This window comes from Polyodon spathula, chromosome 22 (assembly GCF_017654505.1).
Source record: "Polyodon spathula isolate WHYD16114869_AA chromosome 22, ASM1765450v1, whole genome shotgun sequence".
NCBI classification, from domain to species: domain Eukaryota; kingdom Metazoa; phylum Chordata; class Actinopteri; order Acipenseriformes; family Polyodontidae; genus Polyodon; species Polyodon spathula.
The window spans coordinates 1,289,388-1,361,476 of NC_054555.1; the positions used below are offsets into that span (position 1 = coordinate 1,289,388).

General features: G+C 40.2%; 2 protein-coding genes across 2 annotated transcripts; both read left to right on the plus strand.

Moving 5' to 3' along the window:
- The first annotated feature begins 5,238 nt into the window (after positions 1-5,238).
- On the plus strand, positions 5,239-7,091 carry LOC121297535 (homeobox protein not2-like). Its single transcript, XM_041223889.1, has 2 exons — positions 5,239-5,664; positions 5,845-7,091. The coding sequence occupies exons 1-2, from the start codon at positions 5,313-5,315 to the stop codon at positions 6,216-6,218; spliced, it is 726 nt and encodes a 241-aa protein (XP_041079823.1). The 5' UTR covers positions 5,239-5,312; the 3' UTR covers positions 6,219-7,091.
- A 10,697-nt stretch (positions 7,092-17,788) lies between these two features.
- LOC121297435 (homeobox protein EMX1-like) lies at positions 17,789-33,070 on the plus strand. Its single transcript, XM_041223758.1, has 3 exons — positions 17,789-18,222; positions 29,855-30,039; positions 31,396-33,070. The coding sequence occupies exons 1-3, from the start codon at positions 17,880-17,882 to the stop codon at positions 31,561-31,563; spliced, it is 696 nt and encodes a 231-aa protein (XP_041079692.1). The 5' UTR covers positions 17,789-17,879; the 3' UTR covers positions 31,564-33,070.
- The last annotated feature ends 39,019 nt before the right edge of the window (positions 33,071-72,089 follow it).

A 72,089-nucleotide genomic window follows, 5' to 3' on the forward strand; every position in this document is an offset into this window, starting at 1 on the left:
CCTCAAGACACAACAGGTGATGAAAAATCATGGCAGGAGAAATCAACAGGGAACAAATGCAACATAGCAACGACACACAAGATGTTGAATTGTAATGCTGGCATGAGAAAATGCTTGCCATGTTTTAATCCAGGGTTTGTTTCGTAAAAGTTTTTAAAGTAGTTGGTGTTACTGTGTTTGTTTGTTTTTTAAGTGTAATGGTCTTTGATGAAACTAAGGGTATTATCTGATTCCTGATTTGCTCTCTGAGGGTAAAGCAGTCGATCGCTGCATTTTAAATTTAAGGAAATACTGTAGAATGGCATGCAAGTGAAAAATGAAAGCTTTGCTTTGTATCTGTTTTATTTGAATGTGTGCCTTTGGGTTTTCAAGAAAGAATGAGGCTTGTTTTAATATTTATGTTATTAGAGTATTAAAAAGGAAACTTATTCAAGTGTTTCAACAGAAGATGCATTTTACTGTTTAAAAGTGACACTGATTTATACAGAATGGAAATAAATAGTTGTGTCTTCATATAAGGGGATGTGTGGTGTGTGGTCATTCATAACTGTTTCAATGACTCGTGAAGCACAGTGTTACACAAGCCATGCAGATAGTCTTAATTGAAATCGGGCTCCTTTTAATAAGCAATATTGTATATTAATAAACTTGAGGAATCCTGGATTGTTGTGCATTCAGGTTACAAGATGATAACATGCATGAAATATATTTATTTACATTATTAGAAAAAAAAATCATATCTGTATCATTAATTGTAATTTTCTTCTTTTATCTCATCATTGTCAACATTTATATTTAAGTATTTGGATGTGAACTTAAAAAAACGAGAGCCCAGTACCATGAAAGTACTGTAGATGGCACACATGGGCAAGTGTTTTTAGACAAGTCCAGAGATGTGCTATACGTGCTTATACAGGGCACGGCATTGTATGCGTATTGACTGTGTACTGTGCACCCTATTCAACAGCGAGTGTCCCGCTGCGCGTTAGCAGTAGCCAACTCTATTCCCTATAAAGGAACACGTGCTGATCGTTTCTATTATGTGTCGATTTGTAAAAAGGGGCCTATGTTTGCTTTGATAAATGTGACTTTTTGTGATAAATAAAAACCTCATTATCAACCTTATTATGGGATGTTTTTCTGTGCACATATTCCATTTATAAGGATTGCATTTCCGCGCAGGTACAGAAAGGGAGTTTCACGCTGCGTGTGGGTGAGGGGGGGTGTTTGAATTCGGCGCTAACGAGCGCTTTTCCGAAGCTGAAATGTATTTGGCGGTGTATTTTGAGACGCTTGCATTTTCCTTATATCGTGCCGTAATTCGATAAGAAATACAACTATGATACCGCTGGGTTGATTTAATGACACATGCGGTAATAGCCGCGGTGTCCTTGAACAGAGGAAGCTGTAGTGTAGTTTGCTGTTCTGAAAGGTATTAGTACCCTGCTGGATTCCTAATGCCCTTGTGAACAGGCAGAGGGGAGATCTTTTAGATGTTCACTTTCATCTAAACGAGCCATTGTACAGCATTAGCACAAATTCAGGCTTCAATTTTTTAGCGGCTTGCGCAATCAGGCAAATTAAGGAACTGTGAAAATCGATTTATACCTCGTTAACCTTGAGTGAATAGGGTTATAAATCATATAGAAGAAGGCATCATGAAAAAACATGTTCGTCTCGACGTGCGTGCATCCAAACCTTAAACACAAACATATACAAGAACAGGATTTCAGCTTGTATTAATATTATCATGCATTCTCATACATCTGTACCAAGAAAAAAAACAAAACATGCTCCTATTTACAGTGTGTTTATTAATTAGAGAATGCACCGATATTTTTTTTTTTTTTTTTATTATTATTATTATTATTATTATTATTATTATTATTATTATTAGTGCTGGAAGCAGTACTGGCAGATTCACATTTCTATGCTGAATATTAACAGCAGAGGGCAGCAATGACCATACCTGGACTCAGGTAGGCTCTTGCTTAGCGATTTAAATGGGTTTGAAGTAACAGTAAACAGTTGCAGTTGCAGCCAGCGATATAATAATGACAAGCCTATCGTGTTCCATGTTGTGTTGCGTCAGTATACGCGGTTTTTGGTACACATTCAAAATGTACTGATTTAGCTTCTGTATATATAGTGGCATTAAAACCACAGCTGTACTTCAGATTCACTATAATGGTTTAGTGTATTGTGATACTGGATCAAATTCCCTAAATCGGTTATTGGCCTCGTACCCAAAGTGCAATACATATTCAACTGGACATTTATTCTTGGGGAAACTAAAAGTAATATATCTTTGCGCGTATATAACTATAGGCGCTGAGTGTGTGTGTGTGTGTGTGTATATATATATATATATATATATATATATATATATATATTAGATATATATATATATATAATATCGCGGACTTTGCGCTGTGAAACAAGAAATATTTACCTCGATTAATCAAACTGAAATGTAATCATTCAATACTGAGCAAGCGGTCGCAGTTTGCAGTACACCCTAAGTTGCTTTGTGTAGTGTTGCGTGCGCCTGTGGACTGGTCTGCAGGACATATTGTAAAGACTGCCAGTCACTTCCTTTCCTTAGGAATCCCACGGGGAGCGGGCATTGTTACAGCCCGCAGCGGTCTGTCTACAGAGCCCCTCCCTTCCTTGTGCAGGCATCGAGAAGCCTCAACAAAGCTTCGCTGTTGCCCGGCACCGCCCCTCTCAATTCACGCTTAAACAATCCGTAGAGCGCGTTTGAAGTTGGAGCTAGTAGGGTTATTCAATATTGGACACCTGCCGAATTACTCCAGCAAAAGAAAAAACAAATTAACATAATAATCGAAATCAATTTGACCAGCAATAACTCAAGGTTCAAAGTTGTTATGATGAAACGTTTTCCTCAACTCATAAACCTGCATGCATGCCTACTATGTATTACCAAAAGTTAAGAAAAAGATGTTGACAAAGGCCGTAATTATTTTCAGTCAGTTATGATTTGAGCGAAACTTTGTATCAGAGCAAAGGAAGTGCCATGTTTATTAATACTCTTGAAGTATGAACGCGGGAGAATGAAACCAAACATGTTTCAATATATAATAATACCAAGCAACCTATAATAGGCTGTAAATGTAATTTTTTTGAACTATCAAACATAAACACAGTTAAGCCTACTTATTTGACTTTGTGCCCACCCAAAATATATTCTCAAGTAAACATTATTTTACATTGTCACAATTTGGGACAAATGTATTTCGTGATTCCAGGATCTCTGCAATGTTGCATGTACCAATTTGCACCATTCTACCGCTATGGGGCACGTCCACTGAGCCTCGGGGTAAGATTCTGGCACATTTTAGGCTAATCCCCGAATCGAAACAAGAGTTCTCACTAGGGGTCCATCAGACAGGATTAGATGTCCTAATCAAAGGGATTACCATCGCTGCTGTTATTTATGACTTGCTTGTGTACAGTGCACTTTTTTCTGATTTGTAATATTCCTGATAGAAAACTCTTTTTCCTGTGGCTGTTATATTGTAAACACAATTTTAAAGAATTAATCACAAGTCTTATATAATTAATTAGAAGTCTTATATAATCAATCAGAAGTGTTATATCACAAGTCTCCTATGCAGAAGATTTGAAACCCTGTATTTACTGTGTACTCTCTGAGAGTGTGCGCGCTCGGCTGAAGTGTATTCTCAAACTGTTAAACAAACACTAAGTTTATTATCAGAATTTGCGTTTACAATGTTCACTTTTTATAATTAACAAAAACTCTAGAAAAAAATACACAGCTGGAACACAAGCCCGGCATTGCTTGTTTTTTTCTAACTTGAACGAGAATAAGAATAAAACCAACTAAATACTTTGACATTTAATCTGCTGTTTTGTTGACTAACTTTAGGTTTTCTTATTCAACATCCTGAAATCGAAAATTGTTGACATTAACTTTTGTAAACACCCCTATGTTGATAAGTGTTACTGATTCCTATACAGCGTGTTTAAATGAGACAGCTGCAGTTTCACAGAAGTGTTTGTCTCAATCTGAAACATATGATCAGGGCTAATCATATCGATCACGTGTTTGCTACGGTCACTGTTTATGTGTACAGTGGAATATTTTACATAGACATTATAACATGCATTTTTCAAACATGGAATCGTTATTAAATGTTCTGTTCGTGACATGACGTCAACTGAACAATATAAACTCTTATAAGTGGACGTGGTGTTAATAAAAATATATATATATATATATATATATATATATATATATATATATATATATATATATATATATATTGTTTATCCGATTATATTTGTTATCCCGATAAAATTTATTTATTTATTTATTTATTTTAATTTACGGACGTTTACCTATAATGGCACTGCGCTGAAAGTTTAAAAAAATGGTATAATTCTATAAAGCGCGCAATTAATATGCTGAACAACTTTTAATAAAATGGTAGCAAAAATGTTACTTTGTTTAAAAGGAGTAGCTGTCATTTTAGAAAATAAATGTTTTAAATCAAGTGCTATTCTATTTGTTTATTTCATGTATTGTCTTTTTTTGGTCTGATTGTGCACCGTTTACATAGTTAATATATAAATATATTGCTTAAAGACAACGTTGTAATTGGTTTCGTTTGATTTAAAGTTAGAATACTTTATATAGGCTCTCTCTCTCTCTCTCTCTCTCTCTCTCTCTCTCTCTCTCTCTCTCTATATATATATATATATATATATATATATATATATATATATATCCTTCATCCTTCAAAAAAAAAAAAAAACCTATCGCTTTATAACATGTAGAGTTTCTGTAGCTTTTCTGATACTTTTAAAGCAATGCGTGTTTTTGTAATTCTCTTAAATTCTCCACTCACAGTAGGGATTATAAATCCACGTGTATAAACGGCTTGTTTATCGAGTGGTGCATTGCCTGTACAAAGGGAATAAAATGGATGATCTTGGCAGTGTTTAGGGTTTTTTCTTTTTTTTTTTTTTTGACATATTCTCACTTCATCAACGCCCCCCCCCCGTTGACCCATTAGCACGACCTGAAACACATCTCCCATCAAGTGATCCCATTTAATGCTAATCTCTTCAAAGTCACCTCTCTCCCCCTTAGCCAACCCCTCCTCCCCGGGGTACACTGTACAGCTCAGTTAGGCAGAGGTATATAAACCTGGCCCATTGGAGATAGAGGCACATTCACTCCACAGACGAGCAGCTAGCTACTACGACTATTGCTCAAAGGACCTCCCCTACTAGCGACTGGAACTTTCAAACTACGCCACAACAGGATGGAGGCAGGCTTCCTAAACGGACCATCCTACCCTTCCACGGTTCCATATAGGACGGGCATGTCGAAGACCACCTGTTTGCCGTCTACGAAGATCCCGGAGCCCGGGCGGATCCACAGGAGTTCCTTCAGCATCGAGTCCATTCTTTCCATGACCCCCAGGGATCTTGTGCAGCCCAAAGCGGGCGCGCTGTATTGGGAACCCCGGCCCTGCGTCAAACAGATGTCGACCTACCCTGGCACTCTGAGCCCCCCTGTGCCAATGTGGAGCCCACCCTACTCCCCTTATTACATGGACTACCGGCCTCAGGCGCTGCACCAGGACATCCGCAACCAGCTAATGTACAACAAAGGTAAGAAACGGGTTCTTGTTTTACGCGTTAATCTTAAACTCAGGTTTTATATTTGAATACTGAACCACTGCAACACGGAGTTTATAAAGCGTGTGTGACTGTACGTTGACTTTTAATATGCATGCGGTCTTTCTTATGTTAGTCATGTTATTCTAATCTGTTTTCTTTTTCTTTTATCAGGATATGAACTGGACGGAAAATTCGTGTCCAGAAAGAACTACGTTAGAAGGAGCTGCCGGAGGATCAGAACCATCTTCACCGAGGAACAGCTCAACAGGCTGGAGGAAGTGTTCAGCAAGCAGCGCTACATGACCGGCACCGAAAAGGTCCTCCTGGCATCGGCGCTCAGACTCACCGAGACGCAGGTAAAGGTGTGGTTCCAGAACAGGCGAACCCGGTGGAGGAAGATCCAGGGAGGCACACCGGCTGGCTCAGCAGACACATGCCTGGCCAAAAGCGACGGGAAAGGGCACGATGATCATCTTTCTACTGGTGGAGAGGAGGAAGAAGATGAATTCATCTCTGTGGACGAGGAAGACTGTTGGTCGCAGTAAAACGCAACAAACAGAACTGGCTACATTATTTCAATGGTGGACTTAATAACTCAATGGACTAAGTTTTTTTTTTTCATCAGCTAGTGTATGATATGAAAGCCTCTTACTCGTGTAACCGGTATACAAGCTCTTGTGTATATACTGTAAAATGAACTTCTTGTTAAACAAGACACCGTGGTTTTATTTTTTTGTTGCGTATATTTAACTCCACTGTGTGGATAGAGGTGGCATCTTACTGTGTCACATCGTTCCAATAAATCACAGGGCAAAAAGTGATATATTTTTGTTTCGATTTTATTTGATACTTTTATAAGTGGCATTTCAAATATGCACGTTTCCAACCAAACGAAAAAGTGCAGAACTTACTAACGCAAAATGGGTTGTAAGCATGTTATGTAAATGCATGGATTCCATAGCTTTTCTTTCGAATCATATAGCGAGCTTAGTTCTATTGTAAAATGAGCCATTTCGGTATAAGCAAAGGGTTCTAAACAATATAGGGGTTCCTGATAAAGACTGTGGAATGTTCAGGAGCCCGACTTTCACTCCAGAATAAAGCATTGCATTGCAGAATTCTCTGTGTGCTTCAATTAAAATACAGCATAGCTGTAATATACAGGGAAAGAAGTCCAAAGCCTTTTGAAGTCGAATCAATAATAAGTTACTAAAATGAATAGGCAAGCAGAGAGTCAGATTTTGTTCCAGTTTGCTAAACTTTTAAAGAGATAACTGTATATTGACAAGCATACCAAGATTCAAGCAAAGCCCTAGCCACTCTTCGACACAGCAGCTATAATAATGTTGATGTGCATTCTCTATATGGTTTACATTGTACAGCTTTTTTCAAACTGTTGACTATAAAGATTCTTATTATTAAATATTGATGCTCCCTTAGCACTCATTACTGGAGTTGCTTATGCGTTCCATAATCATTTCAATATCTTCTAAGCATTATTCCAAAGTGTGCACGCACCAGCCTTTATTAAATACAGAGACTACAGTGAATTAACTGCTGTCTTTCAAAAGTGTTTTTCTTCTGTTTCGTAAACCAGAAGCCATTTAAAGACAAGAGTAAAGTCTATTGCTAAAAGCAACATTCCTGGGATATTGTATCCCGTTACCAGCCTACCGGACAGTAGTTCGGACAGGTGGTGTGTAGATTGGGAATTCAACTCTTTGTTGTTTGAGGCCCACATCGTATGTCTAACGGGGTTCTAGATTTCCAAGGTGTTGTGGTTAACTGCTGGTCAACAGTTCAGCTGCTATGAAGAGGATTTCAAACTCTGACATTGTGTTTAACACAGACTTTCAACAGAGGTTCACTTTCAAGGGTTTCACTGGCCTTGTTTACTAAACTGCTAAGCACTGATCATTTCCAGTCAAACAGGCACGTAATGACACCTGCCCCTGGGAGTCTGCATCCAGTCGTTTCAAGATCAGGAGCGCTGAGAGCTCTCTTTACTTCATTAGAGGTTATCAGGGCTCACTCGCTCACCTAGCAAAACTGTGGGGAAAAAATCTGGGGCGTAAGGCTCCAGGTTTTACAGTAGGTCTGGTTTGTTTACAACCCTTTCCATAATAACACTTCACTGAAACAATATAATCCCTTTGAAGGGGGGGAAACAAAGCAGCTGTAAAGATGAATGTCTTTTTATTTCCAGTTTGATAATGTTGTTTACCATTCCCTTGGGAGATGCTCTGCCCTTTGATAAAGGCGACACTGTTTATAGCTGCAGCACCTTCAAGCCAGTCCTGCAGTTTGTTTTATCTGTCGGGTGTGGAGGCCTATTAAAAGTCCTGCTACAGGCAACAATCACAGTGTAATTATTAAAGGAATTAACGACACCCAGGCTCGCCCCCAGCATTTCCACACAGACAGTCGGGTGACATGTAATAGAACTTGACATGCCATACAGCTGGAGGGGCATGTGGCAGGGCTCTGATTTAGGGAGTACCAGCATTGGAGTAATAACAATCAGAGCTAGCGTTAGGGACCATGCATTCAGCACAGGCCTATATGCCACACTATTGTAATAAAAGACCTGTAACTACAACAACACAATGACATTAGGAAGCTCTGTCATGGGCAAGGTCCTTCTTTTTGTTTTGGGGGAACGATGAACAAATTCACCTTTTCATTAAAACAAGCATTTGACAGCAGTTTTCCTTGAATCTGTGTATGGATCTGGTAACTGTATTTGTGCATCTCCAGCCGTTACTCTTAGATACTTACACATTAACCATGTGTTGCCAGAAGGACTTGCATGTATCTGCCTGGTCATTTTGTTTTTTATCGCGGGTGTCCACTGGGGAACCCTTGGAAATGAGGCGTGCACCTTAGTTTGTCAATTTACAATCAACGCCACTTTTTTTAATGTAATTTCTAGCTGGTTCTATGGGGCATGCCATCTTTATGTTTTGAAGCCAGTCACTGTGTGCCGGTGGATGTAGTGAATACACAAGCTTGGGGCCCAAAGCTCTGGACTCCAGACACTAATTAACAGGTCAGTAATGCAGCTTGCTTGTTTACAAAGGGTCAATGGGGCCCTGTTGTAGAGATTAAAGGACGGAGCAGGACCTCTGCTGCTTGCATGCTGTGTTATACAAGGCCAGCCTTTCCTTACCTACAGTAGTTTAGGCTCAAGCATTAGCATGGCAAAGGAGACGTTTCTGTAACCTATTTCACATCTATTATAAGCAGATGAAAGTGTTCCCCCTCAACAGTATAAAATAGACCGGTTGAATATGTAGAATAGGGGAGACGTTATAATTGATTAATATTAGTTAGAAATGACACAGTGGCCATTGAGCACACGTCATTTCTATAGAATATAAATGAAATACATTATTATTATTATTATTATTATTATTATTATTATTATTATTATTATTATTAATAATTTATTACTAAACAAGTTATTTTTCATTTCAATAACAATGCTATTTAATAATTAAATTATACGGTACTACTATAGTGTAAACAGCGCATGTCAATATATCAAAACAATAAAATTAAAATAAACACCACTAATAAAGCTGACCTGTGGTACTAATACATACCACAGAACAAACCACATTTTATTTATTTGTTTGGTTGATTTATTGCAAAACTGAATGTGCTTCTCTTCTGATGAAGGGGTTTCAATTAGCATTTGAGGGCAGTTCCCGCGCTCATCACTGCACAACGCATAACACACAACAGCCATCCAGATGCCAATCAACGTCTGGATTCTAATGCTGTGAACCAGGGTTGTGTATTTACTGTCTGGGGGTTCCACGACTGATATGGGCCACTTATCCACTGATAGAGAGGGTCGGGCGAGCTTCATGGGAGGCAACCCACTCTCTAACACAATAAGAAATACATCGGGCAAAGTGACAAATAACTTATCATTTAAATAAAAAATAATAATACTGTAAAATGGTAGTAGTTTCGGCTTCTCAATGAATCTTTTTTTTTTTGTTAAATGAAAAATTTCGAGATAAAGAAGTGAAATTGGCAGGGCCTTTTTAGCTAGTTCATCTGGCCAGTGTGTTTAGTGTCTGGAGGAAACAGACAAGTAAAATTATTAATCCCACATTTCACATTAACAGTTTCAGTGTTACTATCTCCCTGTAGTGTAAAGGTACATGCTGTTTGCATGTTTTGCCTCTGGTTTGTGGCGGACTTCCTTCTTTCTCCCTGCATTCAGTGCACCTTTATTAAAACGTGTGGCTTGGCTGGATTCATCCCAGCACAAGCTAGCATTCATCTACTGCTCTTCTCAATAGATCCAGCAGTGCTCCGTTAGACTCAGAGTTCAATTCAAACACAGTGCGATCCTTATATCAGAAGAGAACTGCAATAACGAAGAACACGGCATGGGACCGCACCGCAAACATCAAGAAAAAAGAAGAGCACGCGTGGGTTGGTATCGACTGGCACAGATCTGCACAGTTAGCTTTATAAGTTAACTCTGCACAGAAAGCCTGCATCAATACCAAAAGAGCAAAGCGTGTCAATGAGAAGCACATGAAGCACATCTGTGCAATACCTGCTGCTCCTCCAGGTGTGCCCTACTGCGCACTAAAGATTAGGTAAGATCTGCAGTGTGCAGCTGACACCACCTCTGAACTGTGCCGGCTGTATCCCCGGGGAGCGAGCGTGCATTGCGGATGGAAAGCTCACTCTGGAAGACAATTCCCACACCTTGCAGGTAACCTGTAGCCCACAAGTATAGGGCAAACTTGCAAAGAGAAATTCCTAGCATTGTGAATACTGTTAATGACATTTACCCCCCCCCCCCAACATGTATCAAATAACAGGCAGTTTAGATGAGGCAGATGTCACATCATCTACACAGGGAGCCAGCAAGGCCAGACTTGTACACTGATTTCTGCAATCTGTTTTTTTTTTTTTTTTATGAATAACCCAAGAGGTGGGCAGTGGGAGATGTGATGAACTTTTTAGATAAAGGTCTATTAGGAGCTTGATATTAAAACAGTAACGAAACATATAATTAGCAACTTTTAGCATTTGCATGTATTAATAATAATAAGAAACAACACCTTTTAATACTGAGACAGCTCCTACATAACACATTTTAACTCGCTTTTATACTGGAGGCTGGATCACTCACTGCTACCTTCATTAACCCCAGCCCAAGCCCCTCTGCAGCACTGTGGTCTTGATTGAAACTATATTTCTACAGGAGAGCCCTGCACACCAAGACTGCCTCTTCCATGGTGTTCAATCAGGGTTACAGTACATTAGAAAGAGTATTGCAGAGTTTGTTCTCATGACATTATTAAGAGTTTTTTCACAACATTAAACTGTTTTTTTAGGGGGTGGGGGTGGGGTTAAAAATAGGTACTTGGGACTATGATGCAAGACATACAAATCCAGGCTTTAATTAAGTGAGCCTCATTTCCACAAGATGGCGCAAAATCTCACCTACAGAGAAACTGCACAGGATGAGAAAACTCCATTCTTCCTCTTTGTCCAAAGAATATTTCCAATAACCAACTTCTTCACAAGCCCCTAAATTGAAAATATGAGTTGTTAATTTCAGGTGAAGGATCTGGGTACCATTGTCCAGTGATATTGGAGGGAGTTTGGAAGGACCTGGGTACCATTGTCCAGTGATATTGGAGGGTGTTTGGAAGGACCTGGGTACCATTGAGCAGTGATATTGAAGGGTGTTGGAAGGACCTGGGTACCACTGTCCAGTGATATTGGAGGGAGTTTGGAAGGACCTGGGTACCATTGTCCAGTGATGTTGAAGGGTGTTTGGAAGGACCTGGGTACCACTGAGCAGTGATATTGAAGGGTGTTTGAAAGGACCTGGGTACCATTGAGCAGTGATATTGGAGGAACTTTGGAAGGACCTGGGTACCATTGTCCAGTGATGTTGAAGGGTGTTTGGAAGGACCTGGGTACCATTGAGCAGTGATATTGAAGGGTGTTTGAAAGGACCTGGGTACCATTGTCCAGTGATATTGAAGGGTGTTTGGAAGGACCTGGGTACCACTGAGCAGTGATATTGAAGGGTGTTTGGATTCAGAGGCAATGGAGTCTGTTACCTCAGTTCCACTTTTTGTGCCCAGTACTTGGAGCAAATACTGTGCTGCCTATTACAAGATACCATTGACAATGTATGTTGCTCTTTTTGCCTTCTCTAATTGTCTTCTGCATTTCTAGAAACCAGTCAAGGGGAATAATTGCAGGAATCATCACACTGTTGTTGCTTGCATTCTGCTTGGTCTGATTTTGAGGATTTTTTTGCTGCACCCTAATATGTGCAGGAAAGGATGGAAGCCAGCTCCTCTGATCCCCTTCACTACAGTTTTCATGACCAGTAAAATAGCTAACGTTGGCTTATTATGGGGCTCCTTTGTGCAAGGACTTAACCTCAGTTAGCTTGTTCCAGGCAGGGGGATAATGATCACTTCTAATTCAGCTTCACACCTCCAGTACCCACAAAAAAAAAAAAAAAAAAACACCCAGTAAAAAACCTCCTTTCAGAAGGCCGCGGTGTCTGATTCATTGCCAGAGGCATAATTAATCAATGTTAATGAACAACTTGAATCAAAGGCAAAGGGGCAAAAAGCTGCAAGTGAAAGCTATTAATTATGTGCTGAGGAACTATCTTGGCAGGGGCGAGAGGGGAGGGGAAAGGGGCTGTATTCTGCAGGGCCCCTCCCCTGCCCTGTTCTCATGGGTCTCCCCTGAGCTCGCTGTCAATAGGCAGTGCCGGGGCTCTTTTGTCGAGTGCTGAGCCCTGATTGTTTGGGATGAAAAGCGAGACATCTGTCCTGGGGTTTGGGGGCTGTGATATATTTCCCCCTCAGAGATCACGAAGATTGTTACTGACAAAAGGATTAAGCCTTTGCTCAGAAACCCTCTGATCATTGATCCTCTCTCTCTCTCTCTCTCTCTCTCTCTCTCTCTCTCTCTATATATATATATATATATATATATATATATATATATATATATATATATATGTGTGTGTGTGTGTGTGTGTGCATTTATATCTATTGAATATGCATATCATTTTAATTATACTTGATTTGTCTGAATGCGGGACGCCATCTACTATACAAACTCATTGAAAATAAGTTAGAACCAAGGCTTAATATTCACCTTTTATTAGAGCTAGCAGCATTATCACTTTATTCTTTACCTGTTCTGAGAGTCTTCTGGTTTATTTTACTTTCATGCATATTGTATTAAAATGCAACACGATAGATTCAATGTTTCTGTTGATTCTCAGTACAGAATCACTTTACGAAGAATCTATAACCTTGTATTTGAAAAGCTGTTCATTTCCTGAGAAAACACCTGAGATATATTTCTGCAGGACACAAGGAGGGGGTGGGAATTGACTATTTTGCTAATGTTAACAGCAGGCATGACCAAGTATTTGAAATCCATGGCTATCAAGTACAGAAGTTAAAAAGTAACCAGCTGATTCTCAGTCACCTTTGTGCTGTCTCTGAACAAGCAGGGCTTTATTTTTGCAATCAAGACCAACAGAGTGCTCCCCTCTCCCGAGACTCCTTGGTGAAGCAGCTATTGCCAAAATATATGCTCTAAATCTATCTTAATCATGTATATAATTAGGGAGGAGACAGTTGATTAAGCTGCACAGCCAGCGCTGCTGTTTCTAAATCACATAATGTGCCACAACTAGATTCCATTTCAGTGTGTGTTAAATAATGTCATTCACACAAAACACTGCTTGCATATAATGGAATGAGCTCCAATGCAAGGCGTTCCAACAAACCGCATACACAGGGTGAACGAGAGGAAGCTAGGGCTTACAGTCATTAGAAAGAAGACCCATTGTACATGCACCGCAACTCAAACTCTTCTAGGTCTGAATGTTTCCAGTGTATTTAAAGAAGACGCATTGTACATGCACTGCAACTCAAACTCTTCTAGGTCTGAATGTTTCCAGTGTATTTAAAGAAGACGCATTGTACATGCACTGCAACTCAAACTCTTCTAGGTCTGAATGTTTCCAGTGTATTTAAAGAAGACGCATTGTACATGCACCGCAACTCAAACTCTTCTAGGTCTGAATGTTTCCAGTGTATTTAAAGAAGACGCATTGTACATGCACCGCAACTCAAACTCTTCTAGGTCTGAATGTTTCCAGTGTATTTAAAGAAGACGCATTGTACATGCACTGCAACTCAAACTCTTCTAGGTCTGAATGTTTCCAGTGTATTTAAAGAAGACGCATTGTACATGCACCGCAACTCAAACTCTTCTAGGTCTGAATGTTTCCAGTGTATTTAAAGAAGACGCATTGTACATGCACCGCAACTCAAACTCTTCTAGGTCTGAATGTTTCCAGTGTATTTAAAGAAGACGCATTGTACATGCACCGCAACTCAAACTCTTCTAGGTCTGAATGTTTCCAGTGTATTTAAAGAAGACGCATTGTACATGCACTGCAACTCAAACTCTTCTAGGTCTGAATGTTTCCAGTGTATTTAAAGAAGACGCATTGTACATGCACTGCAACTCAAACTCTTCTAGGTCTGAATGTTTCCAGTGTATTTAAAGAAGACGCATTGTACATGCACCGCAACTCAAACTCTTCTAGGTCTGAATGTTTCCAGTGTATTTAAAGAAGACGCATTGTACATGCACTGCAACTCAAACTCTTCTAGGTCTGAATGTTTCCAGTGTATTTAAAGAAGACGCATTGTACATGCACCGCAACTCAAACTCTTCTAGGTCTGAATGTTTCCAGTGTATTTAAAGAAGACGCATTGTACATGCACCGCAACTCAAACTCTTCTAGGTCTGAATGTTTCCAGTGTATTTAAAGTACAGACGCATTGTACATGCACCGCAACTCAAACTCTTCTAGGTCTGAATGTTTCCAGTGTATTTAAAGAAGACGCATTGTACATGCACTGCAACTCAAACTCTTCTAGGTCTGAATGTTTCCAGTGTATTTAAAGAAGACGCATTGTACATGCACCGCAACTCAAACTCTTCTAGGTCTGAATGTTTCCAGTGTATTTAAAGAAGACGCATTGTACATGCACTGCAACTCAAACTCTTCTAGGTCTGAATGTTTCCAGTGTATTTAAAGAAGACGCATTGTACATGCACTGCAACTCAAACTCTTCTAGGTCTGAATGTTTCCAGTGTATTTAAAGAAGACGCATTGTACATGCACTGCAACTCAAACTCTTCTAGGTCTGAATGTTTCCAGTGTATTTAAAGAAGACGCATTGTAAATGCACTGCAACTCAAAGTCTCTGAACGGTTCCAGTGTATTTAAAGGTGTTCGGAATAGCGGCAGTGTTTGCAGCGTCCTGTTTATTCCACGTCTCTTCTGCTGTGTTCTAGAATGCATTGTATCATTGACAATACTTGTTCAACTTGCCATGCCAATAAAGTACGTGGAAACTTTAAAAGGAGTTTAAAATGAATGCTAACTAATGGTTTACAATTACACAATGCTGCTATAATGTATACATGACAAAGAGCATGTATGTTGGATGCCAGTAAAAGGGTGGTTATATTAAAGTACCTGTTGATACATGAATATACAATTATTTCCACCAGGCATCACATACTGCAGTTCTCACCATGCAAATACTCCGTTTTATAATGCCAGATATTCTGTGGTCTGCTTTCTCACTAGTGAAATGTGTAATTACTTCGTCAAATCTCTTGCCAAATGCTGCTACACGAATAGTTCATGACAACACGTTCTGCTCGGGTATGTTTCTGTATGGTAGTTTGTGGAACCATGAGGTGAATTTCAATTAATCAATATTGGGTTTCTCTCTCTCTCTCTCTCTCTCTCTCTCTCTCTCTCTCTCTCTCTCTCTCTCTCTCTCTCTCTCTCTCTCTCTCCTAAAGAAAACGGTGCAAGCAGTGCCTTGTTGAACGGAAACTATTATTATTATTATTATTATTATTATTATTATTATTATTATTATTAGTAGTAGTAGTAGTAGTAGTAGCAATATTAATAGCATTTATGATAAACAAATAAAGCCTATTATTAACCACACGATGCTAATGGAAATGCTATGGTTCTGTGTGTGACTCCGAGACCAGTCAGTCATTAAATAAATAGCCTATATAAATACTTACTCACAAGTCATTTAAAAAGCACAGCGTTTTTTGAAACTAACAGTAATAAAAAATGAAAAAAAAAAACTAAAAACAAACGTCACTGTTGCAGCCATTTAATTTGTAAAATTAAATAGATTATTTGAATAAATTATAATAGCGACATATGTACTACTACGACTACTACTACCAATAATAATAATACTAATAATAATAATAATAATAATTCATAAGGAGTTGCTACTATTTTGAGTTTTACAGACACGTTCTGCGTGTAAGACGTTTACTAGTCATTGTTCCTTGACTGTGTTATTAGTATAATTGCACATTGTGACATACTTATACTGTCATAGAAACCATGAGAAGTGTTTTTTAAACGATTATATTCAGCACGCTATATCTGTTTAATAGATTTTCATTAAAGTCGCGTTCAGAACCCAGGTGTTAAACAGGTAAATCGGTGCTATACTCTGTAAAATCATGTGCTTCTTTAAACACATGCTTACACACAAGCGTAATCAACCTTCCAGACGTTTAAATAAAAACTGAGATGTGTTCATAATCTTGATGCGTGACATTTACCTCAAGTACTTGTTTAATGCATGCTTTACAGTACAGTGTAGCTATTACGCATAGGATAGCCATTCTTCCCTTTCTCTATTCACGATCAGTAATACAAATTACACACGTTCACGCCTTCATTTACAGAAACAAATGCGATGTCATGTTTTAGAAAGATAGATAGATAGATAGATAGAGTGGTGCTTTATCCCAGAAGCTGAACTGAATATCAAAATATCCATGACTTCTTTTTCACGCCCTGATAAAATACCGATTGGAGAACTACATTATGAAGTATATATATATACAGCTGTAAAGCCTCAGCGTATCTATCAATCTGTTCATTCGTTTATTCGTGGATGTTTACGCACGGCATTGTGAGTTCCAGTTTTGGTTTGGATAACTTAGCACTGCTGCCTTTATCAACTCTCAAATCGGCTCTATAATACAAATGCATATTTAATTAACAGTCCTTTTTAAACCGGGGTTTGGTTTAATCTAGTTAAACACCCTCTGTGTGACGAAGCTTAATATAATTTGTTTCTAGCAGTTATTTGAAAGCTGGTGAAGCCCATAACCGATGTTTAAATAAAATCATTACTACTAGTGTACTGACAGTAGTAGTAGTACTAGTAGTAGTATGCATCTGCGTTTGCCATCTAATATGGATTTGCTAATTTTCTTAAATACATAGATAAATAAAAAAAAATAAAAATAACGCTGCCCCCCCCCCCCCCCCCACGCCCACCCCCCCCGTGGCTTCATGTGCGCATGCTCACCACACCTCACTCCCCAGGAACCAGAGGCCAGGTATTGGGTTAATGAGTGACAGGACTTTATATCAAATGGAAACTGACCCAACCGCTTTTCATTTTTTTTAGCGTGCAAAAAAATGTTTCTCTGGAGAGGGTGAAGGTACACCAGCACTGTCAAAAAAAAAAAAAACAGCCAGGATTCCACAGCAGAGTTAGAACGACTTTAAACAGCAGCTTCGGTCTGAAGAAAAACGAAACAAAACACAGAGAGATGAACACTGTCCTTGATTAACTCAACAAAGCTGGAAGACTTGCTTGTGCCACGAAAAAAAAAAAAACTAAACCAAAAAAAATAAATTAAATAAACTGCGAACTGTGCCAACAACTGCTCGGTCTTCTCAACCAGAACGCATCTTATAGGAAGTTCCAATACGATTTTAAGACTCGAGGAAGCGCCTGCAAAATATGGATTGATCTGTGGATTAATATAACGTGTGGATTTTAAGAACAGCTGCTGCCGGTTGCACAGAAACTTTTCCTCAGGCCAAATATATAACTTTTATATATATATAGAAAGGCTATATATATATATATATATATATATATATAGAGAGAGAGAGAGAGAGAGAGAGAGAGAGAGAGAGAGGCGTTTCATTAATCTTCGATTACCAATATTTATTTTCGCAGCTTGTCAAACATCTTTTTATTTATTTATTTATTTTGTATTATTATTAGTGTTGTTATTTATTGTAGACCATGCTGCAACACACGAGTAAGAAATGTTTTACCATTGAGTCCCTGGTTGGCAAAGAAACCAATTCCTCGGCAGTGGACGAGCCTGTGAGACCCACGGCTTTAAGATTCACCGAGTCAGTCCACCCTCCTCCCTTTGGGAGCTGCTTCCAGAGCACCGGCAGGACCCTGTACAGCAGCCCGGATCTGATGTTCCCGGAGCCGTGTTCTCACTCCTCGAACCCCGCTCTCTCCCTGCACCCGCTCCAGTTGCCTTCTCAGTCGTTCATTAACCCACATCAAAGGGAGGCTTTGAATTACTATCCCTGGGTTCTCCGAAACAGATACTTAGGACACAGATTCCAAGGCAAGTATAGCTCCGTTCTGTATGCGTCTTTTATGTTCATTTATTTGTGTAAAAAACAAAGCTGTGTACTTCAGTTGTATAGTTCGTTTTAATCATCCGCGACGTTACGTTACAGGTACACACACTTAAACCGAAGAAAGAAACCTGTTTATTTAACACGTTATATAAGCAAATGATTTGTAATGTATAGTTTGAATAGTTTGCAAAATACACACGCCTGAATGAACAGTTCTAGCATAATTTAACATTTACCTTACTGTTAGCCACAAGTGCCCCCGGTTTTCCTCGGTATTACACAAGGATTTGCTCTGCAGCCCTACATATTGTGGACGGCACAAGGGTGTAGGCTGCTGTACTAACGTGTGAGCATTTGCTGTTGTTTATTTCATCACGAAATGATTATACACCCGACCTTAGTAAAATAGTCTATCATTGTAAAAACAAAAAAACAAAAACACTTAAATGGGTTGCGGCTTATTAAATATTAATGCCAAGAAAGTCCATATTACTGTAATTTAAAAACATATTTACCGCACTAAACCCATCCGCAATTTATTAATACATTATTATTTATTATTATTATTATTATTATTATTATTATTATTATTATTGTTGTTGTTGTTGTTGTTGTTGCTATAGATCTTATGGCTACATTTGCACTTGGTTTTGTTGTAGAATGAATACGGAAAATGAGCAGACACAGATCACAGATTTGGAGAAAGGCTTGCTCGGTTTGCGGTTTGAACACTACATGTTTTTTTACGGATAACTATGAAATAAACACAGGCTAAGCTAAGCTAAAGCCTTTATTGTGTGCAGACTGTTAAAGTATTTGCGTTATTTAATTAGGGACTATGAAAGCCTATGTTAAGTAAATATTTGCGAATGGTGCACAGTTTTGCAATAATGTGTTGTGATAAGAGTCACTCACATTATTCTTACTTTAGCTAGGGCCACATTCATTTAAACATCGGGGTTAGCCTGTCATATTCCTGTCAAATGTACAATGAACATCAAGCATCGTTTTAAAACACCATTCATGTACTGGGCAGTTTTCAAAAAGTTAAAATAAATATATAACTATCCTAGGCCTATATGAATAATAATGTCTAGTGCTTTTTTAAAAACAGTGTTATATAATACATTTTCTCTGAATTAACATTCAACATTCATCCTAATTTTTCATCAGCATTAATGCAATAGTCACTGCCAGCGCTGTACTCCAATACTAAATATTACAAGCAAGTTAAGTGCTGATAATTCATGAGAAAAAAAAAACAAAAAAAAACGAAAGTAAATCACGTTGTAATGGACGATACCCGAGCAGCGAGTTCTGTAAAGATACCTCAAGACATCTTTCACAGTGAACATCTTCCATCGTGACTCAATCTAACGCAGTGGGGATGGTGAAGCTGCGTTTCACTGTGTGGTTTAATAGCTCTTTTAGGAGATGTTGTGCAGAGTGTCAGGTAGATTAGTGTCGATATTGCTATTTTAAGGTTGAAGGCTACACTGTCATTCCTCGGGGCGCTACTCTTTTGTATTGCACATGCAGTCTGTACAGACCCCACAGGATACTTTCTTGGGGGTGCGCTTTACAATTGCATTCGTTTATGATACAATTCCCACCAGAAGATGATTGATTCCTGTCTTGGAACCAGTTCTGTTCCCATATATAACAGGACTTTGTGTCGAACCTAGCCGCAGCAGATCATTAAAGATGATTTTTATATTTATTTTTCTATTAACTGTTTCTTATGACAGCCTCAAAAAGGAATATATTTCAGATGTAGATGTGGGCCTATAAACAATACAGATGGCATGTGGATATTTTATTTAAAGGTTTTTGATTTCTAGGAGATCACTATGGTCTCTCTCTCTTTCTCTCTCTCTCTCTCTCTCTCTCTCTCTCTATATATATATATATATATATTGTTATGTAAAAATAACTGTGCAGTGTTTGTATTGTAAAAGCACATGTAAAAATATTTTAAAAAAACCTTTAGTTTATCAATTATCTGTTCAGTACATATGGATAGATATGTAATCAAAATAAAACTTTAAATGTAAAACAACATTTAATCAAATAAAAAAAAACAAACAAAACAAACAAAAAAAAAAAAAAAACCGTTGACTGAAAAAAAAAAATATGAAAGCTTTTCACGGTAAAATAAATAAATAAATACTGTACAAAACGTGTAAATGGTGTTTTTTTTTTTTTGGGGGGGGGGGGGGGGGGGGGGGGGGGGGTGGGGGGGGGGGGGGGGGGGGGTGTAACAGAATTTACAGTCGAATGGAACTGTAGGCCTAAATCAAACGGACGAGCGTTCTCGGGTTTCAATACATTTGTTCATTTGAAATAAGAAGGGCCATTTAGTTTGTCATTTCTTTAGAGGGCCAGTTGGGATGTAAAATCTGCCACACGAATGGCCTGCAACAATAGACTTTCGAAAGGAAGGAATTTCAAGTGAAATTCTTTGAACTAGCCGCTATATGAACAGACTGCAATTGCATTGGGAGGCCATGGTTACATACACTGGATTATTAGGCTTCAGGCCCTGAATGTGCGCTGTATATTTGTGCCATTTATCCTGTTGTGTTTTAAACACTGCCCGCTCACTATTTGTTTTTCTAAAATGTTTATTAAAGGGGCATTTTAAAATGTGCGCATGAGTTACCGAAGTGTGTTATCAGCAGCTTGTTTATGAAAATGCAAAAGAGTTTCTGAGAACGGCTTCCACCTTTAAAGCTGGACCAAGATGTTTTCATGAACACCAAACTGCTGCCAAGTGCAAAAATTCAAAAATGCAATGAAAGCAATAAAAAGTCTGATAAACGAAGAGTAAAATGCAACGGTGTTACAAATACACACTTCATAAAATGTCTCCGTAGTTTATTCCTATACAAACTGCAGGTAGTTTATTGCTGTGGTTAAAAGGTAGCTGAAAAGCACCCGGGTGTTTCTGCCACACTCAATACTTCTCAGAAATGAGATACGCAGTCCCAGTCCTTCAGCGCTTCTTAACTTCATTAAATTAATTATTTATACAATCTGTTAAACAAAAACATCGTATATTAATATATATATATATATATATATATATATATATATATATATATAGATATATATGTATGATATATAATATATATTTAATATCGATTATGTCGATGATAACAAATTTCAGTTTGACATATCTCGTAATCTTACACTATATATATGGGAATTCATTATACCCTTAAGGGTGTATTTAGCCTAATGTGATTAAGAGATGATCCTTGTGTGTGTGTATATATATAATATGTATATATATATATATATATATATATATATATATATATATATATATATATATTGATCAATGGCACAGTATAGATGCAATGATGATGATGATGTTTGTCTGTGTGAGGCAAGTTGGAACTTGGTTTCAGGAGACTAGGTTTCATGTGCATGTGTGTGCATGTGTGCATCCGTGTGTGTGCGTGGCTGTGTGCATGCGTGTGTGTGGAGGGGATTGGGTCTGACCTAGTTTGAGCTTCCCTCAGTACAGCACAGATGTAGCTGATCGGCAGGGATGTGAAATGTTTGCTGCCAGGACAAGGTGGTAGACTTTGTCACATGTTTGATTTAATATTTGTCTGGAAACCCGTGCAGCAGCATGACTTCACCCCTCAGGCAACAAACCCAACATTATCTTTTGTGCAATTAAAAAAAAAAACATTTAAAAAAATATATCTCAAGCAACTTTGATTCCACCTAAAACTAGGAAATTACACTATCCAATAACTGAAATACACTTTTCAAATGCAACTTTAATTAAGATTTTGTTCATTCATTTTTCTTCAATTGTTTTGCTTAACCCTTTGAAAAAATGATTTGCAGCAAAAGCAAGCCTGCAGTGTTTAAACAAGCCATGCATCCTTTCAATGGAAAGAGGTCAAAGAAGGCAGGGTAATAACCCTGTACCCGTTCAGTACATATTGATCTGTTTCTTTGATTTGTTTTACTCTTCATATGTACAGTGGAAAGAATTGGTCTGAGCAGCCTTGACTGATATAAAACTTCCTGAGCAGCTTATTAAATGCTGTGTTTTGTGTTCAGTCAGCTCCTGTATTAATTTACACTGTAGATCGTGAGCTGGAACTTTAGCCACCCTCCTAAAACAAGCAACAAGTATAGATGACAGATAAGAAAGTATTTGTATACAGACAACTCTTCAATCTCACGTAATGACAGCCCACACTCCCAGTCATACTGTACACCCAGTCCTGCTGCTTAACCAACTTCATGAGCCCAGACTTGCAAGCACAGTATAACTCAAATAAACAAATAACAGAAAAAAACAAAGCACACATCTTCTATATAAAGCACACATCTTCTATATAAAACACACACCTTCTATATAAAACATTTTGAGATCCAACAAGCATCCTAGCAGTTAGACACATGTGTTCTGCGGCATTTTGAACAATGTACACTAAGACTTGACAGAAGTGTTTGGTTGGGTTCTCCTTGTGCTTGGTTGTGTTCCAGACTCAGCAGCAGTGCTCAGGATGGGTGGTCCCAGTGACTAACAGGAGAAAGGAGCCCTTGTCGGCTGGTTGGCTCCCTGCTAGTGGGTCAGCCTCGTAGCTGTCAGGTGCTCTAGACTGGGCTAAGCCAGAGTCCTAGGGGGTTTTGCTCAGCTAATTGCTGGAAGTTGTTACTCAGATCCGGTGAGAAGATAAAGCCCCATTGTTTACTGACAGAAGACATCTACTTACTAATGGTGTCCAATAACTGTAAAAATAGTGTTTAGACAAGCCTAAATACTGCCAGGGGGATAGAGGGAGAGGAGTAGCTGGCAGGAGTGTCACAGAGCTGTGATCAGCCTGCTTGCTGCTTGACGGTTTCTTTAATAATGACAGCACTTACTGAATTACCCTGGAACCCGTGGATCTCCTAAACCAGCCTGAAAAAGGACAGCATCAGTGTCGTGGAGGCTCTAGTGAAAATACAGCTTTTGTACTCATTTCAAATGTTCAAATTCACTGCGTTTGCTGCAATAACCCGGCTATCCAATCTGCTGCAGCCAGTTTCCATGCAACTGTTATAAAGCCTCCTGGACTTTCATTCGAGGGCTGCCACTTTTAAATCCACTTCACAGATAAGATTAGGGAGTTTTTCTGTTTATCTTTACCTTGTTCACACTATAGCCCTTTAAAGATGACATACACTTATTGGGGTCTGTCCTCCAGTAGGGTGCTCGTCAAGGTCAGGCACCTATACCCTCCTTTACTTATGTCATGTCATTGTTACTTATACATGTTATTAGGAATTCTTATTATAATGAATTCATGTTTGGTTTATGGTTCAGAGTAAAGTGTAGAATATATATATATATATATATATGTGTGTGTGTGTGTGTGTGTGTGTGTGTGTGTGTGTGTGTGTGTGTATGTATGTGTGTGTGTGTGTGTGTGTGTGTGTGTGTGTATATATGTATGTGTGTATATTATATATATATATATAATATAATATATATATATATATATATATATGAGAATTAATTTGTCATACACAGTAATAACATTGTTATTAATAGAAATTACAATGTTAGCAATACCGGACAGGATGTCTGTGCTACCACTCTTTGTCATTGTCAGGCATGTAAGTTTTATTTTAACGGCCTTTAACAGAAATGCCACCTGTCTGCTCACACTTCCTCAGTCCTGGGGGCATTGTGTGCGGAGATGCACGCTCTGCACACTTCTGCACTATTCAAGTGTAAACTCACAACCAGGTTGCTTTGAAACCCGATATCACAATGCACTCTTCTACTGAAAGATTCCCTAATCCCCCAGGGCGCCATACCCCCTTTCCACCTCCTCTCCACCTAGATGCAGGCTGGTTACACCAATCGTCTCAAGCTTCAGTCCTGGCACACAGCAGCAGCCCCATTCAGGATGCCATCTGTGCTTCACCAGTTTCACAGCCATGCAGGCAGGGCATCTACCCCAAGGATATCCTGGCATCTGTCTGTTCGTTGGTCCGTCCCCCTCCGTCCCCCCCCCCCCGTCCCCCCGGGAATCCTCCCTGCTGTTCGGAAGGGTGTAGAGCCACTTCTGGGCAAGGTCTGGAGGGACATTGTGCTTCTCCGATCCCCAACGGAGATCTGGAGGTTGGGCGGTGACCCAGGTGAGGCAGAGGTTAGGTGAAAAACAAACTGCAGCTTCATGTAGAGAAGGTACATTAATGGATGTGCAAAGTGCCATGTAGACTGCATTGCAGCTGCAGTTTGGCTGCGTAATGCCTGTAATGCAGTTGCAGTTCATGATTGCATTGCAGCTGTGGTATAGCTCTCTTAATAAGAGGAAATTCAGATGCGCTCTTCTCCGGCCTCACCAGTTTAATATGGACTAAACGCCCAAGATGAGACTGCAGGACATTGCTGTACCCTGCACTCACACACTGCAACACACTGTTCTGTCTGTGGTTTCTCTTGTAACCACAATGCAACCAAAACTTTAAATAGTCAACAATTCTCCCAATGCATATTCAAAAGGATTTTTCAAAAGCGTTATAAAGAAATATTCAAATAGGACAAGTGAAAGTGCTGGTGGTCGACACTTTGACTCCATTCACAAAATGCACAAAATTATTTTGTGACAAACTGTAGATTGGGGTTTGAGGCGTATTTCTTACGTTGCCCCTTTTTAAAAATTAAAACAAGGACTCAGCTGACACGTGTAGAGTCCCTGCGGGTATTTCTTTCCAGATTGTAATCAACAGTGCTGCCGATTGCTTCAGTTTCAAGCAGTTTGATCTGACCCACAGGACCTCCTCCACAGCACGCATCATTTACATTCTGTCCCTTCAACATCACTTTCTTCTGTGGGACCAAAACCCTAACCCTACTGTACATCATTCCAGAGAAGCCAAGCTACATTTATGCCAAAACAAAAAATCTGCTATTTTTGACAAAGGGAGGTAACGCTGAGTCTAAATAGAGCAGAACAGCTATAAAACATTGTGGAAAGTGTGTGTGTGACAGATATCATGACTCTTTTCAGGTGTCAACTACAGTAACATGGGCTGGCTTTTGTGTGAGACAGTAAAACACTGTACACTGCTGCATGAAAGACAGAAGCGTAGGTTGGTTTGGATTCTTAATGACCTTCCTGGCCTTCTGAAATAGTGCCTTTCTTATCTTATCGATGTCCTTGTCACAAGACAGAGTGATAACACAAATCCCTGACATCTGTACTCTAGTGTACCTCAGTAAAAGCATTATAATAAAGCTTAATTAGATAAAGGTAGCCCTAGAGCATGGTAAACTGTGCAAAATCCTGCAAATCATAAGCCTGGTTTTTAATAAAAAGCATGCAACTAACACAGGAAGTCACACCAATGTGTGTGAGCATATCATTATATGTCAAACGGCAGAGTCAGGGTTTTGGGGGGAGTGGGGATACTGTTGTAAAAATCTATAAATGTATCTGTTTGATTCGCCTGCCGTTATGAAGCTGTAGATCAATCAAACTTTGGATCGTCATCATTTCTGATCAAAGAAAAAGGTTAAAGAGCCGGCCATGGTGTGAAGAAAACGAGCTGCTAAGAGCTCAACACCAAGGAGCACACCTCAGTGTCACAACCCTGACTGAACAACAGCAGCTCTGTCTGCACCCCAAACCTTCCGAACAACCCCTGAAACATTACAAAGCACTCAGCAGCGTGCGACTTCATCGGCATTCAAGCGACACTGCGGGTGTTCAGCATGAAAAAAAGAAAGTGGGTGCAGAGGATCGGAAAGACCCGTGTCCAGCAGGCACAGGTGCAGCTTCAGTACGGCAGGCACTTTGCGTGCTACTAATAGTAGTCACTCGTGCTGCCTGCAATCAAACAAAAGGAGATGCACAAGCTCAGTGGCTTCTCTGGTACAGCAAGGCGTTTATTCTGCAGCTATGCCTGTTTTCTAATCATGCCACCCCCCTCCCTTTCACACGGTCCTTGTTTTGTTTAGCGGCATTTAAAAACGGCTTTTGTTTTTCTACGCTCCCTTTCATGTTGGCACAGTCCACACGCACGGCGGGCACAGACTGCGCAGCAACATTTGCTTATGTAAAATGGTTCTGTTTTTACACATTGATTTTAATAAACGGTACATGGATCCTGCTCCTGGCGTGGCAGATGTTGTGCTCGGATGGGCGAAGCTCAAAAAACATTGAAACCATAGAAGGCCGTCATTTTAATATTACCCTTTATGACACTGTTGCAAAACAAAAATAGATGATACTCAAATTTGATTAATTGCTTTAAGAGCACCTGAAAACAACAATCAGCTTTGCATTTTTTCCAGTTTAGTCCATTTACTTATGAGGCCTCGCCAGACCGAAGTAGAAATGACTTTGGGAATGGAAATCAATGTGTGACCTCCTCATTTGCCAAGTTCATATCACCCTGTGGTTTGTATTCAATTATAATAAACAGAGCCATATGCAAGAGGAACCATTAGCAGTATTCCTTCGTGGGACCACAGACTACCTGTCTACACGTGCCACTCTCACAAGATCTCGCGAGCAGTTGTTAGGTGATGGCAGATTCACCTGGTTGAAAGTGTGTTTTCTTTGCTGTCACTTTAGCATCACAAGGCTGTTAAAAACCTGCACTCCCCGGAGAGCTGGCAGATGCCATGTTAACCACAGCGCTTGCTTTCCAGTCAGTGTTCCCTTGTGATGGCCAGAGATCACTCACTTCCCCTTTGCACCCTTCATTCCGGCAAACCCCTCTCTGGTTATAAAGAGTTCCTTTGTTTCATTAACCATGTGCATAGAAACAGTAGGCTGCTAATAGATAATCAAACACTCCCTCAGAGTGACTGACTTGGGATATTCATTATTATAGGCGATGGGCTCGTTATAACAGCAGTCTGAAGTACAGTCTACAGAAGGTAGCGAAGGTCAGAAGAGAGAGAGAGAGCGACCCATTTAGAAGAGGGGCTAAAAGTGTGTTTTGATTCCATTGAGTTCTATTCACTTTGGCTGGGAGCTGCAGATTCAACTGCAGGGCCTCTCCATGCTTCACGATTAAACCGACAGGGACGCAGTGCTGGAAGTTCATCGCTGCAAATCATCCAGAACTTCTTGCTCTCACTCTCGGGTTCAGACTGGAACACAGCAGATACATGTTTCTTCGGCCCCGTCTCTTCAATATCTACGTGCTTCCCTTAGGTAACTTCATCCGCCAACACAGCCTCATGTTTCACCCGTGCTGATGACACCCAGCTCTACTTAGAACTCGCCCCTGGATGTCCCTCTGCCATGGTCTAGCCCTCAGCTTGCATTGAAGACATCGAGGCCTGGATGTCTGCCAAGTTTCTTCAGCTGAACACTAGCAAATCTGAACTCCTTCTAGTAGGATCTAAAACTCAACTTAAGAATCTCAATATAGCTGCCCTGGACCTCAGAAACTGTCTGCTGCTGCTTTCCCCCACAGTACGAAGCCTTGGTGTACTTCTTGACAGCAACCTCTCCTTTGATGCCCACATCTCCTCTGTGGTCAAATCTTCCTTCTACCATTTTCGAAACATCTCCATAGTCCATCCCTACCTTTCCCTCCCGAATGCGGAGATACTTTGTCATGCATTTGTCTCCTCTCGCCTCGACTACTGCAACTCTCTATATGGTGGTCTCCCGGCACGCACCATAAACCGACTACAGCTAGTTCAGAAAGCCGCTGCCAGGATCCTTACCAGATGTAAAAAACGTGATTAGATCACCACCCTGCTTGCCCAGCTGCACTGGCTACCTGTAAAGTTAAGGATTATTTTCAAAACTCTCCTGCTCACCTACAATGCCCTTCATCACACAGATTCCGAGAACCTCCTCAACCTGCTGACCCGCTATGTCCATGCCCGCAAGCTGAGGTCCTCTGAGAACGCTCGTTTAACTTCATGGCTCCGACTCTGGAACTCACAGCTTTGGTGTGTGATGCTCACACCGTCGCTCGCTTTAAATCAACTCTCAAGACCCACCTGTTCTCTCTTGCTTTCCATGCTCTTTAAGCCTGAGATCTGCTATTAGCTGTTGTGTTGTTGCTACTATTTCATGTATTATGCTGCTATATCATGTATTATACATTTTTCACTGTATTGTATTATGTATTGTTTTTTACTGTATGTCATATATTATGCATTTATCTGTATTTGAAGTATTATGGATTTGCTTCTTGTTACTGCATCTTGTAAAGCGCTTTGTGATGGTGGTCCACTATGAAAGGCGCTATATAAAATAAAGATTGATTGATTGATTGATGTTTTGGCCATCAGTGCCATCATCAGTTATTAGTAAAAATTGTTATTTTGCATGAATTCCTAACCCTCTGTCAGTTTTACTTGTAAGTGGTCAGCTGTGTGCAACTTGCAAGCTGGAGCTGAGCGTTCTTCCTTTGTGTTCTGCTGCTGGAAACAGATGAAGACTGTAAGAGATCAGTGTGGAGTTCTCACCCCACACTGTGAATATCCCCTGCATAGCTCCAGTTATAGTGATGTAGTTAAATACTGTACCTCCAGACTGTGGTTAGTGTTCACATGGGTGGTCCTAAATGAGGAAACGGCAGCCAGTTCTGTTCATATCAACTGCTTGCGGTGTTGCTGACAAAAAACGATATTCTTGAAAACAGATCCTGTTAGCTGTTGGCTAGAGTCAGTGCTTTTATTGTCTATTTATATATATTTATATATATTTTGTTGTAATGTATTTTGTTTCTGTTCCGTTCGCTGTTGACAGAACTTTTTACCGGCCGTACATTTAAGGCAGCCACAGTGAGGCAGAGCAGAATCAGCAAGCACGCTCACACATTAAACTCAATGAACAGCACCTGTGGGTTTAATCACTGTCTGCTTTTGAAGTCAGTGATCTAGTCAGAGCTGCCACGACAGTGTCTTTATACAGCAGCAGTGACATGCAGGGAGATTAATGGAAAAGCACACAGCAGTGTAACCAGTATAAGCAGGTCAAAGAGAAGTTAGGTATGAAGGCATTCTTACACAAACCCACCGGGATTCCTTCATCACAAATTGCATTCTTTATTGATTACGTTTCAAAGATATAAATATATAGTCGTGTGCACCTTTATTAGAACACCCTGTTTGCGTCTGCTGTTTTGATCTGTTGTGCATATGAAAAACACTGCTATTAACAACCTTGGAAAATTGTGAGCGCCTAATTTCATTGATGACTTTAAAGGGCCACACGTGCAATTCATTTAAAATAGTAAAAGAAAAGGAACATCAAGCTACAAATGTGGTCTAACAGCTTCACACGAGTGTTTCTATATCGCTGATTACTGAGTGGAAAATGAAATTCTCACACCCAGAGACGTTCATTCAAGACTTTAAAATCTTAAAAGGAGCTGACAAAATGAACCCTGACAAATACTTCCAAGCGCAGCACAGAAACCAGGATCAGAGGAAATTAAAAGGAGACAGACAGTACAGAGGGGTAAGGGACACTTCTCTAGAGAGAGAGAGAGAGAGTGCTGATGGGTATGGAAAGGGTTACCAAGCCATGCTGCTGACTCTAAATGATTTGGCTCCTCTGAGATGATCCAGCCTCCTGTTTGCTCATGGTTTGGTGTTGTCTCCCCCTCCCTCAGGTGAGGACAGCAGCCCTGACAGCATGCTCCTGCATGGCCCGTTCTCACGCAAGCCCAAGCGCATTCGCACCGCCTTCTCCCCCTCGCAGCTGCTGCGGCTGGAGCGCGCCTTCGACAAGAACCACTACGTGGTGGGAGCCGAGAGGAAGCAGCTGGCCAATGGACTGTGCCTCACAGAAACTCAGGTAGGAGTCAGAGGGGAGGGGTTGGTGCATTCCAAATGCCTGAAACATGAAGGGCTGGGAGGGGAGGGGAGCAGGGACTCAATCAATTCAACCCCGCAATGCCAATCACAAGAAAAAGAAACACAGAGAACACCACAAGTTTATCGGACAGGGCTGCACAAGGACTTCAGCTGCACAAGTTGACTTTTTAATATTAAAATAAAAAAAGAAGTACTTCTCAGAATATTGCTTTGCTTAAAAAAATTGCAACTAAAGAGTTTGGGAAGAAAATATAGCAATGCTTCCCTAGCTTTACACCACTGTACGCAGTCTTACATCTCAAAGATAATGGGTTGTAATGATTAAGGATATGATTAGGGCTGGGGTTATGGTAATAACAACAGGGACTGGGTGGTGTAAATGGTAAAGGGTCATTCAAGATATTTCCTCCTACTCCCTGTATATAAAGACCAGCAGTGTAATAAACAGACAATTCCACTCACAATTGACCTGATTAACAGGCCTGTGCTGATACTCAAAGTATTTATCAGCCTTATTAAATCAATCCATTCATTAACGTGTTGGGTGCTGTCTGTGTTTTGATCTTTTTTGCACATGACTGGGGGAGTAGTCCACACCCATGTCAGTCTGGAAGAATTGAATTCCAGGATTAAAACATTTTAATGTCATGATTTATGTAGTCTTTGTACACGTTTTAATGTTCTACATGAAATAAGATCCTTGCATGGTGCTGCTTCAGAGACAGACGCATACCCATGATTATATAGTGCAGTACAGGTTTGTGCCTCAGGTAAAACTTTCTGCAGGATTAGAATTTTCTTTCCATAATTTTGACTGGGAATATTGAGTTACAAAACTCCCCAAAACTTGTAACTAGTATTTGGAAGTATGTTGTTAGAGTATAAAATGACCCACTTATTAAATTTTATTGTGTGTAGATACTGTGAAAATCATATCCTCTAAACGCTCTCGTTAAATTATTACAGGTATCTGTTTCAGGTATGTGGTGTGTGTATTGAAAAACATTCATGAAAACACAAAGCTGTAATTTAGCCATTTAAGATTTTTGTGAAATGAAAAACCAAAGGAGAGCACAGGACTTGCAAGCACATAGAGTTTGGTATGTGAGGGAGAGGTGGGAAGTACCTACTGTACTGTACTCAGAAGCAACACTCTGGAGTGCTTTGGATGAGTGAATACCATGGTGGCTAATTCTTTTTACAGTACAGTCCTACTGTGTTATAGGCAGGCTTGTTGTGTGCCAGAGTCTCTTCTATTATTATCATTAAGATTATGATGCTGAAGATGACGATTATGATGATTGTTAGTGTTATTATTATATGATGTGTTTTTTAGGTAAAAGTCTGGTTCCAGAACAGAAGGACGAAGCACAAGAGACAGAAGCTGGAAGAAGACTCTCCTGAATCCCAGCAGAAGTGCAAGGGCAGCCAGCATGTGAGCCGCTGGAGGGTGGCGACGCGGCAGGGCAGCCCCGAGGATATCGACATCATATCAGAGGACTGAAGAAAACACCAGCCCTGTGCACACTGAACCACAAACACACATCACAGCCTTGTGCAGCAGCTCAGAACCTTTATTACAAAGTGAACATTCTACACCACACAAGAAAAGACTTGTGCAAATACACCACATAACAAACCATTTAAAAAGTCTTGCAGAATTAATGAAGAAAAGCTGTCCACTTGCATCGTAACTACAGTGAAGGGGTCTGGTAGGGAGGGTTAAGAACAACTATTAAAATATACTCTGAAATCTTTTCCATAAAAGGACTGCAGTTCAGACACTGAAGCCTGAAACATTTCAAAACTTTGTATGAAAAAGGAAATTATTATGAAACAAATGGTCTATGCAAATCTGTGTGCATATAATGCACTATGAGCCTGGTGATCCCAGGTTCAAATCCCTGCAGAGTCTCACAGTCTAGGTAGAAGCAACTCATAAAAAACGCCTATTGGTTTAAACAGACCCCATTAATACTGACTTTTCAGCTGGATTTTAGTTCTATTTGCAGCAGTGCCAGGTGTGCTTGTATGTTTCCAACAAGGTGAACATCTGAATGCAGTAAACCCTGCAGGATGCAAGCTGGTAGGCAAACTAGGTTGTTTCATACTCGTTTTATATATGGAATCATTTGCCCTTACAGAGTTGCTCTACCGTTGCAATGCAGTGGCAGTGATGCTAATCTGCAGTTACTGCAATGCAATTGTAACCTATATCATACATGTCAGTGCCAGCTTTGCACTGGTGCGGGCACAAACCCCCCCCCCCCCAAAAAAAAACAAACGGGTTCCGAAGTTCTTTCTCCTACTTTAAGAATTCTAGGATCGGAGCAAAATCCAGGTTTTGAGGGAAAACAGAAATAATTCCTCAGAAGCTTTATGCCGGGTCAATGGATCTCATTTTCTCTGGTCTCGACCTTATTTGGGGTTTGAATCGAAATTGAGGGAGTAAAGCGAGAGACTGTAAACTAAACTGCCTGTAGCGTTCCTGCAAAACCATTCCCACCCTGTTTGAATAAAACACAAGGTTCGTTTTTGCCATTGTCTTAAACTTAAACTCAATTTTGTTCAATCGGATTCGTTTTTATTCTATAGAGGAAGCTTTGGCCTGTGACTCTTTGATCTGCGCTCACATTTCCATTACTAGGGTGTTACCTGTACAAAGTCTTGAGCTGCAAACCATTACAGGGCTTCGGTGGAGTTCCGTCATTTCAGGGTTTTACTGCAGTAAATATAGTTTAACATGTGGAATCAGAAAAAACACTGACCTACACAACATCACCAACACGCGTGCAGTAAAGGGGGCTAAAACTGCAGAAGTAATCAAACGAAAAACAACATTTTTTTTGCAACTTCAGGTGTTTACAGCCAGGCTTTGACTGGATTTTAAGACTCGTTGTCGTTCTGGGAGAATATCACAGTGATTGCAGCTCAGACGGTTCACGCCGTGAGGACAATAAAGTTTTGGAAAAACGAAGAAAAAAAATGTAAATAAATGACTGCTGATTTTGGGGGCATTAGGTTTTTTGTTTTGTTTTGTTTTGTTTTAAGAATTGTTTTTGACAGGATTTCCTGTAGGGTTCAATAAAAGGAATTTTAAAAACATTCATTTTGAAGAAAAAAAACCGATATGGATAGGAATTGTTCTGTGACAGTTAGGATTTGCACTGGAACTTTAGGCAATAATAATAATAATAATAATAAATAATAATAATAATAATAATAATAATAATAATGCAATCTTAATTAATACAATATGAATTTGTTTCCGTGTGGAATCTTGACGTCTTCAAATACAGACTGCTTGTGTGTGTTTGTTTTAAATTATTGAAGCTCTATCTTAGTATGCCCAAGTGCAGCGTTCGTATTATAATAAACACGCCTATGCGGTTTACTGACTACAGCAATATGTGGACACTTGTGATTTACTTTTGTTTATTTTGGGTGTTTTTTTTTTGTAAATTAATTTCAGTTTTCCTTTACTTGTTTAAATGTTTAAGTGTAGATGGATATTCACACAATTTCACCACGCAATTCTCATTATCGCGTAACTGAATCCCTGCAGGCCTACTCGAGCAGGGCTTCTCTGTGTCGCCCATTCTCGATTTCTATGGATGAATCCCTTGGGTTTATCAATTTTAAGAACTATTGCGAAATACATGTTACACAAAATATTGTTCTAAAAATATTTTCTTACTGGCTGTGAATTAGCGGAATATTTTAATATGCAATTTAAATAACATAATTACAAACTTGTTCAATAATAATAATAATAATAATAATAATAATAAGTCCGATGTTTCGTATTGAAATCCCTAATAGTAAAAACTGGTACATTTTTGAAGCATGGAATTTGGAACCTCGAAATTATGACTCTACTGGATGAAACTCTGTTGGATGAAACGCTACTGGATGAAACTCTGTTGGATGAAACTCTGTTGGATGAAACATTTTGGATGAAACTCTGTTGGATGAAAATTTGGATGAAACTCGAAATTATGAAACTCTACTGGATGAAACTCTGTTGGATGTTGGATGAAACTCTGTTGGATACTGGATGAAACTCTGTTGGATGAAACTCTGTTGGATGAAACTCTACTGGATGAAACTCTGTTGGATGAAACTCTGTTGGATGAAACTCTGTTGGATGAAACTCTGTTGGATGAAACTCTACTGGATGAAACTCTGTTGGATGAAACTCTGTTGGATGAAACTCTGTTGGATGAAACTCTGTTGGATGAAACTCTACTGGATGAAACTCTGTTGGATGAAACTCTGTTGTATTCTTGTGTTGTTGAGTAATGGGACCGACACTAGACGGGGCTCTGAGGGAATGATCCAGAATGAATGAACACGAAGCTGTGCAGGACACACTTTGCCAATTCATTAGGTCACTTGCTGGATCTCTTTAATGTTGAATACATTATGAAATGTGATGTTTTATATAAGATGCGTGTTTTGTGTTCCTATTATTATTATTATTATTATTATTATTATTATTATTATTATTTTGAAACATTGCTTGTAAAATATATTTTCTGTTCTGGTTGTATAGGATTGATATCCGTTTGTAAATGACGAACCATGTGGACTGTAATATAATTATTCCAAGTAAATATTTTTGTTCCACAATAAAAGTTACAATTTGTTTGCAAGAAAAGTCTTCTTGAATGTAATTTACCCAATAGGCATCATAAAATAACATTCTAAATACGAAAAACATACAAACATTGGAATTAAAAAAAAAAGTTTTATATCTAAAAATATATATATTATTCAAATATAAATATTATTATTTTGGGTAATCAAAACCCATATAAAAATAGGCTAAATAAAAAGTTCATTTAAGGAAATGTATTAAATTTTATCGAATGATTAATTTTCTTACCTGATTTTGGACTAAAATTAAACAATTAATTAGACACACACACACACACACACACACACACACACACACACACACACATAATATATATATATATATATTATATATATATAGATATATATATATATATATATAATATATATTATATATATACCGAATAATAATGAAATGCGTTTTCATTTTATTAATTTAAACGATAGGTTAAAGGCTGCCTATATACCTGGTTTAAATTTATCACACTCTCGTGTATTATTATTATTATTATTATTATTATTATTATTATTATTATTATTATTATTATTATTATTATACAAAATGGGATTACCCTAAATGTTCCCTCCAATTACGTACACAGACGTAATTCAAAGTTGTGTGAATATAAAAGTCGTTAAAAATAAAAGAATGAATACCGCAATGCTCTGATGCACACGATGTATTTATTTGTATGTGTTTTATTAGAATTATATACGAGCAGATAGATATAAAACAATAGTTATAAATGATGCTTTATAAATCATTGTTTTATTTCTGCATACACTAGAATAGCTCAACGCATGCCTTTACTGATTCAATCTGAGCAGGGTCATATTAAAATAGCACACGGGATTATTACAAGCCCATTTAAAAAAGAAAACAGTGTCTTTGCAGGTTTTCTGCTAACGTGTCTACATCACTGGAATTTCAAAACGTTTTTGTTTTAACGAGTTATAAGCCAAATAAGATCGAAGTGGTGACAGACGTCCGCTCGCTGTGTGTTTTTCTCTGGCCCTGTGAGATGTCTATGTATTTAAGACGGTCTGTTTGAGGAGAAACACACAGGCCGCTCCTTCGCTCCAGGGCAATGCATTGCACCACACATCCGTTAAACCACTCTAAACAAACCGTATTTTCAGGTTGTGGATTACAAAAGAAACAGGTGAACTATTCAGCAGGGTATGTGCTTTGCGTTTAAGATAACTCTTTTGGAGGCTGTGAGGTATTTCAGCAGGTTTACAAGGATAAATATTTTTAATTTTAAAATGCATTAGGATCTCCAAATGTTCCTTGAAAAGTGCATTGCCGCATATTCTGCATTCTGCTTGAACAATGCTGGACCGGATTAGGATCTGTTTGAATCAACAAACCGCGGTTATATAAATGCAGTAAACAAATAGCAGAACACGTGTAAATAGCCCACATGCTATCCACGTTTACTTTATTGGTTCCATCAGCGAAGTGTCCTCGTAAATAAATTGCTATTGCCACACTTCATACAATGTGAAGACAAGTTTGAAAAGGCATAGCTGATTATTATTATTATTATTATTATTATTATTATTATTATTATTATTATTATTATTATTATTATTATTATTATTTCTGCTCATGTTAACACGTATTTGGTGTATATGCCTTCTCTATTTTTAAAAGCAGGATTATCAAAAAACAAACACTCAGTTACAAATCTGTAAACACCTGTCGGGAGTAAATGGATCATAAATTTGGAATGCGAAAAGCAATGTGTTTAATTAAATGACACACGTTTCGGCTAGAAGACTTTTTCAATGAAATGATAAATTCAGAACGATTTACTCTAATCATTATTAATGAAATTAATTAAGCCTATACCAATTCAGTTATCTTGTTTTATACGACCTGAGCCTGGTAAATCAGTCAACAGTGTTGTGTTCATCAAGTTTATTCAAAGTGCTGCTTGTCAGCGTGCTGTGTTGTTGGTGATCGTTTGAGATAGTTATTGAATGCCAGTCTGCATCCATTTGCATTACAGCTTGTGTAGAAAACCACAGAGCAGTTGCTGTAGCCGCTAATGAACACTATTTTCGATTGAGTTTATTTTATTTGCTATTCTAAATTTCGATAGATCCAGTAAGGGCAGCTAGGAAGCAAACATTGACAGGCTGTGCTCAGAGCCTGAGTACAGTAAGAAGGGAGATTGACCTCCATCAAGCAGGAAAAGGTCAATAATAGCAGTAGTTTTCTAGAAGGATACTTTGAGTTTTACTTAAAAGCCTACAAGTAACAGTAGGCTGCTTTTACTCCAGTAACATATTTGAATACTTTTTCCACCCCCTGTAAATCACAGCATAGCCTTTATATATACTTTTCATTGAACAATGTTTACAGAGGGGAAAGCTTTAGTGAATCCGGATGGCACCCGAGCTCTCTAAGAGTGTGAAGCGATGTCATTGTTCAGCTGTCTGTTTTGTTTTCTAAGCAGGTATTCAGCCCGTGGGTGTATCGCAGTTGAAGAGGCGGCCCTTCTTTTTCATCTTCTCAGGTAAGTGTCTATTTATCACCACTCCACTGTTCCAGTGTGTGAACGGGTTGGTGCTTTCCCTAAATGACTTTGTAGTCCTAATATCTCTGCAGGCGCCCCGTACTGTGTGCCTTACATCTTCTGAACAGGCCTGCTATTTGATATACTCCGGTTATTATGTATTAATTGATTCATTTTTGCAGTAGTATTTGTGGTATAGGCTAATATTTTTTTTCTGCACAGTACAATTTTGATTCAGCGGCATTGGTAGGTTTTTGTGGGGAATTAATTAATACCACCCGAACGCAATAGGTGTTTTGCATTATTTAAATATATGAAGTCATTGCTTTGCCTGAAGAGGTCTTAACCCCTGAATGGAGTGCATTGACAGCCTGGTTATTTCACTCAATATGCTGAGTATGGGCTGTGCATTGTGAATGTAGTTCCGGGAGTTTACCACATTACATGTGATCCTGAGTGCTGCTGCAATACTCCTCCTCTTATTAATGTAACATTAAGCTGCACCTCAGTAATGGTCTGGGCTACAGATTTAATGTCATGTTTTAGGGTCTGCAGGGTGCTGCTCAGTTGCTCCAAGGTTCCACAGTATAGGGTGCAGCCTTTTTGAGTTCCTCTCTATTGGCGATGAGAAGGAAATCAAGCCGAGGAGACTGACAATCCAGTGATGTCAGCAGCATGCCTGGTCTGGTGCTGTAGCTGCCAGCACTTGTTGCAGGAGACTCCCGCCAGCCTCCATGCATGTGAATGTAAACAGGACCAAGACTAGAGCAATGCAGTGCCAGCCGAGCGTTGGGCTTGGTTGATTGGGGGGGGGGGAATCATCTCTGCTGGCAGAAGAGGCTCTGTTTAAACCACGGCATGGACCCTCTTCCCTTGTAGGGAACAGGATCTGGGGGTGAAGGATGCACTTGTCTATTGTATCGGAATCTGCTCTGCTTTTGAATTTTAATGGAATACTCTAAACAATGGGATGACTCAAACTGCTGTGGAATGGGAATGCTTTAATCATACCCTGCTGTTTGCTCTTTCAGCTAACTGAGTTTGCAGTTGTAAATAAACACTTAATCTTTATTTTTTTCATGAATTGCAAGCTCAATAAATTTCAATAGTATTTAAGAAAAGAGTCCTTAACGTGAAAGGCCCCATTGTCTCATGCAGTCATTACATAAAAAATAAAACAGCCTGTCTGTCTGCCAAGCCATACACGATCTACAATATACAGTGTATAAGTGAATAAGTTACTGAACAACTTGGTGCCCGCAGTCGCTGCTCGATGGATGGCGCTAGTAGATAAGTGGGTGTAGCAGGGGCACCAAACTCACCGCCCTCTCAGATGTGTCCCAACTGGTTGTCGGAGGTGGAATAAATCACGTCTCCACCATTGATCTGCTGAGCTAAAAAATAAATAAAAGAATGAATAAGAAATCCATGTCTAGTTTGGATGTGTGCAAAGACAGCAGCTCGGTTATCAGTGCTTAACTGGTTTTACTGTACCACAGGATTTTCACACTTCCCTATTCGGATAAGCTAAGCGTAGTTTGTACATTGCACTCAACACCTTTTCTTTAGGGGGTGCTATTTAACAAGTGCGCAATACAGGCTGAGGCGAGCGTTTCTTTGATCACCCAGCTTTGTGAGAAAGGGTGACTTAACTTCTGTGTGTAGTGCTTGTGAGCAAGTAAGTCAGGTTTGTACAGATGGGAGATCTGCTATTCCTAAGCACTTCCACTTCACTTCATTATGAACCCCTGCCCATTGTTTGGTTACTCCTCTTTACAACTAGCAATTAAATGAAGTAAAATGACTAGAAAACATTAGGTGTTCAGTTGCTGGAATTCGTGTGAATTTGTCAGCGTTATTCTAAAGTGTGGCAGAAGAAACTTTCAAACTCTCAAACCTGAATGCCGTTGGCTGTTGTGTTTGAGTGTGCTGAAGTACGTTGTACTGTTGAATGAGTGCAGTTAATGAATGTGCAGAAATTGCTTATGTAACAGGGTGGAAGGCAAGGCATCTTAACCTCTATGCAAAAGAGCAGCATTCTTCATTACAGAGCTTTTAACCTCATCTCATTTGACCTCACCGACAGGGGATAGAGTCTGTAACGGCTGTGCACCCCACAGCACTGCCCGCTGCACTTATTAACTACACTGCACGACGAATTACCCAATTAAACGCACGTTGGCATGTGAACACTTCCGGGTGCCTGAGTGTGACAGACGCCCATGAACCCCTCTTTCTAGCACAAGGATTCTTCCCCTCACTAGTAACTTGTGGCATTGTCTGTCTTTTCCTGTTTATAATTGCTTCTGGGAGAGTCAGGGACCCCCAACAGGAATACCGAGAGCCGTTTCTTACGTTGCCAACAAGCGAAACAAAAAGAAAATACTTCATTCTAAACATAAATGTTATAGAAAAGAAGGTTTGGTTTATCGCACAGTAACAAATAAGTTATCAACAGTCAATGATACATTTCCAGCCCACGTCATGCAAACCGTGGTTTACAGTTCACGTTGCGTTTGAGTTTTTTGTGTGCTCTATCTTGCGTTTCGACAGTGGCAATGTTTTTATAATGCTGCCTAGCGATGAACGAGAGAGGTAACTTAGGAAAACGTAGAATGCAACGTTTCGCATTATTCATTCAAACCACTGCCTCCAAATGGCTTTCTTGTCCACACAGTTACCCATACTGGAGAAAAGTTTTGTGCGCCCTCTATTTGTAGGAGAACGTACTTTTCCTGTTAAGTTTTCTTAGCATTCCCTGCAGACATAGAGGTGTAACATTCTTGTTTTGATTCCCAGATCTGACTGTGTGATAGGAAAAAAAAGAATAAAAAAGCCCAGCTAGGTTCGTATCTGACTTCTTCAGCGTGTAGGTGGCATTTATTCTGGGACCAGGTGTGTAAATCCAAGGTGTTGATGTTTTGAACATGTTGTAAATTTACTTTTCTCTGCTTACCTGTTTCATCAGCCTTTCTTTAATTCTCCTCATGTATTTGCACATCCATCCATCCAATTTATGTAGAGCAGCTTTACCTAGAATCTGTTGTTTATACGTTCCTACTGCTGAGTTGAATCCATTGGACAGGGTAGAAGTGTTATGTTCTAGCTGTCTCACAGTGTTCTCCTATGTAGTTTCTTGTAGGTGTGGATCAATGCCTAGGGACACTGTCATGTTGATCCATCACCATCAGATATGTTGGGCATTGTGGACATAACCACAATGCCACTATTCTTAGCAAATGCAAAGGCACATTTTAAGACTATTATTATTAAAACTAGCAATACCTGAACTGTTTCGTCATGCAACAAAGTCCTTGAAGATGATAGAGAGAACCTCTTTTTAAAACAGTATATTTCTGGTCGGCCCGAGGGCTTGTTTTGTAAAGACTTCCTGAGTCTCTTCTTTTTCTCACCTGTCTATTTGCACAATTGTCTGAAAACCCTCAATGCAAGCGTGGCCGTCACGGGTGAGAGAGCCGGACAGGCGAGCTGTCAGGCTGGCTGCTAGACCCAGGCAGAGCAATGCTGGGCAGCTGTGAGCCAGTGCCATCATCACTGCTTCTACTGAGGAATGAACAGGCAGCTCTCTTCCTGTTGTGAAAGATCTTGACAGCTTTCAGATAACAACACAGGATGCTCCCATGGCATTTACAGGATGATATTACAAGGACAGGGAAGCAAACAAGACCCCCTTTGCCCATCATGCACATGTATGACAGAATGCAAAGGAAATCTTTGCAGAATTACTACAGTTATCATATCTTATCGGTTTGCAAATTCTCACGTGGGAACGAATACGGATGTGATAATTGTTTCCTGCAAATGGAATTATAGCATTATAATACAGTACAGTCTACAAACAACAAAACTGATAAATAGACCCTTATAGAAGTTTCCCCATAGTAAAAGCACAGCAACGTGTAATAAAGCATAGTGAAAGCATGATAAAGCATAGGTAAGCAACATTGCAAACCAGGGTAAACTGTGGTAAATGTATAGGATAACAATGAGAATAGCATGGGAAAATGCCAACACCCTGTGCTAAACGTTTATAAGGGAGAGAGGCTGGTAAGCGTTTGAGCCTGCATGTTACAGCTCCCTTCCTCCCTGGGCCATTCTTCGCATCTTGTCAACTCTCCCAGTGCAGCATGTGTTACGAAACCCTTTATGAGTTTCCCTCAAAGTCTTGGCTCCACTTCAGGTCCTGTATTTGTTTCTCCCCCTGCAAGAGGAATAACCGTCCTCATGTACCGAAGTGCGACCACATTACTCGAAAAACTGAACTAAACTAAGCAGTGTGCACTTTGTTTTATTGCCAGTCTAACACTGTTGTCTGCATTATTTTTTATTACACTTTTAATTCAGTTGAACTGCACCTGACGTTCTTTAGCAATTTCATTTAAGGAAGCATGTTTGAGAGTCCTCTGAGAGTCTTTGCATTTGAATATTTGTATATTTCAATATGGGTTGGATTTCTTACCACACCTTTACTAGAACAAGCTGTCTCCTATCTACACCCCTGGCTAGAGTGACTCTCTCTGGTTGACTACCTGCTTTCGGAATCCAGGCTACTACACTGCGACTCAGCTTGGCACAGAGGTTTCAACACACCACTAAACTGCTGTCAAAGTGTCAATGTGTTTGAGGGTCCGCACTGCAGGACAGTAGAGACGATGAGCACTGCTCAGTAATGTTCAGTATGAGCTCTGCAGTTGTCTTCCTAATGTCTGACTCCCTTGTACAGGGACAGGATGAAGCACCCCCCGAAATGACATTCCACAATCCGTGTTCAATAAGCGTGGGGTTAGCAGATGCGAGCAGTTTCGTGGCTTTGAGAGTTTATTTCAAGTGTAGAATAAGATTGTATCCTCACAAACACATATACTATCTTATATATATATATATATATATATATATATATATATATATATATATATATATATATATATATATATATATATATATATATGGTAACATAAGATGTTCTGGCTGAACTCATCTCTTCCTGTATTTTCACACATTTCCACAGAACCAGCGCTGTTTTCTAAACACTGCTCATTGTTGCTTCATCCTGTAGCCCTCTTCAGCTATTTAACCATTTAAACACTTAACCCTACCTGCTGCTCTGCGGTCACCATGGAAACCGGGAGGTGTAAACACAGGCACAGATGGTTGGCTGTATGAAGGTGTTTTAGCCATTGTTCAGCTTCATGCTTTAGGGATATGGAATGCTGCCAGACCTCGTTTTGAAGTTTGCGTTTCTTCTATGCACTGTCAGAAACGACCAGCAAACAGCAAGCCCTCAAATGACACGAGACTTCTGGCTGCTCAGCTAAGCAATGCATTTGAAAGTTTTATAATCTGTTTCGAAATGGATGGGAGTTGCTTAGCAATACCTGAACTGTGAATTGTTATTGACCTTTTTTTTTGTTTGTTTGTTTTACTGTGCAGAATCTAGTATGCTGTTTATGGTTGTATAATTATTTATTTAGTCTGGAGCCTTAAACTCCTGCACATCGGGTTCCATTGCATTAATCTAAGAACTGCTGGATACTGCTGCTGTGTGAACAATTCAAAAATACACTGAGGAGCTACACAGTGTGCTGTAAAGTGGCACAAACATGACCCCTATTGAAACAAATATCAGAAACAAATATATTAACTATCATAATTATTTCTCTAAAATATACAAAAGGTATGCTTAAAGGCACGTTTGTTTATTTATGCATGTATGTTTGTATGCATGTATTTATTTATTTAGTCGTTTTCTGGTCCAGGTCATTCTTTTTCTGCTGTTTTGTTCTTTTCGGAAGTCTTTTATCCCTCATCAGTCATTGGCGTCAATGCTAATCTTAATGATTTCTTCCCTGCCTGTGTGATGCATGTTCTTTATGAGCCCCCCAGGCTGCAGCCCCTGCTTATCCTCTGAGGGAGGAAGAGGGTTTTTGATCGTTTGCTGGGAAATCACTTTGTGTTTTTAGACAGTTATTACATACCTTGTTTGAATTATTAACCCATTAGTGTAAAACAAACCAGAGCTTATCAATTTAATATTTTTTCACATGAAATATATGAAAAAAAATAAATCATCCAATATTATGAAAACACAGTGGTTGATCTGTACTACATAAAATAAATTACATTGTGTGCACCCATGTTTATAGCAGAGGCATTCCTTCAGTGTGGGTTTTAAAAGGGCTCTTAATTTTAAACCTGGCTCAATCATTGTTTCAGTAACGAATCGTAAAAACTTTGATTAAACAGATTGCCTTCGGGTTCGTCCTCGCTGTGGAATCAACACGAATCATTAAACATAACCCTTTCCAGACTGGTCCCCCAGGTCACAATAATACGGCAATTCACCAGAAACCCTGCAGGATTGTGGCTCCCTGGGACCAGGGTGGCCCCCTACACTAGACCACACCCTCTGCAATTCACCAGAAACCCTGCAGGATTGTGGCCCACAGGACCAGGGTGGCCCCCTACACTAGACCACACCCTCTGCAATTCACCAGAAACCCTGCAGGATTGTGGCCCACAGGACCAGGGTGGCCCCCTACACTAGACCACACCCTCTGCAATTCACCAGAAACCCTGCAGGATTGTGGCCCACAGGACCAGGGTGGCCCCCTACACTAGACCACACCCTCAGCAATTCACCAGAAACCCTGCAGGATTGTGGCCCACAGGACCAGGGTGGCCCCCTACACTAGACCACACCCTCTGCAATTCACCAGAAACCCTGCAGGATTGTTGCCCACAGGACCAGGGTGGCCCCCTACACTAGACCACACCCTCTGCAATTCACCAGAAACCCTGCAGGATTGTGGCCCACAGGACCAGGGTGGCCCCCTACACTAGACCACACCCTCTGCAATTCACCAGAAACCCTGCAGGATTGTGGCCCACAGGACCAGGGTGGCCCCCTACACTAGACCACACCCTCTGCAATTCACCAGAAACCCTGCAGGATTGTTGCCCACAGGACCAGGGTGGCCCCCTACACTAGACCACACCCTCTGCAATTCACCAGAAACCCTGTAGGATTGTGGCTCTCCAGGACCATTGTTGGGCCCCCTGCACTAGACCACACCTTCTGCAATTCACCAGTTTTTGGCTGTCGTCAGGTATAACGTGCGTTAGCAGACATTCCTAGGTATATCATTATCGATGTGATCAGATTCCCTGTTTTAGTTACAATGAAATATCGTAGTTTGTTATAAAGTGTGTTATGAGGCAGCCCTGGATTATATCCCTTGTGTACTACCCTGTAAACAGCACCAGAGGATACAGTGCCCCGTGTGTATTGTTTCGATTTTCCCAAAGAGTTTGTTTATGAGTTACACCATCACAGCTTCTCTTTAACCTACTCAGCAATGAATACCTATAATATTAACCCAGAACTTCTTACTGATTGAACTGCTCAGCACACTAGCGGGCCTGTTCTTATACAATGTATATGTATGGAAATCCTTTAGGGGCAAGACTTTAGACAGTCAAGCGTCTATAGCCTAATAACCCATACTGTATATTCTTGATCTTGTTAAACAGACATGGGGGTTACATGAGGGTCCAAAGTGGATCAGGCACATGGGTAAACAATGGGTAAAGCAGGTAGTGCAATGGGTAGATTTTCAAGGCTAGTTTAGATTTTTCACAGTTTATTTCTACGCTACACCATAACAGCTTCTGTTTGTCCTACTCAGCAATTAAAAGCAGTCCCTGTGTTATTAAAACACAGAGGCTCTTACTGATTGAAGTGACTTGTTTTCATACAATCTGTTGATTTTAAACAGGTGCGTCTCTGGTTTTCCCACACACTGGCCACTGATTTTCTGGAAAATAAATCTGCCTGGAACCCTTGCATGCTTGAAATAAAGGTCTGAAGGATAACAGGACTGTGCTTTTGTAGTCTGTATTCACTGTTGTTGTTAAGAACCCTACCGCTGCTATGCAATAGTGTGTACATAGAGATACTGACTAGAACACAGAACACAGAACACAGAACACAGAACACAGAACTCCTAATACAAAAGGTAACTCTTAGACTGGGTTCCGTTCAAAGCATCTCTTCTGAACACAGCCTTCCAAACATTTCTCTCTGAAAAGCAGTCTGCTGTGTTTAGTGTCCTTGACAGTTTGAAGGATAATAAGACTGGATTTCATCCAAATATCTGTGGGCGATGACAGCTATTTATAGGCTTCTCATCTAAGAATCATTAATGCACAGAAGTTGCATTTAGCTGCTGCAGAAAACAATTGTACCATTGGGCAAAAGCTTGCTGTGTTATAACTGGTTAAAATTCTCTGTATGAAAGGAAAATAAATGGTTCTGTATAATTAGGATTATGGTAAGATCCAAAGTACTCATGTAATAAATATATCAGAGGTTTAATCTGCATGTGGGTGTGCATAGTGGCAGCATGGCTGGAGCTGTGATCCAAGAGATCATAGCATGAAACCTCAGACAAGCCACTGGCTCCATATGAGCTCCGACACAGCCATTTGCTTGATCTCCTTTTAGTCCCTCCGAGCTGCAAAAAACAAAACATTTCCAAGGTTTGAAATATACTTGGACTCTTAGGAGCTCCAGCCACAATGATCCTCTGTTAAAAAGTAAACTGAACTACTAACACTGTAAAAACCCTGTGAACTCCATCAGTTTGAATAGGTCTGACCTCACTGCTGAACATCTAGCTGAGGAAGAACAGCAGCACAGCATTGACAGGGTAAAGACATCTGCAATTTTGAAAGATTTGACATTTTAAAAGGCTATGGGCTTCTAATCGCAATCAAATCCACCATTAGCATGAACTAATTGAATTTTCACTTGTGTTAGTCAAAACTACCGGTGCTGTTATTTCAACTACAGGGAGTTGCATTGGTAATACACAACTGTCACTGTAGGGTTGGTGCTCGGTCACTTTTCCATGAGGACTAACAGCGAGTGTCAGCTGTCCAGGGTGCTGAACTCGTCCCACCTACAGTCCGTTTCACAGTGTTGAAAAGTGTCTCTTTGAATATGGAGAGCGTGTTCTATTTGTGTCCACACCAGTGTACTGCATAGTAAACTCTGGCGATGCAGGTGTCTCCCATTAATATCCTTGGAGTCCTGCTTGGTGTGTTTTGGTACAGTAGAAAATGACAAATAGTTTTTTGACCCTTGCCTGTATCTGTCTCACCTACAAAGCATGAATTGCATGTTTGTGTAAACAAACCTGAACTCTGTACAATGTTAGATGACATGTAATTATATTTAGTCATGAAAGTGTTGGCAAATAAAACAAGTCACAGAATCTCTCTTCTTAAATATCATTTCAGCTGCCTTTGTTTTGCATGTAAATAACAATTTTACTACCCTGTTTTCTGGTGGTAGTTATAGCAATGGCCCCCAAACACAGGGCATCTAGGGGTGTTGTGATTGAGACCTTCTGCTCTTGGCTTCCTTCTGTAGGCACAGCAGATCTCTAGATAACGATTTAGACATGCCCACCTGGGCTTGCTTCCTTCAGAGATGAGTGAGGGATGGCTGAATAGTTAGAGTTTGCTCATGGTCTCTAGAAACCCAGATGCACACCCTGTGCTGGGATTATTTACACAGGGAGATCCAGCTGCCGAGTGTTTAAATTTAACACACCAATTAGAGTCAATCAGTGACACGATTCCCTTAATTAAGGGTTAATCGACTGCATTTGAAAACGAAGCTGTAAACAAATCCTTTATCTGGTAGCATCACATCACAGTTTTATATAAAAAATAAATACAAAAAATTAGGTCATGTCACTGGCTGTAAGTAAGTTATATTTGTTACAATGGGCAATGTTGTTTTGAAAATGGGAATGTAGTTAAGGTGCAAAACCCATTTTTAGGGGCATGCAATAGGGTAAATATCATCTAGGAGTACAATTCTAATATGAAATCGGTGTAATTGCAGAAAGTGTGATTATAACATGTTTCTTTTCACCCTGCTAAATCATGCCTTCTCATTACAGCACAGAGGTAAATATGTTCAGTCAGAAAACTCATGCAGTAGATTGTTTATTAAAATATAGACTAGACAATATAGACATATTTTACACAACATTCTTTGGCCTCACTTTACGAGGTACCTCTGCTTATAAATTAGCTTGCAGATAAGTGGAGAGGCTGATCATAGGGAAGCCAGGGGCCGGGGGGCAGGATAGCTATGTTAGACGAAGCCAAGAAGCAGGTGAGACTGGGGGGGAGGGGGGTGGGGAGGGGATAACCCTGGCATACAGCAGGGACGTAATGGATTGAGGTAAGATGCAAATATTTGCCTTGCCGATCATTTGGCCATATTGTTTATCAAAGCTCAAATAAGATACTAGCGACTCGATTAATTAATTTGATCTGGTATCGGAAGCACTTAAAACATGCTTGATGTTTACGTGATTTGATCTGAGGTTAAAGTGAGTTCCCTGTCTGAACCTCTGCTTTGTTTAACCAGCATTGCGAAGAAAACCCTGGCAGCTCTATAGCTATCACAAAGTCTATCTACGCCAGTGCCGTGAACTTGGATTTCATTGAGGCCTCTGCCAGTGCTTTGGCGGATATCCAGGAATCTTTTCCCCATTCCCTGCTTATTTCCAAGGTGTGGTCTCCTGTGATGAAACTGGCTGTCAGGATGAACCCGCAGGTGTGTTATGGGTTTCAAGTCCATGCTTTTGGTAGTCTTGGGGGTGTTTGGTCTGTTGTTGACGGAGTGACAGGTTCAGGAGGTGCTGTACAAAAGCAAGCATGAGATGTATCCGCTTGCATTAAGCATGGTGTTGATGCACACAGGCTTGGTGAAGGTTGGATTGACCACCGGACCTGAACCGGTGCCCCCTCACATCAAAGATCTCTTTTCACGTCTGTCACCAGCATGTCAGCGGATTCCTGTGATCCACACATGCTGGATTGCTAAGTTTGTGCAGAACCCACTGGATTTCTGATACAGAAACATCCAGCTGACTTTGTCAGCAGTCACTGCTCCACAGTGACTGTCCTGTGCATACTGGGATAGCTTCTCAGCTTTTAAAGTATAGTCAGTGTGAAGCCCTGCATGTTGAAAAAAAGTCAGCTGGAACTTAACGAGTTTTGTTTCTGAATAGGGGGAACAAACACCAAGTAAATGTCTACAATGAATGAGAAACCCTTTGTACTTCATTCAAGCCCCTGAATTCAAAGTCTGAGCTGTTTATATCTGGATTGGTAAGTTTACTGGATGTGTTCTGCCTGCTGAAAACAATTGTCCTACTAATGAACTGGAGTAAAGAGCTTTTAACTGAAGTACATAATGAAAGAATACATGTTATGTAATGCTAATCGATATCAACTAATTCCAAGACGAAATGCATTGTTGTTGAAATATCAAAAAACATAATAAACAAAGCTGTCAAAGTTTCTTGAACAGTTAGTTTGAATAATACACAGGGCTGCCATCAAGCCTTTTGAACAGTTAGTTTGAATAATACACAGAGCTTCGGTTCTTGCCTTTTATTATTTGCTTTATCCTCAGCCACTTCTGGTTTTCATATGCCGTGCTTGCAAAGAGCAGCCAATTCAAACAGCAGCATGCAAAGCATCACTTGTCTGTCAGTCTCAAGAAGGGAGCCCCCAAGAGGAGTTCTTTTATAAGAGGTGGTCAGTTAGCCTGCTTCCCCAAGTGAAACAGCAATGATGACTCAGCCTCAAGGGCTTGGGTCCCTCAACACAGCCCTGAAAGTGACTGTCATTGTTCAGGTGAAACTCTTAACAGACTTGCTAATACTACATTGACAGAGATAAATGATCACCCTGGAGAATACAGAGGCTTAACACCTGGGGTGGAGGAGGGGAGGGAGGCTGTTGTACCTTTATTGACATCACAGGATTATCAGAAGATAAGAAAACTAGTATAAACAAAAGCTTTTTTTATCCTTTTTGCAAAATCTGCTCACAGCGGCTGTCATCATACTGATCCATTGTATTCAATTCTATGACTTGTGCCAGCTGACTCTTCTGCTGTGTATTGTATATTGTGACTCATCAAATCGTATCATTTTTGCAGCATTGTTTGTAGTATATCGACACACATCCTGCAGGATCCTGGATATTGCTCGGTGGATATCTGTATCCAGAACCCCCCGGTCTCATAAAGAGTTAACTGTCCTGCTTATCCAGCCCCAGAGTCTGCACCAGAACAGGCCTCTCCAGACAAGCCTCAGAACCTCATAAATGGTCAGGAAGTCACCCACACTTAGAAAGTTAATTTATGGCTGCATTGGTCACTGTGCTATGAATGGCGTTAGGCATTGCTGCAAAAAAAAATAAAAAATGCTTTGCTGATGACAAAGACGGTGCTTGTATTGTCTTACTAGCATGCCTTTAAGTAAAATGACACATTTTGTATGGAAGCTTACAAGCCTTGAATTAAACATGTAGCTCAGCACACATTTTTACATTAGCCATGAATACATCAAGCAGCAGTTATAAACAATTATGCTTTGGTTATAAATCAGAGAAAGTGTTTCTTTTACATTGGCTAAGATGCACAAATAGCAGACACAGGTCTATTAGCCATGGCCAAAAAGCAAAGTTGCTTGTGCCAGAGCTGTCAAAGTGATTGAAATCGAAAAAGCACAACTGCACAGTATATATATATATCTCTTAAATGACTCTCTCTCTGGAGTTGCAATGAAACACCCAATCGTGATGTGTCTTTTACTTTTTATACTTGTCCTTCCTGAAGTGAATTGCCAACTGAACATGCTGCAGGCAAACCAGGTCAGGCACGCAGAGAGAAGCTAAGGGTGTTGAAAGAGAGGGAGAAACCCCTAGAGCTTAAACTGCCTGTGAGGGGGCATTAACAAAACCAGCATAGGAGATCTGATTCCTGCAAAGACAAGTAAACAGGGACCAATAAAACATACTTCAGTGTTGAAATAAACTCGCATGTAGGACTTTTAAATATCTCGTCCTTATCAGTATACAAACTCTTCAGCAGATTAAGCATTCAGAGAAGTTTGCTGCCTCATCCTTTCTGAGTTTGTGATCGTTATGTCAGCAGTGCTAGGCTGAAAGTTGTTGGACTTGAAATGTAATGTAGGTGTGAATTTGTGATTTAGCCTGTGGAATCCAACTGCTATTATAGTCATAGCGACCCGAATGAATGTCTGAAAAGTAGGGAGGCATGTCTTAGTAACGTATTTCATTATTCTTGGAGGAGTAATGGAATGTATATTTGCTGTGCTTGCTTTTTTCTGTACTTATTTTATAAAAATGTTCTCCATCTTACAGATGAACTTTTTCACAGATGCTTTCAAACTTTCTTTCTCTGAGTTTTGTATATTTTATTTCCTGAATATAATTGAAGATGTTCTCAAAGATCTTTACTCATAAATCATGATCATTAGAAATGAAAAAAGCAGCCAAAGAAGTTACTAAACCAGAAATCTTGAAGTTGTTTCTTATTAGTTTTATAACCAGTGTTTTTCCATGATAGAAACTAAATTCCATCCTAATGAGGCTTTGAAGTGAAGAGGTTTGAAAACACTGGCCGTGGTGTTAAGAGTACAGCAGTCTGGTACTGTATTAAACGAGTCACGCTTCCTTGTAATTGCCTGGTCTTTAAGGATATTTGGTTTAGGATGAGGTGGAGTATGATTTCACATGAACTGGTTCAGAGCGCTCCCTGCACACACCTTGGGAACTTCAATCTAGATGAGATGCTGTGGTAAATATTTGTCTTGTTTCTCTGCACTTTAATTGATGTGTGGCTGATGATAACGTGGCAGGGGCTTGTATGATTTCCAAGCACGAATGATGTGGTAATTATAGCCTGGCATGATTCAGGAGATAGTTCGCTTGTTTTACAGACCGGATGGGCCTGTTCCCTTCATACCAACCTGTTCAGCTAGCTCAGATTGGCTGGAAGGTAGTGGGAGGGTGGGGAAAGGAAAGCCATGGACACCCCCGAGACAGTTTTACAATCTTGTTTGACTGCTGTTATGAAAACAGGGCTCTTTAGATATATATTTAAGTGTTAGCAATGTTTGATTACTCTGTTTTTACACATGGTTGATAATGAATTTTCTTAACACTGTAGCTGATGTATAATGTGAAGCTAGGTGGCACGATAAATGAAACCATGAATGTACATAAAATAACCCAAAATGAGTCAGCAGTAATGTAACATTTCCTGAAAGACAGTTCCCCTTGACAGATGGACATCATCCTTTGCTGTCCAGTTCACTATGGTGTGCACAAAGCTGAATCCCAAACACCAGAACAGTAGAAAGTATATGCGTTTACAATGTCTTTAATGTTTAGATGGAATGTAATGAATACAAAAGCTACAATATGCGGCAATCTGCAGTCTAAATGCACATGTACCTGCACACGGCACGTTTGTTTGTTTGTTTTGCAGGTCATTGTTACACCTGTAACTTGACCTTTTAAAATGTACTGTATGCAAGGATCCTTTAATAATTGGTTACTGACCCTTGCACCAGTAAGTGTAGATCGAGAGCAGCTACATTGTTTTAATCTTCATTCTGAAGTGTTTCCAGATTGCTATAAGTAAAGGTGACCACAATGTTGACAGCTTGCTTATTTGTCTTCATTGTTTTATAAGAGAGAAGGCTTTTTAATTGTGTTGTGTTACATTAATGTGTGATTTTAATTAAGTTGAGTCAAGCACGCTCATTGCCCGAGCTGCCTTGTGTCTTTATCAGTTTAAAAATACCGTGGCTATTACAGTGTTCCTTATTAAATCATTACAGTGATTAAACACTGATATGAATCTTATTTCTGCTGCCAACACCTCCTCTTCAGGCTCTGTTCAGTAACTATTATACTGCTGTTATTAGCACTGCAGGGATAATGAGAATAAACACTGCCGCTTCTTTCCCTGAGTTATCAAGCCAAGCCTTTCTCTTTATAGGTGCCTGTCTAGCTGGGGTCTGAATGGGATGGTGCCCCAAGTTAGCTCTGAGGGGACACATGCAATCAAAGCACTAGCCAGGGAAATGGGCATGTAAACAGCATAGCGACTGGGGAAAGGAATATAGCGGTTATATATTTCATTGTGTGTCAATGTATATCAAAAAAACGAATATCGAAAACATCCGTTGTACTCCCAAAATACTTCACAATGTTCAAAAAATGCTTCTAAATTCTTGGTTTGTATTATTCTGACAGCATTTCAGCTACTCTTCCAAAAGCTGTCTAATCAGATCTCAGGAGGTGCTTCTTTACCTGTCTCTAGACAATATTAAAACAGATCTAAATAAAACTCAACGTAAAGGGAATAAAATGTATCAGACAAAAAAAAAGCAAAACAAAAGAAACATTTGCCTTTAGTAATTATTGGACATGTTAAGCCCGGAGATCTCGTGTGAAACCCTCTTTAGCATCTATCGCTTGTTCCAGAACTCAAACTAATTGCTATTTGAAGCTAGCTGTCTTTAATCTCAGGCCTGAGGTGTAGTATGTGTTCCTCTGCATTGCCAAGCCAAGGGGCGCAGCATTTTTGGCACCTCCTCCATTCTCTCTTCTTTCTAAATGGTTTCTGTTTACCATGCATTGCCTTGATTGCACGGTACATTCACAGTGCTTAACTCTGTGCTTCACCATGCTTGCTTACTGCACCTCACCACGCTGCACTGCACGTTGCCATGCCATGCAGCACATTGCTGTGATTTTACCACGCATGCACTGCAGTAAATATTTAATCAGACTCTTCTCATGACTGCGGGGCAGCAGACACACACAAACGAAACCTGTTCTTGGGAACACCGCAGATTATATTTTATTTAAGACCTTTAAAGCTCTTGTTATAAAATGAATAAAATATGCCAGCCTACAACAAAAGTAGAGTTGGGGAAAAACAACAGCAAAAAAAAACATACATGTGTGTATTTTTTTTCCATATAGACTCACTTATGGCACAGTGGTAATCAGTGTATATGGTATAGATCCATAGTTTACTGAAGAAGACCCTACTCAGTTTTAAGCTTGGTACATATTTCGAAACGCTTCATGGCAAATCCGTTTTAGTGAGTGCAGTAGGTGAGTTGAGTGAGCCTCCCCGATGGTTCAGTGAAGCCCAGGGCGTCGCTTCTATTAACAGGGCGCCGAGCAGAAGTTTCTGGTCATTTTAACTAACTGAGGAAGAATTCCAGAACAAAAGCCCCAGCACACAGTCATTCCGCCTTTTCTCATTTGAGGTGTCGTCATTTACTCCAGTGTTGCTAATTAATTTTCCTCTAAACAGGCAGCTTTTTTTATTTAAATGAGATGGAGTCTTCATTAGCACACCTGTGCTTCACTTTCTCATCAAAAGAAATCTGGAATGCTGTACATTTTAGCATCTACAGACACTGACTCTGTTACCAAATATTGAACAAGGCAGCACTGTGTTAATTAATGTTATAACAAGAAAGTGATTCAGTCTTGGCTGATTTGCATAACCTGTGCAAAACAAATCTACAGTGCTGGTGTGATTTGCAAGATTTCTCCCGAGCGTGCTGCTGGTACTCCCAAACTGTTACCTCCTTGCTGTGCTGCTGCTAGGGTTTTCTCCCTTGTAGGCTTTTTGACACCATGTCAATTGCTGGGTGTATTCACAAAACCCGAAGCACTGCTATCAAGGATGTTTTATGAAGGAACACCTCTGTGTAAATCAAGTTTGAAGTTCATAAAACCTCTTTTCGATTGGTTAGAGTTTTTTTTTTTTCCCAAAGTACCGTTGTCGAACCAAAGAGAATGTTTCCTCTTAGAAAAAAAAAAAAATCCTTTCTTAAACTATGGAGTATTATAACAAGACCAGCCTTAGGAAAAACACGTCCATGTAAAAAATTTTTTTTAAAAATTACAAAGGCTACTAATGAGGTTTAGAATTCCCCAAGTCTTCTCTCTGTCCCCCCCTCTTCTCTCTCTCTCTCTGTCTCTCTCTCTCTCTGTCTCCTACATATAAAGAACAGGGGCAGTGTCTGTTTAAAAATTGTGTTTCTAAATTTTATTTTCTAGATATGCTCTGCTGAATACATAGCTTTTAACAGGCCTTAGAAGGGGCATTGGGGTATCTGTTGAATTCTGCCTGAGATCTGGTGGCCGCTGCTTGTAAAAGCCGTTATAGTTAATTACTCCCTCTGATGTGCTTGTTTGAAAGTATTTACTTAATGAGGAGGTTTTGGCTTCCCAGATAAGCCATCCACATAACGTGCCACACAGAGGGTTTGGATATCCCAAGAGGGGTTCACATGGGTTTCTTATGGGGGCCTGTTCTATACCCGAACAGTACACGGATAATGAACACAGACCCTTTCCAGTCAAGCGTCTTCTTTTACGACATTACTGTGTACAACATTATTGTGTAATTTTCTAATTAGGTCCAGTTGAGCGGTTTGTGCTTTCAGTAATAAGCTCCTAAACAGGACCCAGGTGGAAATAAAAGAGACAGCTTTACTGGTCTCCTGAGGAAGGGATGTGTCTACCTGGCTCCTGGTGTGCAGGCAAAAATAACCACTGTGCGTCTGTCATGGTTTCAGAACATCTCTGCTTGACGAGAGCCTGCCCTGCACTGAATGAGCAGAGAGACTGAGTGGCCCGATGCCAGTTGGGTACTAGTGGAGTGCTGGAGTAGTGCAGTAGTGAAGTACTGGAGTAGTGGAGTACTGGAGTAGTGGAGTGCTGGAGTGCTAGAGTACTGGAGTGCTGGTGTACTGCAATACTGGAGTGCTGGAGTACTGGAGTAGTGGACTAGTGCAGTAGTGGAGTGCTGGTGTACTCGAGTACTGGAGTGTTGGCGTACTGGAGTACTGGAATAGTGCAGTAGTGGAGTGCTGGAGTAGTGGAGTACTGGAGTAGTAGAGTGCTGGAGTACTGCAGTACTACAGCCCTTCAGCAGCAGGGAGTAGGGGATATGCAGTACAGCACAGGACAGTTTGAATTTCCTTCAGGAGTGAAGCCCTACAAGAACACCCAGGCATGGCATAGTACCTGTGGGTTCGATTTGTACATGAAGGTTTTGGGGTTTTGAAGACAGAATTAAGTTTGTGCTCAGATGCTCCTGGTGCATTTGACTATCGACATTGTGCAACTGGCTGAACAAGGGACAAAAAGGTAATTTGTGGAAAAGGAAAGTAAATGGTGCAAACACATCATTAAACACGTGAGCCCCACTCTTACTGGCAGGTGGATTTCGACGCACTCTCTTTAAAGGTAATATTGCCGTTGTCTTAAATAAACTCAGTTTCAGAAAGAGGAGAAAAGCCATGTTTTTTGGGGTTTTTTTTGACAAAGTGATGTTGTTTCAGTTCTGATCTTTTCATGTTCATTTTAAACTAAATTGTCTGTGAGCAATTAGCAGAACCCTGGGATAATGGTCTGGAACAGCTAGTAAAAAAAAAAAAAAAACCTGCAAGTTATACTTGTGAATTTTTAGGGCTGGTTTCTTTTCAGACTTTATGTTACTGACTCTAATTTAGGGTTAATGTATTGAATTACTCAGATTGAGTGAATGTTTCTGCAGTGAATACCAGCAGGCTGAATTCTACTCCTGCTGGTATGTACTTTATTCTGAATGCATGAATCAAGGCAGTGGCAGGAATCAAGTAATTACCTTTTAGATTAGCACAAAAGATCAGGACGCTGTTAACAAACACCTGACCAGAACATCTAGCCATTTCAAACACCTGACCAGAACATCCAGCCATTCCAAACACCTGATCAGAACATCCAGCCATTCCAAACACCTGACCAGAACATCCAGCCATTCCAAACACCTGACTAGAACATCCAGCCATTCCAAACACCTGACCAGAACATCCAGCCATTCCAAACACCTGACCAGAACATCCAGCCATTCCAAACACCTGACCAGAACATCCAGCCATTCCAAACACCTGACCAGAACATCCAGCCATTCCAAACACCTGACTAGAACATCCAGCCATTCCAAACACCTGACCAGAACATCCAGCCATTCCAAACACCTGACTAGAACATCCAGCCATTCCAAACACCTGACTAGAACATCCAGCCATTCCAAACACCTGACCAGAACATCCAGCCATTCCAAACACCTGACTAGAACATCCAGCCATTCCAAACACCTGACCAGAACACTAGAACCAGCCATTCCAAACACCTGACCAGAACATCCAGCCATTCCAAACACCTGACTAGAACATCCAGCCATTCCAAACACCTGACCAGAACATCCAGCCATTCCAAACAGAACCCAGCCATTCCAAACACCTGACTAGAACATCCAGCCATTCCAAACACCTGACCAGAACATCCAGCCATTCCAAACACCTGACTAGAACATCCAGCCATTCCAAACACCTGACCAGAACATCCAGCCATTCCAAACACCTGACTAGAACATCCAGCCATTCCAAACACCTGATCAGAACATCCAGCCATTCCAAACACCTGACTAGAACATCCAGCCATTTCCAGCCATTCCAAACACCTGACTAAACATCCAGCCATTCCAAACACCTGACTAGCCTGGGGTCACGACCTTTCACCTCATTCTGAAAATGACTCAAAGTTTGTTGTGTAGGAGTAAAACACGTTTGTAATGTCATTCAAAAAATAAAACGTTAGGAGCACACTAACTGCACAAATAAAAAAAGTTAAACTTTGCATTCCTTGCTTTTATCGTGGCACGTGGCCATCTCCAATGTTCGGTATATAAATAAGGAAACCGTTAAAGACTACAATAAAACAGCCAGCGTGTACAGCGTGTGTCCATCCACAAGAGCTTTAGCCAACGACAATTTGCCCATTTGTATTTGTTTAGACAAGTCTTCAGAAATGGATAGTGCCTCTTCATGCTCAGTGAAATGCTCACTGAACCAAAGGGGTGACTGATGCTTCATCCGCAAACCGTGCATGTGAAGCAAGGTGATGGTTCTGACATTCTGCAAATTAACAGGGCAATTTACATCAGAGTGTTTAGACATCCTGTGTGTCGTCCTGTCCTGACTGAGGGGTGAGGAGGTTGCTGTGATAAAGCAGGCTGAGGCGGTAGGCAGGGATTCCAAACAACTCCTCTGCTTTCCTTCAAAACAAGCAGGCAGTATATCATAAACAGAATTATGCAAAGCCTCCCCTTACGCTCCACTGGTCCATACAGTGGTTATCCATCAGTGACGCTACCACTGAATAGGTAAATGCGCTCCATGTTAGACATTTCCAAATACGAGCCACTTCGCTATTAAAGAGACAGTAGCTTGGAATTGCAGTGTTTTTACTGTTCTCTTGCCTTTTGATAAAGGGTGGAATCATTCAGAGTGGCTGTTACTGTAATTTCTCAAATCCAAGCTTGTATCAAAGGCAGGTTTAGGAGATGCTCTGCATTTCTTTTTGCCTGCTATAGATATATGGAACACTCGCCAGATTTGAAAATCCTATAGGAGTAAGTGACAGCACCATCTAGTGTACAGCAGTGTATTGACAGAAAAATGTAAATAAACTTGAGCCATCCATTCATGAAACATGGGCTTAGAACAGACTGGAGGAAGCACTTCTTTGCACAGAGATAAACGTGCCTGGAATAGTCGACCAGGTGACGTAGTAGGATCTCAAACACTCCCTCAGGAGGGGAGAATGAGCTTCTGAAAAGAGTCTTGATGGGCTGAATGGCCCTTTCTGGTTCCCAAACATTTCTTATGTTTATATACTGTGACGAGCAACTAGAAGTGAAGAGCAGCCCCAGTACTGAAATCACAGACTTCAAAAACCAATCAAGCCATTGCAATAAGAACCACCAGCAATGACTGCAAACTTCCCCATGCAAGGGAGCATTAAAAAACTACTGTATGTACAGCAGATGGATTTATTGTTAAATGAATCATTCCCTAGGTTTAGCGTGATCATTCTGCATGCTTCTACAATGCTTATATTAAACTGCTTTGTGGTTTACTGTGCTTGCCTATGCTGTACCGTGCTTTCACTACACTGTGTCTTGTGAGGGACTCGGTGATGCCAGAAAGCATAGCATAACAGTACCGTCCTTGCTGGATTAATGTATGAGGTTATAAAGGAAAACAGAGCGGTAATGAGCTGTGAACATGTAGAACTGGGTGCTCTGTTATTCCAATGCACATAAAACACTAATCTCAAAAAAAAAAAAAAAAAAACATACATTCAAAATGTCGGCAAGAACGATTTAACAGTTCATAATTCATGAGCACCCTCTCATCTCACCCAAGGAGGCTAATTAACGCATAATTAAAAGCATAATTCTGATGAGTATAATTTCTCGCTTTTTAAATGAGAGCGGCACAGAGTGGGGTAAAGAGAGTTCATCTGCAGAGCTCCTGTGGTGATGTGAACGGGCCGGGAGACGAGGGCTTTTTTTCGCTGCTGTTGTTGCCACTACTTTCCATCTTCTCCAATGAGATTCTCACGCTCCCGTTTCCTGTCCCCTCTGTGTGAAACTCAGCTGTAGCTATGTAACGAATCCTGTTTTCAACCTGCCCCAGATCTCCTCATTATGTAAATTTGCTGGAAGTATGAAGAGGTGATAACCCTTTTTCATCTGTTAACAGTATTTCCAGCATAATCACTAGGTCCCCCGTATTGATGTGCTTTTAACATTGATCAAAGATCTGCAGTTGAAAATGCTGTTAAAAAGATCTGTACCACATAAATGAGTCATTGAGTTAAAACTGCTTCCTGGCTCCCTGGCACTTCCTATGTCCCTTGCCCCAATGTTCTTGGGCAATGGGAGTTGGCACAGGCCATGGAGATGTGGTAAGCTAACAGGATGGTTTAAACCATCAAAATCTGTAGTGTGGCACGACAAAACATGTGGGTGAAGGTCACAATAGAACTATCATAACATGTCTAAAAACAGGCAATTTGACATGGGAGCATTGTACCCTGATGCATGAAATAAATAAATGAAATATATCGTATTCAAACCTTCTACAAATCTCTCCTGACCCCGGACGCAATAAATCAAAGTGAATAAAAGAGAAGTTGCAGTTTGTTAGTATAAGTACAGAAACAGACTTCAAGGAAGACTCAAAGGAAGGTCCACTCCCACTTTCCTGTCTTGCTTGTTCCACTAGCAGAAGGTGTGCTGATGCAATTCTCAGCCCAGCAGATGTTCAGAGCGTGGCAGTCTTCCAAATCAATTATTTCATCCTCGCTATGATTTCAATTCTTCTGCACTCTCTGGAGCTGTGAAGAGATACACATAATTTGCATTCCGTTTTTTGCTTCACAGGATTTTTAAATGTGCAACATCGAAATGAATTTGCATCAAACTCACGGCTTTGCGATTATAGAATGAATTTGCCTTTTTTTCTCTCTGAAAGTATCCTTTTGTACATCAATTAAAGATGTCTTTAAATTGTACTGATCCCCACAGAAACCATGTCTGCACAGAGACACATGCATGAAGGCAAACACACTCCTGCCTTTGGGAATAGAGTGAGAATACAAGAGATTTTCTCCTTGTGAAGGCGGCACTAAAAATAGGACGCAGGATCTTTATTAACACTCTGGTTCACAGTTACAGTCTGTACTAACAATTCCGAGGCGGTGTACTTGGTAAAGTATGGCGACATTTCTGAGAAGACACAGCTAGGCTGCAGCACAGGAGCTGTCTGATCAAAACAATGAGCATTGTCAACGGTTGCTGTGGTAAGATTGTGTAATTAGCACACATTCATTTTGTATCAGTTTATTTATGCAAGGTCTTCTTCTGATTGGAGGGTCTGTTACCGGACTGTCCTGGCCTTCCTGAGTTTGCACCAAACCACCCACTTTCCGTGACACAGCCACAAACCCACCACCAGCAGATGCCTTCATGTCACCTGCCCATCCCACTGGAGGTCCTCCCTTCCATCTATTCTTTATGATGAATTGACAGACCCCCGAGATGTAGTTCTAACCTAATGAACTTCACTCCAGCCCCATTTCTTAATATAATTATTATTTTTTTTATAATATATGGATTCCTCGACTTTGTGTAAAAAGCTCTTTGATGTTTCAGTGGTAGTGGGGTGATGAAGACTCTCTGGTGTCTAGGATGGGAATCTCAAAATGAGCCGACATTTTCAGTGCCTGGATTTTTTTCATTTTTTATAAAAAAAAAGACAGGCAGATGTTTAAAAGAAGTTTCTACTTACTGGCTGTGGGCAGCAGGGCTCTGATAGAGCACCGTATTTCCAGGAAGCTTTAATATTCAGCTTGGCAGAGAGTGCATGTGGCTCCTGCTGATTCCTTGTCATGCCAAAGAAGAGGAAAGCAAGCTGGAGCTGCCCTCTGTCTTTGGCCTTCTTGTTGGGCATTGAACAGAGCAGGAACCACCTGGTGAACCAGCAAAGAATAGAATTCTTTACAGGTGGCAGCCAAAAGAACCTCCTAATAAATCACCATGCATCATTTCAACAGATCTGAGCCAATGGTTCGCTCACTAAACTATTTCAATCACAAGACCCACGGTAGGCTTTGAACCCAACTGTGGATCTTGCGGACACATCGGTCAACCTAAAACCTACAGTTCCCTACTTATTTTTCCTTGTAAGTTTATCTTCAAAGAGCCCGGCAATGGGGTATACCACTTTTCCCAGGAACTTATCCGGTATTGCCAGTCTGTTTGAGTAGTGCATGACAGTCAGCTTTAAGATGTTTTTCTCAGAGTTGTCCAGGACAGCGGGCAGGCGGACGGTACACTCCTCCTTCCACTTGGGCTCCACGGTCTTCTCTGCCGCAGTGGTCCTGTATTTCTCTTTGCCCAGCTGGATGATGGTGTAGGGATTGCTCTACCCGTTTTTGCCCTTCGCCCTGAGTCCCTTAGATCACAGCATATTCACATTAATGTGAGTCTGTGGCCACCGCTGCTCCTCCTCCAAAGCATCTGTATCAGAGCGAGCATGAGTCTCGTGTTCCATGCTGCGCACACTGGAGGAAACTGGCTACTGACACAGGAGGTGAATGGGGACAGTACTTCCTTCAAACTTTGTGGTTGGATAATTGGGCTTCTCCCCAGTCAAAGAAAAATGAAAGTCTGCAAAACAAAAATAGGAAGAGGAAGAATTAAGGGACTTTGTTGTGACACTGATCAAAAACAATCCCCATCTTAGTCCTTAAATATGTCATAATGACAAAGAGAGAATTACATCATATACTCATCACAGAAGGAATGATAACCAATGATTAATGTGAAACATTTTGATAGACAAATGCTCCCTGTATTAAATTCATAGTTTACTCAGGTTTACCATCAACTCCTGTTGTTTTGAAAGGTGACAAACCTACGTTAATAAACTAGAACCCAACAACCAACAAGGTTTTTTTTGTGTAACACTGGCATGGAATTTTCTCCTATTATTTAAAATAAAAATAGAAGTTAAGTCAAGTAGACTAACGCGTCATTCAGTGTTGAAGACTGTAATTGCAGTGATTGTATCCTAGTGCATGCTGCCACTCCAAAAAGAAATGCATATTGTCATAATAGAAGGTTAAGCGTGCTTTAATAAATTCTCATCATTATCAGATATGACTGCCTAAATATCAGCTTGGCTGAAAAGCTCTGGGCTCAGTTTGCTAAATAAATGAAGCACGGTATACAAAGGGGTCTGTGCCTGCCTTATTTAAACTAGAGGGCTGGCAGGCTTGCAAGGAAGGTGTCTTCCTCTCAGTCTTGGGAGTGTGATAAGCTCTGGCTCCTGGGCATGTGGTGTTGCTTCTTCTTCTCAGAGTCGGCTTCTGACATCGGAATAACTTTGTTGTGATGGATGATGATACACAAGTTTCAGGCAGAAGAGAAGCAAAATGAGCGTTTAGCTGTGAGTGTGAATTGCCTTTCGCACCAGACAGATTTTCTGATCCCATTACAGCTCCAGCTAGCAAAATTTCAGCGCAAATTTCTCGGCGCTTGTGTCGATTGCACATGTTCCCCGTGCCTAATGAGCGTGCATTAGCCAAGGAAGTAGCAGTAATTAGAGCAAGCGTCACAATTCAGGACAGATGGCGTGTAAACGCAAGTGTTTGGGGCTCGCGCATTGTCCTGTTCTTCGTGATTCTTCAGACTTCTCGAAGGAAAAAAGAAATAATTAGAAGTTTACAGAAGTTTCACATGAATGAAAATCACTAGGATGGTCAGCTATCCAACTGTAGTTATCATATCTTTTATAGATACATGCATAATGGGATATAATATGTTTGCTTATTAATCATTTATTTGTATATCTTAATAGGCAGCCCTAGTGGTGAAACTGTTGTGGTGTTTTTGTTATGTTATATGATGGCATTGTAAGAAAGAGAGAGAAAAACAATATCCTCAAACTCAATCTCTCAATTTCTTCTCTAAAAGCACAGGCACTATTGTCCACATGGGGCAACACATCTTAACATCAGCCCTTCCAGCAGATCCTATAAATAAAATCTTGTGATGTTGCTCATAGTTAGTTTCCCTGAGGAGCCGCAGTGCCCCCAGCGGAGGCAAGGCGCTCTGTGAAGCCGGGAGGGAGGTCTGACAAGCAGCGGGGCAATGTGTAGCTTTCTGACAGACTGCGCAATTAGTCTGCGTGGCCCTTGTGAGAAGCTAATCCGACTTGCTTCAATAGGTTTTGCTTCAACACCTTCACGCTGTCCTCAGGGTTGAGTGGAGAAAAGTATCTGAAGACTGTGCCCCTACCGTACTTCCTTTGCACTTCTCTCCCAGCAGCAAAGAGATTGCAAAGGGATAACTATTTAAATACATGGACGAAGATACGCAAGTCTAATTGTATTTTGTATCATTGTTCTTGTTATTGCCTGTGTGCCCGGAGTGTCTCTCTCTCTCTCTCTCTCTCTCTCTCTCTCTCTCTCTCTCTCTCTCTCTCTCTCTCTCTCTTTCTCTCCAGGGTACATCCTCATCATCCTGAGAGCCTCAATGGTCGGGGCTATAAAGGTGAGGCTGATCTCTTTATTTAGTTCTCTTTCCTCGCATCAAAGCACTTAGCTGATCCCCGCTTGTCAGGGTCGCTAATCCGGCTAATGTGCTGGGAGGGAAGGACAATATGGGTCTTTCTTTAGGGTTCCTCTGTCATTGTTCAGCCTGGCCGGGTTTGGGGGAAAAGTCTGTTTACAGTTTAAACATTCCCAACGCAGCTTTTAACAACTTATTGTCCCCTCAAAGCAATCCAATGAAGGATGTTGCTGCATGTCTGCATCACCTAGCTTCTGCAACAGCAGAAAACACAAGATATCACAATTGCTTTTTTTAAGAAAATGGCAACAACAACAACAAATAAAAATACTAAGAAATATAACATTTAGGATTTAGGTGACAAATAAAGACATGTTTGTGCAAAGGTAAAAACATGTGCTTTAAGAGCAAAAAAAACCCCATTAATAAATCTAAAAACGTTACTCTATGAACGGTTCCCTGAATTTCTCGTGCTCGCATGCATTTATGTATATATCATTAGATGTATTTGATGTTGTCAAAGAAAAAAATAACAGAGCCTAATCTTTTCAAATTTGCATTTGAGAGAGATATTTGTGAGCTGGTGACAAGCTAAGCCCAGAGGTATAGAGGCGTTCGAGTGGAAGGAATCGAAGGAACGGCAATGTGTCATCGCTTCTGTCAGTATCCTACTGATTGCACGGTTGCAATTCACTTTCACATCAGAAACATGTCTCAGGAGGTTCATTTAAAGAAAAAAACTAAACTGAAGAATATTGAGACTTAAAATAATTCGATTCTACAAAATATAAAAACAGATTATACTCAAGATATCGAGGTAGCTTTTCCAAGCTTCTGTCCAGCATCATTTTCCAAAATAAATATGTATTGTTATTGTAATTGTTGTTATTGCAAAATGTGTTGTATTGAGAAATGACAGATTCTTTGTTTGTTTTAAACTGGAACAGTGTAAATAGAGCACTGGTGCTTTTTAGGCCAAGGCAAAATATTTTTAGTCAATTTTTACATGTTTGCGAGAATTAAAAACAGTCAATTGGCTTGATTTCCAATGTAGGCCTACCAACACTGTAACCTCCCATTTCACTGAGACGTGAAAGCCCACAGTCCTAACCCTAACCCTATCCCTGACTCTGACATTATGAATGACGTACACTGCTGTGCAAAAGTCTTAGACATCTTGCTATTTTTTTTTTGGGGGGGGGGGGGGGGGGGGGTTATACTACCATAAAACCAACCTGCTTTAATACTGCCATAGAATCAACCAGCGCCATCTACAGAACGTCATGTCACATATACATTTTAAATAATAAAAAAAGTTTTACTTTTGTTTTTTTTGTTTTTTTGTCACTTCGCTCATCCCACCCGCACCCTCCTCCACCCCCCCCCCGAGAGCCACTGTGTAAATGTGATGGATATTAGCTACTGCAACACTATATATTAGCTGCTCATTCACAGTTTACTTTGAGTTGTTCTGATCACAAGTTTTTGAAGATCTTGATCAATGTGAATTAAAGATTGCTAAATGACAAGCTTGGTTTCTTCTCACCCAAACTAAGCTGTATTAATAATACTCAAAGTGTTTATAATAGTGCAAAACGCTAGTGGAGGCTTTGAGTAAATTGTTGATGTCCTATCATATATATATTGTAACTCCTGAAAAAGACTTTTGCACAGCAGTGTATCTCTAGCTAAACAATTCATAACAGCTGGTCTACTTCCCCTGTTTTCACTACTGAGTCCCATATTAGAGGTGAGCTTTTCCACTGTTCACTCCAGACTAAGCAGATCAGTACCAGCATCTGCACGGCCAGGGGGAGCAGCCAGCTTCCAGAGCTGGGATCTCGGAGCTCCGACAGTGCTGCCCTGGCACCTCAGCTGCCAGACAGCCTCTCTGAAGAGAAGGTGTGGGCAGAAGCCGATAATGAAGGTGCTGAGCTGGTCCTCACGACAGATTGTTTGCTTTGGGTCTTCTGAGATACTAGAGAGGCGTGCTGAATACAGCCCCACCCCCCCACCCACCCACATACACACCCCAACCCCCTCACAAACACTCCCTCCTCGGGGTCTGCCACCACAACTCAGTACAAGGAGGTATTTTCACTCCACACTCACCCCAATCAGCACACAAGCTTCGTTTGGTAAAGCTTGTTGGTCAAATTGTGCCTGGTGAGAGATCCTGATTAGTTTGAATTTTTTTTAGGGTTTTTTTTTTTTTAGTTCTCTCAAGCTTTTAGAAAGGGGTCTGTAAGTGTAAAGGCTGGGACATAACCCTGTTCAGAGTTCTGATGAGTACGACATTAAAATGACTTGTCTGTTTATTTTGCAATTTATTTTTATTTTTTTTTATGTGTTTTCACTACTTTAGATTTCATCCCATGGAATAAAAGATACAGAGAAAGCTGAAAAAAAGTTTTACACAATTATCGTATTGGAATTACTATTTTAAAATGTATTTTTGCTGATAATAATAATAATAATAATAATAATAATAATAATAATAATAATAATAATAATAATAATAATAATAATAATACTCAATTGAGTAGTAAGATTTTCTTTTTTTCTCATCTTTTGAAAACTCGCTCATGTTGAACCATCGTTAAGGTTAGCTGAGAGCATCCCAGGTCATGGAGGTGGTAGTCAAATCTCAGCTCATGATGACATTCAGTAAAATATCCCTGTAGCTCTAGAGCAGCTCTGTTGATTCTATAATTTAACTAAATAAACAACTCAACTGGAGTCTATTTGGTTAGGCCCAACTAACCAAATTCCAGCGTTGAATTCCAGTGAAGCCTGCAGATTTCTGCAGGGGCTGAAAGCCCTTGTATCTGGAAGTCATGGATTAAAAGGCTTTTTAAAGCAGGAAGTTTGCATGGCTTTGGCTCTGGTTTCCAGACAGAGGTCTGTGTGGAAAGGCTATCCTTTCAGAGTAACAGCAGGGCTCAGCTGACGACCAGTTAAAGTGGTCTGCACATTGTTTCACACTCAAGGACTCTGGACTGGATTGGCTAAGCCGTGCTCCAGTAAACAGCTAGCACATTGCTACCAAACCAGAGGGAGCACCACCTTAGTGCTTCTATGAGAGTAAGTGCTTGGGCTGTCCCTCCTATTATTACTGTGTGTGCAGATTCAGTTACAGTGTTAGCCCATTGCTCTTTATTGAAGGTTTTATTTAGACCCTGCCCTCCTGTTTTATTTGCAGTATAGAAATGACTTAAGAGCAAAGCTCTTCACAGTAGTTATCACTTAATCACGAAGTGAACTTTATTACTGTTTTACTAACGTGTTATATGCACTATTTGTAATAGCAACAATCTGCCTGTGGTGTGCCTACTTAAATGTATCAAATTCATATTCCTGGTAAATTCATGCCAGTTGATAAGCAAACAGCACGGTGGGTTGAGCTGTTTCCTCCAAATTTATGATTGCGTCCTATTGAATTAAGTGCCAGTTTTGTCAGGGCTAATTACATAAATCATGGCCAGTCTGTTTTTAATATACAGTAATTTTTATTTTTAATAATTTGCTGTTTAAATTATTTATCTTTAAAACAAAAAAAAAAAAAAAAAAAAAGTTTTCAAACAACCTTTGCAATTGACCCCATGAACCCTGAAAGAATAATAATTAAAAAAAAAAGCCTTAAAAGTAATTGATTCCAATGAGCATATCATCATACTCCTTCATTTGCTGAAAACCATATGCAGAGACATCTGTCTCCACTGACTGTGGGAGCTGCTTCCCAGTCTACACAAACAGGCATGTCTAATGAAAGCCGTCCAGTTTGAAACTGCACAACCATCTGTTAGCCTCTACTTCGATGGTTCTCAAAGCGTCTTTGGCAGTTTCATCACTGTGTACCTCTCCCTCCCCTCACTGGCGAGTCATGCAAAAGTTATAAACTGGCAGCCAAATACTTGACACATTTCACTTTCCTGCACTGTATCGCAGGAAGTAAGCAGCTTTCTTTAAAACAGTTCATTAAATGAGCAGCGTCCTTGAAGCACCTGATCCAAACCAGAGAATCAGGGAGCTCATCTCTGAGAATGAGAGAACTAAAGTATTCAGTGATAGAAGACATATCAGTACCGATGCCTGGTTGCTGAGGGTTCTCATTGCTGCCTATGCTTGACCTCCATGTTTTGTGGATCTAGAGTGCAGGCAGAATAGCTGGTGGACCTGCCGTGCGTCATTCATCATTTTATAGAATGGCTTGTAGCAAGGATTACACTGTGATAATACCAGAGGAGGAGAGATCTGGGGTAGGGGGGGTTCAGGAACTCAATCACAGCAGGGATGGCCGTAGGATTTCCTCACATTTCATCTTTAATTCTTTCTTTACCGTAGACTCGTGCATAAAGGGATACTCCTGCTACAGAACTGGGACAAAAGATTTGCATTTTCAGAAGGGATGTCATGTAGAGCACAGGCAGGGAAGCTTTGCTCAGGTCACTACCCCTTGCCTAGATCTGTTGACTTTAACACAGCATTAGTGATTTGACCATTGAATCAACATGTGCCTTATGGATCAAAGAGTTTCTAATTTCATTAAGACTTTTGCCTCTAGATAGACCATGAATTGAACTGGGAGCTAACAGGCACTGATGGGATTACCTTTCAATAGTTGTCTCAGAGAGATATATATATATATATATATATATATATATATATATATATATATATATATATATATATATATATATATATATTATATATGAATGTGTACACCTCTAACAGATTGAACATCACATTTTGGACTCTATCTTGCATTCATTCAAATCCAATCTCACTGGCCCAAACTATGCTGAGCTGCGTAAATGACTAGCAATGAAGGTTAATAACACCAGTTGAATAAGAGCTGACAGGTGGGACATTTAGAGGACATTCGTTTGACACGTATCTAATCCCCTGATTTATTAAAATGTCCTATCGATGCCCAGTTAGCGCGTCCCTTTGAAATGGAAGGAGAAACCATGAGTGCAAGTTAATGGAAGGAGGTAATATGTCCCACTTGGTCTCATTAAAGGATAAAGATGCAACACTTTATTTAAAGGCCTCGACATTAACAGTGTGTTCCTGGGATTTCCTGCAGGCCTCTATTGTGTGCAGCCCCCATGAAAGAGCTGCTCTGGGGGTGGAGACCTCTAATCTGGATGCTGGTACTGAAAAGGGACTGGGCTGGTTTATTCTGTTCCCATCAGTATGGGGCTATTCACCAGCTAACACCATTAGATACAGAGAAATTCACTCTACCAATAATCACAAGTCTTTTTCTTTCCTTTTGAGGGATTAGTCAAGAGCACCAGTAGCAGTGTCCTCTTAAAGAGAAGGAAACAGTGCTTTACAAACATTAACTGAGTAAATAGATTTTTGTATTCTTGAATACTGCTGTCAGGAGGTAGGCTGATGGATTCTGGAGCACAATCAGATTGCCTTAGGTAAGGGACAGTCAGATATTACATCATGACTGGAGGCCAATGGGGTGTGTGTGCGTGTGTGCGTGTGCACGTGTTTGTATGTGTGTGTGTGTGCATTCTAAAGAATGTTTTAAATAAATGATGGATGCATTATTGCCTTCTTTAAATCGCATACCCCTTCACTTTCCTCCCGTCACCTGCTTAGAACCCTGGACTCCAGAATGAATAGAATGGCTCCGAGCCCACCAGACTTCATCCCTCCCCCCTCAAAGGCTGGCTAATCTGCTAGAGTTTGCACCTCAGAGGTTTTTACAGCTAATTTTCAGTTAGTTTTTCCATGGCTCTAAAGGAGCCTTCTTGGGAGTACAGAATCTTGTACCTCACCTCTCAGTGCTGGGGTGTAATTAAAAAGTGATTAAGTGGCTCTATCTGATGAATGCATTCTTAAGAGCCACATGCTGAGGTGGTGTTAGGCCCGGCATGGAGTTTTTAATTGATTCAGATTAATTAGTGGGCAGATTTAAAAACAGTCACAGTTGTTAAAAACTTGTCACCAGAAGGCCTAAATCTTTATAACATGTTTTTTTTTTCTTTTTTCTCTCAACATGAAGAATTAACTATTGATGAAGATATTTTATTAGAAGGAGCACCTTATAACCTTGGTGTACAATAAAAAGAATAGTTCTGTTCCAGTGTTAGTATTAACAAAGCCATTAAAAATAAATCCATCAATAAAATGGCTGGAGCTGGAATGCTTTGCCGTCATTTGCAGTGAGTTTAGGGTGCTGCTATGGACAGCCCAAAGGTTTGAGTTTAACCAGTTCTAGTTACATAAGACAACTGAAGTGGTGTTGAAGTATAAGAGCTCACTGTGAGATGCCCTGTGCTGCTCACTCCACCACTCTCTTGCCTCTTTTAGCAGGGTTTGTTTTCTTCAGCAGTGCTTGTAGACTGGGGCATCTTGTTCATTTGTCTTGAAAGGGTACATCTCAGAACTGATGGAATTGTATTGTGCACTGTTCTATTGCTGTCTTGGTAACCGGGCGAAAACAATGACATGCTGCAATAAATCATGCAATTATCATTCAGAACGGCTTTAACTGCAATGGCTGGCGTTCGACTTGTTTAACTTCCCAGTGATTAACACGTTGTGACCAGTAAGATTCTCTGCATGCTTTTAATAAAGTCTTCATTATCAACATCGCACAATCCTGGATGGAATATGTGTGCGTGTTTGAGTGAGAGAAATGAGAGGAAAAGGGTGCATAACCTGATTACCATGTACTTTAACCATGCCTACCCCTTTGATGATTAATGAACATGTGCTTAACAGACACCAAGCAGGGACACAGTAAAAGGGTGTTTCTCCTCGCTGTACTACAGTATACCCTGCTGGCCAGGCAACTACAGGGCTGGCCTTAGTCCTCCAGAATTTTAATACTAAAATCCACAGTTCTGAGCGCTACCTTTTTTTTTTCCACAGCAACCATGCAAAGTGACTGCATACCTTCCTGTGCAGAATACTGTATGAGATGCATATTAAGTTCAGATATTACCGGTGCATAGCAATCCATTTCCTCTGGAGAATCGTTTTTCAATTTTCAAACCGAGCGGAAGGGTTTTAATTAGCTACCTGATTGTTTAATAGCAGCCTATGAGTTGTGCAGGGTGTTAATTAACCTTTCCAGTTCTCAGTTGGAAGTGTTAGCCAGCCGAGCTTCACCCTGCTCTCCCAGTACAAGATTTACAACCAGCCTGGCAGGTAGCTTTCTTCCTGTGTGGCAGCACCTAATAGCGCCGGGGCAAGGAAGCCATAACACTCTCAGTGAAAGAAGTGCTGGCAGTAAGAGGCTCTGTCAGATTCTAGAGAATGGGGTAGGCTTGCAAAATCTGTTTAATTGTTCTCTAGATAACACAATTCATGAACATTTTGCATCCATTTAGAATGGGTAGGAATGCAAAATGCATGCTTTCTGAATCTTGCAGAACTTTGGTTGGGCTAGTGTCTGTAAGGGTGTATTTAACAAACTATTTTAAGAGTAGGGCTAACCCTTTGAAATACTGGATTATCAAGTCAGGTATTTTCTGAGCTGTAAGCACTGTTTTGCTTGCATTAGCTTCAGAGATGGAATTATCAGCACAATGAAGCAGAAATTTTGTAATGAATCTATGCCTGTTCGGAGCTCAGGATGCCTGTGCAGCTGCTTGAGCCATTACACCTGTACTGTGACCTCCGACTGCAGGGTGTGCAATGTGCAAGGAGCCCTCTCACCCCTGACAGATGAGAAACTAATTCTTTATAATCTGTGGATTACTTAGTCAGTCGTTTCTGGCTTGGTTAATACCTGTGGAGTTTATAATCCTCTCTTTATAATCTTTCATTGTGTTTTCACTTGTCACTGTTATTCTTCATGCAATCTTCACAAAACCACCACACAATTGTGCCACCATGTCAGTCTCTGAATGGCAGCAGTGCTGTGTGTGAGTCAGGATTGAGGTTTGCATCGACAAAAACAATTCCAAGCCGAAAGTCACCTCTATCATCAATTTGCACTGAGAACAGCCCACTTTAAAAACACACACCTAAATGCAAAAGACATGACAAGGACAATATGCAGCTGGTCTAATGAAGTCTCTCTCTCTCTCACACACACACACACACACACACACACAAGAAGTAGCTCATTATTATATTTATTTACAAAAGTTGAAACACTTCAACGTGTGTAATATTTACATTACCCAGACAGTCCTTTATATGAATGATCACATTGAAATGTTCAGTGTGATTCTCAATGCTGGAGGTACTGTCTTTTTTTAGATTTGATTTGGGCACAGGCAAGACTGATAAATAGATGGATGGTATGCAGAAAGAGGGTTGCATTGCCAGTGGTAATTATACATGAGAGTGACATGTACAGGATAAATTACGCTAACAATATCCTAGCACTCAAGAGCTTAGCCATCATAAATAATGCAATTGATAAACATTGGAAAAAAGTTGAGTTTTACATTGACTGGTAGCTCCACTATTAACTGTGTCATGTCTGTAGAATATTATATATATATATATATATATATATATATATATATATAATATATATGGGTATATATATATATATATATATATATATATATATATATGAAAGAAATAGATATTAATATGGGTGTATTTTGATTCATTGCACCGCTCAAGTAGAATAGGAGAAGAGATTACAATATACAGTACAAGTAAAGCTTCTAAATAATATTTAACAAGATAACAGGTGTTATTTTTTTCACATTTTGTTTGCTCTCTGTTAACCACATGAACAAACAGGTACTGTCCACTTTCCCAAAACCTCTAAATTCTCACTAGGCTTGAAGATGAAGGAGCCGGACAGTGAGCTACCTGCACTCCCTCTGTCCAGTCCCACCTGGGGAATGCAATCACAGCGTCTCTGCCACAGGCACGTTAAGCAAGCTAGTGCTGAGCAGAGCAGGCAATAGCTCAGCTGGTAGACCCAAAGCAGCAGGATGGGAGTCT

Coding starts and splice junctions, on each gene's coding strand:
- LOC121297535 (XM_041223889.1), top strand. CDS start 5,313: ATGGAGGCAGGCTTCCTAAACGGACCATCCTACCCTTCCACGGTTCCA. Junction 5,665..5,844: donor CCAGCTAATGTACAACAAAG/GTAAGAAACGGG, acceptor TTCTTTTATCAG/GATATGAACTGGACGGAAAA.
- LOC121297435 (XM_041223758.1), top strand. CDS start 17,880: ATGCTGCAACACACGAGTAAGAAATGTTTTACCATTGAGTCCCTGGTT. Junction 18,223..29,854: donor CTTAGGACACAGATTCCAAG/GCAAGTATAGCT, acceptor CCCCTCCCTCAG/GTGAGGACAGCAGCCCTGAC. Junction 30,040..31,395: donor TGTGCCTCACAGAAACTCAG/GTAGGAGTCAGA, acceptor TGTGTTTTTTAG/GTAAAAGTCTGGTTCCAGAA.